General features: G+C 37.2%; 1 protein-coding gene across 1 annotated transcript; it reads right to left on the reverse strand.

The window, feature by feature from the left end:
* Positions 1 to 333: 333 nt before the first annotated feature.
* On the reverse strand, positions 334 to 41,805 carry LOC102902597 (complement C5-like). Its single transcript, XM_019816453.2, has 21 exons — positions 41,663 to 41,805; positions 40,894 to 41,086; positions 39,336 to 39,498; positions 37,670 to 37,740; positions 36,102 to 36,193; positions 34,346 to 34,428; positions 29,443 to 29,545; positions 28,401 to 28,515; positions 27,745 to 27,871; positions 26,852 to 26,967; positions 26,224 to 26,409; positions 23,656 to 23,859; positions 22,441 to 22,650; positions 22,197 to 22,346; positions 20,648 to 20,777; positions 13,320 to 13,382; positions 10,642 to 10,836; positions 7,962 to 8,046; positions 5,967 to 6,040; positions 3,763 to 3,879; positions 334 to 530 (listed from the first exon to the last, which is right to left on the reverse strand). Exons 1-20 carry the CDS (start codon positions 41,725 to 41,727, stop codon positions 3,794 to 3,796), a joined length of 2,511 nt encoding a protein of 836 aa, XP_019672012.1. The 5' UTR covers positions 41,728 to 41,805; the 3' UTR covers positions 334 to 530; positions 3,763 to 3,793.
* Positions 41,806 to 51,050: the final 9,245 nt, after the last annotated feature.

Genomic DNA, 51,050 nt, shown 5'->3' on the forward strand with positions numbered 1-51,050 from the left:
AGAAGTCTGATAGCAGGAATAATCTATAAAGGATGGAGAAGAGAAAGAGAGAAGAGAGAATTGAGATTTAGGTGTGCCTGCAGTCAACCATTCAACAAATGTTCACTGGGCACCTAAAATGTACCAGACAGTGGTTGGGGCAGCAATGGGGAACTAGACAGGATGTTCAAGGAACTTGGGGTCTAGTGTTGAAGACAGATCATCAAATGAACAGTTAAACCAAACTGTGATGAGCGTTATGACAGGGGAGCTACACAGGGCCAGAGAAAGAAAATGAGTTTATAATAATTAGAATTAGGTTCTGCTGTATATAACACACAATCAAAATCACTGTTGCCCAAATGAGATATATGTTTATTTCTTTCTCACATAAAAGAAGTCCAAGGCTGCAATGGCATTTCCATATGTCCTCAGAGGCAGGGGCCGTTATTTTTTTGTTCCACCATGCTATCAACTAGCTTCCATCTTCAGTGTTACCTCATGGTCCATGTTGGCTGCTGGAACTCCAGCCATTGTTTGTAGGATGAGGGCTGCAAAAAGGAAGGCAGAAAAGAGACCCCTCCCTGTTGAATCCACTTGCTTTGAGCAGCCTTCTCCAAAGTCCCAAACACACATTTCATGAAGAGACTTGGGAATAGGCTGTGCCCAACTTCAAGGGAAATGAAGGCCAGCTAAAATTCAGGTTTTGATAATAAGGAGGAAAGAAAGAATGAATTCCAGGTTAGTTAGCACTCGCTGACACAAGTGTTTTCATCTTTTGCGTTCCATATTCCTGAATATCAAAACATGATGCTGAATTCTAGCAGAACTCCCAAAGATTATTATTTTTGGCAATACAGAGTATTCTTTTGTAATGAAAGGCAGAATTCATAAATATATTTAAATATTTCATTTTAAGACCTTGAGCTTAGGGCGGGGGGGGAAGGTGAATTTTTCTGCCAGGAATGTACTCAACTAAGGAGATCTTTTCTCTGGCCATCAGTAGCCAGAGATGAGCAAACCACCACGAAGATACTCAAGGCAAGGGCAAGGACCCGGGGCCAAACAGTACAAATCAGGGTATCAGGTCAAGTTTGGTCAAGCATACCTTGTTATTACAAAATTATCTCAGTTGCAGAAAAAAGGAAATTTCTATATTGACAACAGTGGTAGGTGGTGTTTCGGAGTTTTTCTGTTTTGCTGCTTCAGCAGTCACTTCTTATTGCCATCTCAGTGCCCGCCACCTGGGTCAATGCTAGTAACTGTGGGCTGAATGAACACTGGCAATGAATTTGTCTCTGAGAGATTCCCTCTTTTTACTTGCTTTAATATGGAATGACTTGAAATCCATAACTTCAAGTTGCCATAGTATTTCAAAGGAGTCAAGGAGCTGAGTACAAACCTGAAGGTTTAGTTATGGTGCCAGAATTTGGGGTTGATGTCTAGGTTTGGATCTCTACTACAGGGCTTGCTCCAGGGCCCTCACTTCTAATAAAAGCATTAGAAATAAATTAGAAATAAAAGTGGGCGCCATAAATAAGAGCAGTTCACTGCTTTTGATTCATCCGTTTAATAACCTCTTTCTTTTTTTAGGTAACCATTTATTTAGTGGGTTTATAATTAGGACAGCCAATCAAAAGTGAGTGACCCCATTACTGTTTTTAAAATGGAAATCAATTCCCAAGTAAGGTTAAGTGTGCTTTTATTCTACTTGAGGCCTTAATTAAAAGCATAAATAATACACATAAATCTTGTGAATGCTGAACTCTGAAGGAAATGAAACTGAGCCTATTCCAATATATGAAGGAAGAAGTTAAGATCTATGTGAAGCCTCTGTCCAAAAGGCAATTAGCTGTCATTGCTGGCAGGTTACTCAAGCCAGTGAGAATTGTTACCAAATAATGCGTCTCATTGAGGCAAATCGTGCCACTGAAAAAGACTTCTATCTGAACTTTTCTTCAAATGCTTTTCGAACAAAAGTGAATCCAAATCTATGATTCTCTCAAATAATTAAAGTATTTAGAAGAATATAATTTATGAAGCATCCTTACTATGTCATCCTGTACATTTGTATTTATTTAAACATTCATTCTTGTCCAAGGTGTTTCACATCCATGATCTCATTTGGGCTTTACATCTCTAAACATGGTGGTTAGGATAAATGTTGAGTTCAGAGAAGCCAGGTGACTTGCTCAGGCTACACAGCCAAGTATGAGCCATTCCTGAGCTCGCATTGAGACCATGCGTTTGTTTGACAGTCGTGCACACGCTCTGGGCAGTCAAGTGCCGAGGATGCAATCACAGAGACAGTTGCTGCTGCTCTCAGGGAGCTTCAGTGAGTGGACTCGTGAATGAGTCTGCTGGGGTTGGGTCCTGGTTCTGCTACTCACTGTTTGACTTGCACAAATTAATCGCTGTGTGCCTCAGTTTCTCTATCCGTAAAGGGAGAACAAATGAAATATCTACTTCATAGGGTTATGGTGAAAATTAGGTAAATGAATTCTTGCAAAAAGCTTAGGATGGATCTGACCTTGATTAAGTCCTCAGTAAATGTTAGGTCGGATTAGTAGGAGAGACAGACATTAGCTATATAAGCATGCTTATGAGTGTAATGATAGACTTGAGATAAATAGAAAGGAAAGTAACAGTTCTATCAGGGCTTGGGGCTAATAGAAGGTTCCCCAAGAAAATGGCTCTCACTGGAACTCTGAAAGACAAACTGGTGTTAACTATATGGTCATTCCAGACTGAGATTTGGGGTTTTAATTCTTGGATTACATATTCATTTTTAAATATACTGCAACTCTTAGTACAATTTATTTAAGACCAATTTGTTGATCTAAAGCATATGGAATCAATTATTTTCTATAGTGAAAAGAACACAAGCCTAAAAGTCAAAAGACCAAAGTTCTAGGTTTAGGTCTGCCATCAACTCACTGTAAGACTGGGAAGGGTCCTTTAGTCTGCTTCTGGGAATAATTTAGAAGTGCAAAAGAATGTTTACCTCCAAGCCTACTAGGGTCTGGCCGCAATAAACTGTCCATGGTTTCCCCTTTCCATATGTATGCTGTTTTATCATCATAAAATACTCCAGTCGTTATTTCTACTTGTGAAAATCCTACCCATTCTCTGAGATCCATCCCAAATGTCCACAGTGATGTGGGGGTGGGACAGAGATGATTTTATCTGCCAATCCTCCTACTTTTACAGAGGAGGGGACTTCCACTGCCCTCCCCAACATTAGCTAGTACAAGAAGACTTTTCTTTGTTTTGAGGTGAAATTCATATAACATAAAATTAACCATTTTTAAGTGAACAATTCAGTGGTATTCAGTACATTCACAATATTATGCAATTACTACCTTTATCTAATTCCAAAATATTTTCATTGCTCAAAAACACAAAACAAAACAAAAAACAAAAAACCCTTACCCATCAGGCAGTTACTCCACATCTCTTGCAGCCCCCAACCCCACCACTGGCAACCACCAGTCTTGTGTTTCTGTGGATTAATTTAAGGAAGTCTTCCCTCAACTCCCACCATTCCCAACAAAAATATGACCTTATTCTCACCTAAACTTCCATTCCTTTTCTCTGGTGATACGTTAATTATATACAACTTGAGAGTCTCTCACTCCTTCCCCCTCACCCCAATCCTCCCTGATGTCAGATCCTTTTGCATTAAGGGCAGTGTTCGTGCCACATTAAAGTGAATTGTGTGTAGTGGATTTACCATCAGATTTCTCAGCCCTTGACTCTGGTGCCACATATTTACCTACTTACTTAGGAACTTTAGTGTGAAAAACTGTCCCTCTTAATTGACGATTGCCACATTGTTGTCTCCGACCAGGAAACTGTCTTTGTGCACCTGGAGCTGCAGCACATCAGCAACACACAGACCTGTGAGGGGTGACAGCGCACAGAAGCACATTAGGGGGCCCCCAGGGTACTTCTTCTTCTCCAAAATTCTTGTATTTTACTTGGAGGAAGAGAAAAAGATGATATTGAGTTTCCTTTTTTCCCCCCTATATTTCTCTCTTCTTCTTGAAAGTTCTACTTAGCGATGCTTATTTCTCGAATCAATTAATACTTAGTCTACCACCATGGGCCACTGTTCTAGCTAACGCAGATACAACAGTGAACAAGACAGGCAAAATCTTCCCTCTAGTCACGAAGACATAAACAATATGTGATAAACTATCAGGCAGTGACACATATAAAGAAGATAAGGTCTGGTACACAGGTTGGTCAGGGGAAGCCCGGAACCTGTGGCAGAGTGAGCCACGGGGCTATCTGGCGGGCAGGCCTTTGTCTTCAACATTCAAATAATGGCCATAAACAAAGAGGCCTTATTATGATTATTTGTAAAGTTAAAAAAGTACCCTTTTGGTTATAGGAAAAATCAAACTTATATAAACAGTAGAAAGAATGGCATAATGAACCTCCACGTTCCCACTACCCAGGTCAGTGATTCTTATCAACTCATGGCCAGTTTTGTTTCCTCTGTACCCATCTCTCCTGAACTTCCTGAAATATCTTGAAGCAAATCTCAGTATCACGTTATTTTCTCTGTCAGTATTTCAGCATATATCTCTCAAAGACAATAACTTCCGTTTTTTTAACCTCACTGTCAAAAACAATGAGAGTTTTTAGTATCATCAAATATCCACTCAGTGTTCACATTTGCACCATTAGTTTGTGAACTTCAGCCACCACCACCGCAACAAAACATTAGTAACTTCCATTAGCCTGAGAATCATTTCCTTAAGGCACTGGATAAAAATATTAAGTACACACGCACAACATTTTTTTAGGCACAGTCTGTTCAGCTCCAGGTATAGGCCTGAATGTTCTTAGCTTGCAATGACTGCTAAGTCAGGGAATGATGGCAATGCATCCTGGTGATTCATGTGCACTTTTCCCCCTAACACTTCAATATTTTTGGCCACCATGTAATAGGAGCTGAACACAAGTACATTACTCAGCTGAAAGCAGCCAGCAAACGAGGAACCGAGTACTATGACACAACGTCCACTTGCCCCACATATTTTCATCTTGGCTCCATTTGGCCATCAGCTTCCCCAGACGTCTACACATTTCTCCATAACTCAGCCACCACAGCCGTCCCTCACACAACCTTCTGTTTAGCTACCTTTACTTGTGTTCTTTTTAAAGATTAAGTACTGTATGTACTATAACATTTTCTGTTAGAATTTAATATCTTTGGAACTTTATCAGACTATTGTTCTTTTGTTGTTGTTGTTAGCACTCTGGTTACAAAATTGCATAGTTTTGTTTTGTTTTGTTTTGTTTTTTAGCAGTCTGTCTCCATCCTATTTTTCAGTGTAGCCAAAGACATTAATACATTATGGAAACCATTTAATGGGTGAAATATTGAATTATAAAAAATGAAATAACATTTTTTTTTAATTTGAGAGAGAGAGAAGGTGTGCACAAATGGGGGTGTGTGAGCTGGGAAAAGGGAGAGAGAGAGAAAAAAAAATCCCAGGTAGGCTCCACAGTCAGGCAGAGCCTGATGTGGGGCTTGATCTCACAACCCTGGAATCACGACCTGAGCTGAAATCAAGAGTCAGATGCTCAACCAACTGAGCCACCCAGGCACCCTTCAAATAAATATCCTTAAAAATAATTTACAAATGATATTGATTTGCACTGTTAACCCATAGTTTGAGGGAAAACTCAGTAATGAGTCCTGTTTTTATCCTCCACCTCAACCTCCCAGCAAATCATAACAGTTTTAGGAAAGTAGGAACTTGAAACTGTGGCTCATATAATGATGGCTTACAAAAACATTAAATGAACAAAATATGTTCAAAAACGTATAGATAAATCTTTTTCATACGAGCTTACAATGAGAGTCTAAAATATGCTATCGCCAAAGTTCTGGATAAACTGTCAATAAAATGATAAACATATTGCAATGAATAAACTGCTCCTTAATTCAGTATATCATACTAGCTGTTTACCTTGATTTGAGATGCCAACACCTTGAATTTCCCAGGTAGTTAGAGAATCAGGTAGCGTCAACTCTATCTGATGCCTAGAAAATAAAATATTTCACAGCTATCACACACAGGTGAGCCTTAGTTAACCTGGAACCAATTTAACATGGTCTATTAATCAGAAATGTTTACAGTTTTCACATATGGGCTCTTGAAGCAAATCACAAGAAAACAAAGTTAAATCAGTGACCATAGGTGGGGAGAAAGTCAAGAAAAGAACAAAGGACAACAAGGGACTCCTACATTCTCAGGATAATTGCCTATACACCAATTAAGTTGAAATATATGAAATTGCTGTGTGGGTCAAGAATGTTTGGTTACAGGCATATACATATGGTTTGGCATAGATTGAATGTTTGCATCCCCCCCCTAAATTCATACGTTGAAATATAATCCCCAGTGTGATGGCATTTAGACGGGAGATCTTTGGGAAGTGTTCAGGTCGTGAGGGTGGAGCCCTCATGAACTGAATTAGTGTCCTTACAGAAGAGGTCCTGGGGAATTCCCTCATTCCTTCTGTCATGGCTATCCGTGAACCAGAAAGTGGGCTCTCACTGAACATTAAATCTGCCAGTGCCTTGATCTTGGACTTCTCAGCCTCCATAACTATGAGAAATAAATGTCTTGTTTATAAGCCACCCAGTCAGTGGTTTTCTGTTATAGCAGCCCAGATGGATTAAGACATGGTTCAACATACTCCCATGTTTTGTTTTCATTGCCCTACTTTTATAAACTGAAAGGGCTGTGATAAGTTATCAAATTAAAATTATATTATTTTCAGTGAACTCTACTTTTAAGGAAAGTAGAGTAATCAAAAACAATTGAAACAAAAAGGAATTTTCAGAATATCAAAGTCCATTTAGTCTAAACAGTACATTTCCTAAGTGCCTATCACGTGCATGGCACAGTCCTAAGACTAAATACAGGGATAAGTAACAAGCTGTCTGCCTCAAATAACTTATTCTAGAAGAGGAGAGAAATATGTAAACAAATACATGATCACAGAGGTAATAAGGGCTTCAATACAAGCATGTACAAACTACAGTAAGAACGCAGAGAGGTAAGTATTTAATTCTTCGGGGGCCACTTTCTGGTGAACCCAGTGTCTGAGTTGGTTGTCAAATGTGAAATGCCTTTTGTTAGGAGTGGAGGGTTAAGAAAGAGGATTTCCAGGAAAAGGTAAGAAAACTGCACAGACCAAGTACTGCTGGAGCACAGAGGGCACAATAAAGGATAGTGGCAAGGGCTGCTGGGAGATGGGCTGGAGCCATTGGCAAGAGCAGTGGATGAGAGGGTCTTAATCTACATTGATTTTGCCTGATGGGTCATGGAGAAATGGTTTTAGGTGGGGAAATGGCATGATCAGATTTGGATTTTAACATAATCACATGGGTGGCTGTGCTTAGAGAGTGAATCAGAGAAGTGGATAGAGCTGGAATCAGGGAGAGTAAAGGAGGCTGTTGGACATCAGGCAAGTCATGATAACTGAAGAAAAACTGATCATTTCTCAAACCTTATGGATAATCGGTTATTTACAGCGTGTGTTTATAATACAAGGAAAATATTGCCTTCTCTTATTTGTTATGTAGATAAATAGCATTGGAAATACATACCTAAATGGATGATATACATTGTTGGTGTGTTTGTTACACACCAGAGTCTGTTTAGAAGTACTGAAACAACTACACAGAAGTATAATGCCCAGATATCACCCCAAACTACATGCTCAGTATAAGTTCAAGGTAAGTGAAATGGCATTCTTCTACAAAGATCAGTGCTCAGTTAACCCTGCTACTGAGGGAAAAACCAGCCCAAGAGCCAACCAAATTAACCTTGATCAAATGTCAGTGCTATCTTTAATAATCAAAGAAACCCTCTGAAGATTGACAGACCACTTATATATCATATTTGAATATTTTTTAAAATTCCTAAGGAAAAGACAATAAAATCTTAGAATACCTTTTAGAGACATGATGTACTTCCCATAACCTGTTTTCTGAAAAAGTGCTTCTTTCAAACATTATCGGGTACCTGCTTGGTGCATCTAAATTAAAAATATGAAAACACAGGGTAAACATAACATACAATAGAGTTACATGTTAAAGCATGATGGCTAACTTTAAATTAAATATTTTAATGAATTTGATCAAACATTTAATTTTTGTAATATCAAAATAGGAAAATAAAATCCTCGATTTAAGGTGTCTAATATGCATTACATGCAAAAAGCAAAATACAGAATAGTAACCTCCCATAGGTATAAAACAAAATGTTATACAGAGATACAGCTACAGGTGTAGACATAAATATTTACATAGGCAGAGAAAATTTCTGGAAAGATAAAAAATTTTAAACAATGGCAATGTCTTAGAAAGCAGGTAGTACAGGGGTCAGGAATTTTTACCTTGTACTTCACACTCTTCTATTACTGTATTGTTTTTGTAATGAAAACTAGTGCAAATTTTTAATAAAAGGGTAAAGAAGGATGTGCCAAAGCAAATCAACAAAAGACAAGAAAGGATATAAAGAAACAATAAGGAAGCATATTCAATAGAAAATATAAGAGAACATGAATAAGTATAAACTCAACAACCTTGAGTGGGCTTAAAACATCTCATTAAAAGTTAGACATTCTCAAAACAGGTTAAGAAAAGAAAACTTATCTAGAAACAGATTTAAAAGCTATACAACAGCACCAAGTGATAGAGAAAAGTTTAAAATAAAGGGATAGAAAACCATATACAGGCCAAATACTGACAAAAGATAAGCTAGTAGTTAAATAATAACTTCTGATAAAACAGAATTCAGAACAATTTAAATGGGGTAAAAAAATATTTTATGTGGATAGAGTTACATTTTGCTAAAAAGAAGAGGTAGGCATAAACTATGTACTTAAGAACACAGCTTTGAAGTACATACAGCAAAAACTAAAAAATACAAGGAGACACCTGAATCAATAATTCATATGAAAAATAAATGTAGTTAACTTACAAAGTTAGAAAAAGAACAATAAAACAAAAAAAAAGTAGAAGGTAGAGATTAATGGACCGTATAAAACAGAAAACAATTATAGACGTAATCAACAAAACTAAAAAATTGTTTCTTTAAAAAGATCAATATAATAGAGAAAGCTCTGGCAAGTTTGAGAAGAAAAGAGGACATGAATTAACATGGAAGGCATTATGCTAAGTAAAATAAATTAGGCTAAGAAGGACAAATATCATATGATTCCACTCATAAATGAAATCTAAACAAAACAAAAACAAAACAGTAAGCAAACAAAAAGCAGGATCAGACCTATAAACACAGAGAACAAACTGATGGTTGCCAGAGGGAAAGGAAGTAAGGAGTTAGAAAAAATGGGTGAAGGGGAGAGGGAGGTACAGGCCTCTCCAGACAGGCAATGAATAAGTCATGGGAACACAAGGCAGAGCATAAGGAAAACAGTCCACTGACAGAGGTTCTTTTAATGTTTATTCTTAAATATTTTGTTGATTTTCCTGTAAATTTTATTATTTGGCTTTTTTAAGCCTATAGGTTATATTACTTTCATATATTTTTTAACTAACAAAAATATTTCAATCATATGCATTCATAAGTTTAGAAAGATTTCCCAGCAATATCACTATTATTGAAGATTTAAGATAAATTTTATATTTTAAAATATTTTTCAGAGCTTACTTGTTTATACACTTTTATAAGTTCATGGAAAGGCACAAGGAAGTTATTAAATCCTTTTTTTAAAAAAAGTTATTTAACAAGGAAAAAAATTGTAAGTATGAGAGGTAGTAGATGTTAACTGAACTTACTGTGGTAAACATTTCACAATATATACATAATCCAAATGATTACGTTGTATACCTTAAACTTACACAATGTTATATGCCCATTATATCTCAATAAAATTGGAAAAAAACTAAAAATAAATAATTTAAAAGTTACTGACTTTTTAAAGCACCAGATTAAACAAACATTGCAATATTTTTCTTAATTATGATCATGCCTTAACTTGCATGATCTGCACAGTAGGGCAGTTAAGTAGAATTCAGATGAAACCAAGGAAAATAGGTGGAAAAGGTTATTAAAATTAAACAAAATTTTAATAAGTTGTACTCATCAGATTTTCCACGAAACCATTTGAAATTGAAGTAAAGGAAACTCTTTTCTGTATATACTTACTGGGATTTCTTCTACTTCTAAAATTTCTTATTGGTTATGCTTTGTGGCAGAATCAATAATGATATTTTGATTCTTCAAAGTCTACTATTGTCTTTTTGCAAGATTTTAAGCATCATGTGTGGTCAATGATGTGTGTACAAAATGAGTATCACAGAATCAGTCAAATATTTCCATTTCACAAACTAGCTCTTAGAGGATAAATAACGACCTGCAAACGCTACACACTGAGTTAGTGAGAAAGCTGGTCAGTGGGACTAGTGGGACTAGTGGGACTAGTGGTATCCAAACTAGTATTATTGCCACTGACCACTCTGTTTTTTTCAAGCCAAATTGGCAGGAGTTCATACTTCATCTTTTCCACATTAAGCCAAATTTGGAAGTACTTCTTCCAATGGCAGCACAGACTCTGCTTGGCACCCTCTTACTGTACTGCACACAAAACAGGAGCGCTTACACATACCATCCCTTCCAATCATTACATGGATGTAAGACGACTCCTCCCGCAGTTGATTTGCCAGCTCACAGCACTGAGAGAAAGCTCTGGAACAACGTGGGCCAAGGGTAATCTTTGCAGCTCTCTGCTCACAGCTCTCCTCGCTTTTAAAGGCTCCGTCGTAACAGCACTTCTGGATCAATGGGTGTTTGAACGTGGATGCTGAGATAATACAACTGCTCTTAGTCAAGTACAGATTCAAAATCTTGGGGCTAGACTTACAGGCTCTGGTTCATCTTCCTCCCTGGTACCCCCGGCTCCACCCCCTCCAGCACCAATGGTCAACCAGCCCCTGCTGGAACAGCTATCAGAATGGGAAGCTGCTTCCTCTCCAGGCAACCTGTTCCATTTCAGAGAGCTCTAATTGCTGAAAAACTCTTCCTGACATCTTCTAAATGAAACTCTCACTCCTATTTCTTTATAGGTACTCATGGAATTAATCCTCTTGTGCAGCAAAAGTCACATAACCACCACTTCCTTGAATATTTGAAGACAGTCATCATGACTACCTAAATCTCACCCTTTCTCCAGTAAACATCCCTGAGGCTTTTTTATTTGGACCATGTTTTCACAGGATATGGTTTCAAAGCCCTTGTACAGTCACTCTCCCCTGGACACGCACTTGGCCAAGAAGGTCAAGCCAGCCAGCACAAAGTCTGAGTGAGTGAATAGAAGAGTAAGAACTTTCACTGAGGTTGCCCTCCTGTTTTCTCAAAAACCTCTGAAAGGGACCTTAGACTTGGTCATGTCTTCTCTGTCATTTAGAAAGGAAGAAATAATAGAACAGATAGGGGAAGAGACTTGTCCCAGTGGGTGTAGCTGCTAAGAGGCAGAGCCGGGTCTGGAGCTAAGAGGCAGCATCATGTAGTGAAAAGGCCACTGGGCCACAGAATAGAAGCTCTGACACTTGTGGCTGCCCCACCTCTTCCAGTCATCTGGACTTTGCAACACAGTTCAGTTTTCAGAAACTCATTTTGCCATCATTAAATGATTATAGTTTCTGCCTAGCCTAGGTCAGAGTGTGGCTTTGGTGAGAAAGAGCTTTAAAAAGAATAAAGCACTGGGGCACCTGGGTGGCTCATTTGGTTAAGTATCTGACTTTGGCTCAGATCATGATCTCGCGGTTCGTGGGTTTGAGCCCTGCATCAGGCTGTGTGCTGACAGCTCAGAGCCTGGAGCCTACTTTGGATTCTGTGTCTCCCCCTCTCTGTACCCTGCTCATTTTCTCTCTCTCTCTCTCACTTAAAAATAAATAGGCATCAAAAAATTTAAAGCAATAAAAAATAAAAAGAATAAAGCATTAAACATTAGTTCCTCCTAAGCTAAGTGCTTTACCTGTACGATCTCATTCAATTGTCCTAAGAGCAGAGCAGAGAGAAATTATCTCCATTTAACTTGGCAAATATCACTTAGCTGTAAGTAGTAAGCTGAGACCCAAACCTGGTCTCTAATTCTAAAAACATTGTTTTATGTGATGCCTTCTAAATATGCTTTTGTGGCAAATCCCTGCTGGAAATGGGGGGGCGCTTTATAATAATGTTATTATCATCATTATTCTACTAATAATATTATCGTCATTATTATTAATGACATATACTAATGACAATATTATCATCGTTATTATTAAAGCACAATATCTGTAACTCCTTGACATTATTGATAGTATAACTAAAATGTAAGTGCTATATTAAAATCAGTTCTCTCTGTCTCAAAAATAAATAAATGTTAAAAAAAAATTTAAAAAAAGGGGCGCCTGGGTGGCTCAGTCGGTTGAGCGTCTGGCTTCAGCTCAGGTCACGATCTCGCGGTCCGTGAGTTCGAGCCCCGTGTCAGGCTCTGGGCTGATGGCTCAGAGCCTGGAGCCTGCTTCCGATTCTGTGTCTCCCTCTCTCTCTGCCCCTCCCCCATTCATGCTCTGTCTCTCTCTGTCCCAAAAATAAATAAATGTTTAAAAAAAATTTTTTTTAAATCAGTTCTTTCACACGCATCTTCCAAGTGACCCGGACAGGTTCTGAACATCCAAAGGATAGAAGTAGTGCCCAGCAGAGCACAGCAGTCACTAGTGTAGTGGGCTCTGCTGTCAATCTGACCTATGCCACTCACTAGCCCAAGATGTTGGACATGTTACTTATTATTAAATTCTCTGGGCCTTGATGATTTCATCTGGAAAATGGAGGTAACAAGAGTACCTACTGCATGAGATTGGTGTGAGTGTTCAAGGAGAAAATCTGATTATGAGGCATCCACAGTGCCTGGCATGTAGTAAGTTCTCAATTAGCATTAGCTATTATTTCAACCTAAAGTTCATCAGACCTAGACTTGTGAGAATGTGGGGGGAAGCTACACATTTAACTGCTGCACCAGCTACTCTGAGAGAGAGGAAGATCTATGAGACAATTAGAAAGCAACTCTATCATCACTATAGAGAATGGCTATGGTGGTGACCTATTTCTTTTAAGTTAAGACTCTGCGAAGTAAATGTGTGTTAATTTAACCAGTTTGCTTCACTCCTATAAAGAGCAAAAGCTGGGTGTGCCTACAGATCTTTTAATCTGGTCTACATCAATTAGCTAGAATGAGAAAATGTAGCAGATCCTGGATCACTTCATCATAACCTCTGAAAACAACATGAAACTTTGGAGTACCTAGACTTTCTATTTTCTCTTTTAATTCTCTTCTTGATCTGGGAATTTTCTCCAACAATCCACCTGTTAAAAAAACAGAGAGAGAGAGAGAGAACATACCTCAGAATAAATGCTTCCATCAGATTATCTAAATTACCAGTTCACAGAATGGAATGTGTATATTTTATCAGAGATCTGTTCTATTTCCCACAACAATTCTGATCTGTATACCCATAAAACAGAGATGTACAAGAGTAGAGTAAGCATATTTTTTGGTAGCACTATTATTATTTGTTCTTTGCTAAAGTATGACCTCAAGAAGCTCAAACATAAGACAGAAAGTATCAAATACACACATTTTTAAGGTGTTTGGTCATCTGTTTAGTGAGTGTTTAGTGAGTGCCTTTTGTCTCCCAGTTAGGAAACAACAAAAATCAGTAAAATCCTGTCCCTATCCTGGATATCACAAAAATCTAAAGACACGAAATATGGTGGCACAAAGACAGACACTCAGATCAATGGAATAGAGAGCCCAGAAATGGACCCACAAACGTATGGCCAACGAGTCTTTGACAAAGCAGGAAAGAATATCCAATGGAATAAAGACAGTCTATTCAGCAAGTAGTGCTGGGAAAACTGGACAGCGACGTGCAGAAGAATGAACCTAGACTACTTTCTTACACCATACACAAAAATAAACTCAAAATGGATGAAAGACCTAAATGTAAGGAAGCCATCAAAATCCTTGAGGAGAAAGCAGGCAAAAACCTCTTTGATCTTGGCCGCAGCAACTTTTTACGCAACATGTCTCCAGAGGCAAGGGAAACAAAAGCAAAAATGAACTATTGGGACCTCATCAAAATAAAAAGTTTCTGCACAGCAAAGAAAACAATCAGCAAAACTAAAAGGCAACAACAGAATGGGAGAAGATATTTGCAAACTACATATCAGATAAAGGGTTAGTATCCAAAATCTATAAAGAACTTATCAAACTCAACACCCAAAAAACAAATAATCCAGTGAAGAAATGGGCAAAAGACATGAATAGACACTTCTCCAAAGAAGACATCCAGATGGCCAACTGACACATGAAAAAATGCTCCACATCACTCATCATCAGGGAAATACAAATCAAAACCACAATGAGATACCACCTTACACCTGTCAGAATGGCTAACGTTAACAACTCAGGCAACAACAGATGTTGGTGAGGATGTGGAGAAAGAAGATCTCTTTTGCATTGTTGGTGGGAATGCAAGCTGGTGCAGCCACTCTGGAAAACAGTATGGTGGTTCCTCAAAAAATTAAAAATAGAACTACCCTACGACCCAGCAATTGCACTACTAGGTATTTATCCAAGGGATACAGGGATGCTGTTTCGAAGGGGCACATGCACCCCAATGTTTATAGCAGCACTATCAACAATACCCAATGTATGTAAAGAGCCCAAATGTCCATCGATGTATGAATGGATAAAGAAGGTGCAGTATATACACACAACGGAGTATTACTTGGCAATCAAAAAGAATGAAATCTTGCCATTTGCAACTATGTGGATGGAACTAGACGGTATTATGCTAAGCAAAATTAGTTACTCAGAGAAAGACAAACATCATATGACTTCACTCATATGAGGACTTTAAGACACAGAACAGATGAACATAAGGGAAGGGAAGCAAAAATAACATAAAAACAAGGAGGGGGACAAAACATAAGAGACTTAAATATGGAGAACAAACAGAGGGTTACTGGAGGGGTTGTGGGAGGGGGGAAGGGCTAAATGGGTAAGGGGCATTAAGGAATCTACTCCTGAAATCATTGTTGCACTATATGTTAACTAATTGATATAAATTTAAAAAATAAAATTAAAATTAAAAAAGAATTAAAGAAGAAAGACATGAAATAGGGATTTCATTCTATTAATATTATAATGTCAGACTACTATTAGGTGCTGAATTCAGTTTTCCTCCACAAATTCATGTTAAAGTCCTAACCCACTGTACCTCAAAATATTTGGAGATGAGGTTTTTAAAGAGGTATTTAAAGTTAAATTAGGTCATTGGGTGGGCCTTAATCCAATATCGGGTGGGTCCATATAAGAAGAGATTAGAACACAGATACATACAGAAGAAAGACTGTGTGAGGACTCAGGGAGAAAGTGGCCATGTGTAACCCAAGGAGAGAAGGCTTAGAAGAAATCTATCCTACTGACACCTTGACCTTGAACTTCTAGTCTCTAAAAACTGTGGGGAAAGAGTTTCTGTTGTTTAACCCACCCAGTCTGTACTACTTTGTTTTGACAACCCTAGCAAATTAGCACAGGGGGAGAGGTCATTCTCCAAGGCCAGCTTGGGAATGGGGTTGGAAGAAAAGGTGAAGCTTGAGCTTTTATGGAAAATGATAGGAGAAAGGCATGCCAGGCAGTGGTTTGACAGAACAAGACCCCCTCTAAGGTGCTCCCCAAAAAGACAAGTGAGGTCTGATCACAGGGCCCTAAAGCAATGCAAGAAAGGAAAAGATCTGGAAGCAGTTTAATCTGACCTAAGACAGACTCTCTTTCTTAGAGGGACTTGGATGCTGGTGGGGGGGGGGGGGTTCATGCAGAGTGCTGATAAGCTTATCAGAAATGTGTTGTGGGAGTAAAGGATGGAAAAAGATATCCCATGCAAATGGTAATCAAAAGAGAGCAAGGGCAGCTATACTTAGACAAAATAGACTAAGTCAAAATTGTCACAAGAGACAAAGAAGGATATTATATAACGATAAATAAAGTCAATCTACAGGAATATATAACAACTAAATATGCATTTAACATCAGAACACCTAAATATATAAAGCAAATATTGACAGAACTGAAGGGAGAAATAGGCAGCAATATAGTAATAGGAGGAGACTTCAGTATCACACTTTCAATAATGGGTAGAACATCCAGACAGAAAATCAATAAGGAAACAGAGGACTTAAACAACACTATAGACCAAATAGACCTAACAAACATATACAGAGCATGCTAACCAACAACAGCAGAATATATATTAATCTCAAAGTCACACAATCCTTCTCCAGAATAGGTCATATGTTAGGTCACAAAATAAGTTTTAACAAATTTAAGAAGACTGAAATTATACCAAGTATCTTTTATGACCACAATGGAATGAAACTAGAAATCAATAACAGAAGGAAAACTGGAAAATTCACAAGTATGTGCAAATTAAACAGCATACTCTTGAACAACCATTAGGTCAAAGAAGAAATCAAAAAGGAAATTAGATAATACTTCAAGAAATAAAAACAAAAATTCAACATGCCAAAACTTATAGGATGCAGCAAAAGCAGTACTAAGAGGGAAGTTCATAGCAATAAATGCCTAATTTAAGAAAGAAGACAGATCTCAAATAAACAACCTAATGTTACACCTCAAAGAACTAGAAAAAGACCAAGCCAAATCCAAAGTCAGTAAAAAAAGAAAAAAAAAAGGAAAAAAAAAAGAAAAGAACAAAGATTACAGCAGAAATAAATGAAATATTAAAAAAAAATCAATGAAACTAAGACTTGGTATTTTGAAAAGATAAACAAAATTGGCAAACCTTTAGCTAGCCTAACTAAGAAAAAAAGAAGACCCAGATAAGTAAAATCAGAAATGAAAAAGAAGACATTAAAACTAATGCCACACAAATAAAAAAGATCATAAGAGACTACTATGAACAGTTGCACACTAACAAACTGGATAACTCAGAAGAAATTAAATGGATAAATTCCTAGAAACATAAAACCTACCAAGATTAAATCATGAATAAACAGAAGGACCAAAAAACCCTATAACTAGTACAGATTTTGGGTCAATAATCAAAAACCTCCCTGAAACCAAAAGTCCAGACCAGATGGCTTTACTGGTGAATTCTACCAAACATGTAAAGATAAATTAATTCCAATCCTTCTCAAACTCTTCTCAAAATTAAATAGGAAGGACACTTCCAAACTCATTTAATGAGGCCAAATTACCATGATACCAAAGACAAAGACACCAACAAGAAAATAAAATTCCTTGATGAATATAAGTACAAAAATCCTCAACAAAATACTAGCAAATAGAATCCAACAGCATAGGAAAAGGCTCAAACACCATGACTAAGTGGGATTTATACCTGGGATGTAAGGGTGGTTCAACATATGAAAATCAATTAATGTGATGCATGGTGATGCACCACATTAACAAATAAAAAAATAAAAGCTACACAATTGTCTCAATAGATACAGAAAAAGCATTTGACAAAATTCATCATTCTTTCATGATAAAAAAGTCTCAACAAACTGGGAATAGAAGGAAAGTACCTGAACATAATAAAGGCCATATATAAAAAGCCCACAGGTAACATCATACTAAATGGTAAAAAACTGAAAAGGGGGCGCCTGGGTGGCTCAGTCGGTTGAGTGTCTGACTTTGGCTCAGGTCATGATCTCACAGCTCATGACTTCGAGCCCCTTGTCGGGCTCTGTGCCGACAGCTCAGAGCCTGGAGCCTGCTTTGGATTCTGTGTTTCCTTCTCTCTCTGCCCCTAACCCACTCGTGTTCTGTCTCTGTCTCTTTCAAAAATAAATAAACATTAAAAAAAAAAAAAAGAAAAAACTTAAAAGCATTTCCTTTAAGATCAGGAACAAGATAATGATTCCTACTCTCCATCATTTTGATTTAACATACTGCTGGAAGTTCTAGCCAGAGTGATTAGGCAAGAAAAAAAAAAAAAAGGCATTCAAGCCAGAAAGGAAGAAGTAAAATTGTCCTTGTTTGCAGACAAAATGGTTATATATATAGAAAAAAAAACTGCATAAAAAACTATTACACTAATAAACTTATTCAGTAAAGTTGCAGGATAAAAAAAATCTACATAATCAGTGGTGTTTCTATACAGTAACAATGAACTATCCAAAGATGAAATTATGAAAACAATTTACAATAGTACCTCTCCATAAAAACCTTAAGAATAAACCTAGTTAAGGAGGTGAAATATGTGCTTGCTGAAAGCTACAAATACTGATGAAAGAAATGAAAGGAGACACAAACAAGTGGAAAGACATCCCATGTTCACAGACTAGAAGACTTAATATTGTTAAAATGTTTGTACTACCAAAAATGATCTACAGATTAGATGCAATCTATCAAAATCCCAATGGCATTTTTTTCATAGAAACAGAAAAAGCAATTCTATAGTTCATATGGAAGCACAAAAGACCATGAATAGCCAAATGAATCCTGAGAAAGGAGAATAAAGCTGGAGGTATCACACTTTCTGATTTCAAGCGATATTACAAAGCTACAGTAATCAAACAGTATGATCCCAATATAAAGACAGACATGCATACCAATGGAACAGGAGAGCCCAAAACCAAATTCATGCATATATGGCCAACTGATGTTCAATAAGAGTGCCAAGAGTACACAATGGAGAAAGGAAGTTCTCTAACAAATGGTGTTGGGGAAATAGGATGCCCACATGCAAAAAAATAAAATTGGGCCCTTGTTTTATACCATATACAAAAATCAACTCAAAATGAATACAGATGTAAATGTAAGACTTACAACCCCCAAATTCCTAGAAGAAAACATACGGGAAAAGCTTCATGACATTGGTTATAACAATGATTTCATGGATATGATATCAAAAGCACAGCAACACCATTTGCAATGACATGCAAGGAGCTAGAGTGTATTATGCTAAGTGAAATAAGTCAGAGGAAGACAAACACCATATGATTTCACTCATATGTGGAATTTAAGAAACAAAATAGATGAACATTTGGGAGGGGGGCAAGAAAGAGAGAGAGGGAAACAAATCATAACAGGCTTTTAACAATAGAGAACAAACAGGGTTGATGGAGGGAGGTGGGTAGAAGATGGGCTAGATGGGTGATGGGTATTGAGGGCACTTGTTATGATGAACACTGGGTGTTGTATGTAAGTGATGAATCACTGGATTCTACTGCTGAAACCAGTATTGCACTGTATGTTAACTAGAATTTAAATAAAAATTTGAAGAAAAAAAATATTTCTGAGGAACTACAAAATAAAAACAAAACAACAAAAGAACAGCAACAGAAACAATAAACAAGTAGAATTGCATCAAGCTAAAAAGCACAGCAAAGGAAGGAACTAACAGAGTGAACAGACAACCTAGGAAAGGGAAGAAAATATTTACAAACTATATATGTGATAAAAGGTTAATCTCCAAAATACATAAAGAACTCCTACAACTCAATAGCAAAAAACCTAATAACCCAATTGAAAAGTGGGTTAAGGACTCAAATAGACATTTCTCCAAAGAAGATATACAAATGGCCAACAGGTATATGAAAAAATATTCAATGTTACTAATCACAGAAATGCAAATCAAAACCACAATGAGAAATCACATCTGTCAAACTGGGTATGATGAAAAAAAAAAAAAAAGATAAATGTTGGCAAGAATGTGGAGAAACTTGAACCCTTACACGCTGTTGGTGGGAATGCAAAGTAAGGCAGTGAAAAACAGTATAGAAGTTCTTCAAAAAATAAAAATAGAACTACCATATGATCCAGCAATCCCACTTCTAGATACTTATCTAAGAAGAACTGAAATCAGGATCTCAAAGAGATGCTAGCACTCCTGTCTTCATTGTAACACCCATTCACAAAAGCCAAGGTATAGAAACAACTTACATGTCCATTAACAGAGGAATGAATAAAGAGTGTGTATGTATAGTATTCCATTGTGTGTATGTATATATACACACACATTATATATATATATATATATACACACACACACACACACACACACAACATATATGTGTGAATATGTATACATGTAATACTATTTAGCCTTAAAAGAGAAGAAAATTCTGCAATATGCACTAACATGGATGAACCTTGAAGATATTAAGCTAAATGAAATTGGCCAGTCACAGAAAGGCAACCAGCATGGTTCCACTTATATGAGCTATCTAAAATAGCCAAGTTCATAGAATCAAAGAGTGGAATGGTGGTTGCCAAGTGCTGGGGGAGGAGACAATAGGGAGTCACTAATCAAAAGGAATAAAGTTTCAGTTAAGCAAGACAAATAAGCTCTAGAGATCTGCTGGACAACACTGTACCTATAGTCAACAATAATGTATTTAACACCTCACTTAATTTGTTAGTAGGGTAGATCTCATGTTCGGAGTTTTACCACAATAATATAATTTTTTTTTTTAGTTAAAAAAATTACGCAGTGGAACAGGGAGGATTTGGAGGGAGAATTAGTATGGGTCCAGGAAAAGAGGTGTATTTTCATAACAAGAATATTCAGGTTAGTTGGTTGAAAACAGTTAATTACCATCTTGTTGGGAGTCATCTCCATTTGCATTGGTGAGGACAGTGAGTCCTGCTAAGTCAAACACTTCAGCATTATTCCTGCCACCACTTCCTCCACAGTCCTGGCCACTTTTATCAAAAGATTGCAGTATCTGTTGAGAAAGGAAATCATTCCCCACCCCCCAAGAAAAACAGTTAGTGGCCATTATGAGGAATTCTTGAATTGGGGATAATGTTAGTTGTAAGTCTCTCACTTATTAAATGTTAAAATCTAGTTCCCTGGTTTTCCCAAACCCTACTGCATTTCACTGGGTTTCACTTCTTGAATATATACTATCAAAATTCATTCAATATAACTTTGATATGGAAGTTCTTAGGAAACAGCTTACATTCTCCCTTCTTAGAGCTTTGTACAGTACATTGAATTAATAAAATATCCTTTGCATAAATGTATGAGTGAATGAATGAGTAAACAAAACATTCACTACCTCTCATGGTCCTTTTCTAGCTCCAAATTTTGAGGGGGATCAGACCCCAGGTTTTGTTGCTCTACCCAAGATAGGGCAGAGCATTAAAATCGGTTAGGGATACCCAACGAATTATTTTTGATGACGAGGGTTGGCTCCTCTAAAGAGTTTGTGACCATGACCCAAGTGGCCCCTGAGAGTGGCTGGGGAAGGGGCAGGAGCAGACAAAACAACTATTCATGGCCACAGTGTTCATGTGTAGCCACATAGTCTCCCCCCACCCCCTGTTTTTCTGCTCCCCTCTCCATACGTCTTCATTGACTTTAATATATTCAACTCACCAAAACCCCAGCATTTTTATTCATATCCCTGCCCTGGAGTAAGAAATTTAATTTTATAGATTTGCTTAAAAGGTATCTACACACACGTGCTGCTCTCTGAGAGTCAATAACATTATTTTTAAAAAATGGTTTAGTAAACAAGATGATGTCATCAGTCTCTGAAAGGAAGCTAGTTTGGAATTGATTGCATCTGAAGGTTTCTGAATGTGGATCTAATTACATTTTAGTTTATTCCCAGAGAAAACTGCATTTTAGCATTTAACTGAAGATATTCCCAAATAAAGTGTGTTCATATAAAACAAAATAAATTGGAGAGTAAGTTAACTGGATAATTATCCTTTATATGTCTACAAGGATAACCAAAATGGGTAACTCAGATCAAACAAGTTCACTCGATTATATCCTGTGCTGGGATTCTACTCAGGTCACAAGAAATCTAATCTGTGACTTAGTTTTCCTCATTCATAACACAGGAACTCCACTAATAAGGACTCAATACATTTTAAATATCTTTATTGTTGGTTTTTAGCTCATAGGATTGTTGTAAATATTCAATGGTATAGTAAATTAAAAGGTCTTACAATAATACTCAGCATATAGTGTTCAATGAATGTTAGCTGCTGGTATTACTATCCTTAAATTTAGCTGAGAAGACAGACATTGGTGCAACCATATCTTTTTCCTTTATTTTTCTCCCATGAGTGACCCACAGAACATGTAACGACATGTAACGACAGGAATGACAGCATTTATTCTACTTAACTCTTTCCATGTTATTTTTGCTTCTTTCTTGGATGCTATTTATAGCACGGCTCACTGATGATAACGCTACCCACGATTCTGACTGAGTTTCCATAGTGAGAGATACAGTTTCGCCTGGAGAATATATATCTTTATTTGGAGACAGATAGATCTAAAATGAATTGAAAAAAAAAAAAAGTATCTCAAGGTGAAATTAAACAGTTACTCAGGATGACCTCAGGCTAGGGAGAGTATCTGTGGCTCACCTGAAGCTGGTTGCTACATTTTTCTTCAATATTTAGACAGACTGAGTCAGATACTAATTCTGTTATCTGCTGTCCTGTGACAATGTAATATACCAGGAGACGGGCTGTAGGAACCATGTGCTGAGTCACAGAAAAGTTTAAAAGCTGGTAAGATGAACCTGGGAGTTTCTTCTCTGTGCCAAAGTGTATGATTTTGCCCTTAGATGAAATCTAAAAATACATAACAACAAACATCTATCAAAGTGGGCATAAAGTTGGACTAGTAATTAGGCAGTGATTTAAAAAAAAAAGAATTACTATCCCTTGGGCATCTACTATGCATTAGGTATATATAGGTGGACATATTTAATCCTCACAATTGTATGTTGTGATTTTATTTATTAGCCTATTTAGAAGTTGTAGAAATTGAAGCTCAGAGATGTAAACTGCCCCATTATCTTAAAAGGTTCCTCTCTCAGAATTGATAAGGTTATTGCTCGCTCCAACAAATGGCTTAGTAAACAAGATGATGTTATCAGTCACTGAAAATAAGATAGGTTGGAACTATTTGCTTCTAAAGGTCTGTTTTTGAACATGGATTTATCCAGGAAGTGAACTCTGATCTTCCTGACTCAAAGCCCATGTCTTTTTCAATATATCATGCTGCCATCCTTGCTAGTTTGTATTTTAAACAGCAGTGAGCAATGCCTGGAATCACTATATCTGTTCTTGAGCACAGGACTTAAATTCTTCCCTTTGTAAATAGGGCATGTTCTTAAGGAATGTTAGCAAGGCCTAGCAATCTAAAACGTGGTAATACCCTGGTTGGTCATAAAACATTGCTGAGGTCACTGACTAGTCTGGGGACTGAATGAAGGCTGTGATCAACTCTTGGCATCATGCTGTGCAGAGAATATCAGTCCAAGATTCAGAAGACCTTGAACAAAATCCTAAACATACCACTAAAAACTTGTGCATATGGCAGGTCATTTGACCTCTCCAATTGGTTCCATTGTCCACCGAGCTCAAAGAAGTGTTGTGAGCTCTGTTATGAGGACGTTTGTGAACGTACTTTACAGATTATAAAGTGCTATGTAAGTTCATCCATTCATTCACTAAATATCAATTGGGTACTACTTTGTGTCACGTGAGAAATCATTTAAAGGATTATTTGCATAAGTAAAGAAAATGTTGCAAGCAGGGGTCTAGGTGAATGTAAGATATTATTGAGCTTACCAAGTAATTGTAGTGTGTAATCTTGTCAACATATGGACTTTTAGGGGTAATAGTTATGCTCAGATGTTCTCCCACAAGCAAACTCTTGTGACTGTCTGTCCAGCTAAGGGAAAGGAAACTTTGGCTATGTGATGAGTAGGCCACAGCTTGATAGTCATTGCTGGCCTGATATTCTTCTGGAATGTCTGGATCATCAGTTCTGACCTAAAAAGACAGTGTCAAAAAAAAGTACAACACTGAGGCTTAACGTGATGATGATGATGAAGATGGTAAATGTTAACACTTCTCTAGTACCCATTTACTGCCAGGTCTGGCTTTTAGCGCTTGACATGTGTGAATGTATCCATATACCTTATACATCTCTCAAGTTTCACAACATCTTATGAAAAGGCAAATTAGTATTCTACTGCCTTAACATCATGGTAAGCCACATTATCAAGAGATTACAGAAAAGGATGTTAATTTTAAAAATAATAAAGTTAACTATGAAAATCTAGGCTATTGTAGAAGAGTGCAGTGAAGTCAAAGAAAAGATCTTAGATCTAAAGTTGGCTCTCTTTCTTAAATGACATGCCAGCTTACTGACTCATTTCCTTCTGCCACAGGTTGGCAGGAACTAGGAATTTGGAGAGGGGGAAAATATGGGAAGGGATGTAGCAATAATTCTTTTTATAAAATTTTTTAATATTTATTTTTGAGAGAGAGAGAGTGAGTGTGTGAGTGCAAGTGAGTTGGGGAGGGGCAGAGAGAGAGGGAGACACAGAATCTGAAGCAGGCTCCAGGCTCTGAGTTGTCATCACAGAGCCGGACATGGGGCCCGAACCCATGAACCGTGAGATCAATAATTCTTAAAAGCTAATAGAGATATTGGTTGTAAATGGAAATGGTGGTGAATAATCTCAATTCTTAGGAGAGTAAACAAGATCTGTTCTTGAGGGTAAAGTTCAGGGTCACAGGGCACTCTTATAAATATATGTGCCATGCTGTGCCAGTTCTTGAACAAGAGATTACAACCACTTATGTTTTCCATGAAGCTGAAGAATTAGATGTCATTTGCTGGGGAAGGTAATTTGATAACACGTGTAAAGGAAAAATGGTTCATGCTATTAGAGGAAAGGGAGACTATAACATTTGGTCCTTGTTTAGGTTTGGAAATAGATATACATTCAGCCAATCAATGTTTAGTGGTCCCTAACATGTGTCAGGAACTATGCTAGTTGTTGGGGACACAACGGTGAACAATATAGACATAGCTCTTGCCCTTAAGAAATTTGAAAACTTGAGGCTTTCAGAGAGTAAAGGATACCTACCCTGATTAGCACAGGGTACTTAGAGAAGGCTTCTTGCAGGACACGATTTAAAAGCCGACCCCCAAATAAGTAGGAGCAAGGGAATCAGAGAAATGGGGTTGGAGAGTCCAGGTAGGGTTACAAAGGCCTTGTGGCAACAGAGCACTGGGTGATAGGGGGCTGCAAACTTTCCAGTGAAGCTGGAGTTTGAGGAGCCATAGGAACAGTGGCAAGCAATGAGTTTGGAGAAGGGAGCAAGGATAAGGTCAATTGAGGTCCTATTTGTGTCTCAGAAAGATCACTCCACCCACTTTGCCTCAGTAAGGAGAGTGGGAGGAGAGTGAGGAACTGGTTTGCTGTGGGGCCATTCTCTGAACAGGGCACTGGGAGGAGGTCTAGGTTTGAGGTTGGTAGTGATCCTCAGTTTTAGACAAAGCAATGTTTAGCTTCTTTGAAATATCCAAGAAAAAAATATGGTGAAAATGGTGTCTGTAGGAATCTTGTAGGATGAGTCTTCAGCACAAGGTATGAGAGCAGATGGAATGACAGAGGAAATATGTCAAATAAAAAATGTGTCACATAAGAAGAAAGGAAGGTCTGAATAGAACCCTAAGGATCACTTCCACTTAGAGGGCAAACTAAGGATTATTAGTCCAAAATGGAGGCTATAAAGAAGGAAGCAAAGAAGAAAAATAAGAAAGAAGAAAATGTGGCATCACAGAGGCCATAACATTGTTTAAAGAAAAAGACAATTGTCAATCACACCAAATGTCTTAGAGATGGAAAAAGACAAGAACTAAAAACTATCCAGTGGTCATAGCAAATGGCTGATGGATATCTTTGGTGAGAGCAGTTTCAATGATATGGTGGGGGTAGAAGCCAGATCTCAGCAGCCTGAGGAGGTATGGAACAGGGAGAAGAATGTAGGCTGTTCTTTAGCAGAATTAGCATGGGAACTGAGGGAGAGATGATAGCTGGAAATACTGGACAAGAGAAGACTGTATTCTTGTATCCTCCTGGCAATTCTTTTTCTAAACTTTCTAGATTTGAGTAGTATTTTGTTTAGCATAAGAAAAAATTATTTCCTAATTACAAAATTGACAGATTCACACCCTTTATGGAATGTTCAGTACACTACATGTTATTGCCTGTGCCTATAAGTCAAATGTCTGAGTTGTTCACTAGATTTATGCATAAAATCTCACGTATCTTTCCTGTATACTCACTATGACAGACTGAGGCAATAGTTGAAAATACAACAAATGAGAATTCAGCTCACATTAAACTCCAGCGTTGTCACATCAGAGGGAATGTTAACCACAAATGAAGCTACTCCATCATTGTAATTTGTTGTGCTTTTTATTGGATCCAGTTCTCTCTTCTCCTGAGTTTTACCAACTGTTTTCGCTTTCAAGATTACCGCAATCCCTCCTACGAAATGGGTAGAGGCATCCTTCACCTGTACCTGTTGACCAAATCCATTTCATTGGTTGACATTGATTCTTTACGAAAAGAAAACCCCCAAAATAATCCCCTCCTTCAGTCCCAAGCACAAACTTTGTAGGATTTAATTCAGCAAATGGGGTTCTCTTAAGGTCATGTTTTAACCACTCCAGGCATATATGATATGAATTACATTCAATCAGTGTACAGTTATTGAACATTTAATAAGAACAGAGCACTTCTCCATGTGCCCCATAAGCCATGGGTTGGAAGAAATTATTACCATGTCTGGATCAAGACCATTGTTTTCCTCACAGCATTCGTCATTGCCTTGTCTGTTCCTCACCCTCTATTCATGTGTCTGTACTGAAGGTCACAGAGAAGCAAGATCTATCAGACATCCTTTTCCTCTGTCCTCCCACAGACCATAAAATCCACCATATTAGATTTTCTAATCATCTAACCTTGATGCAGTATTGAATTCCAGGCTTCAGGAAAAGAGGAGTAGCAACCAAATCCAGTGTGTAAGGTAAGAGGACGTATTTGATATCAGTCACTTTGGTTTCTTGGAAGAATGCACCTAAGGTAATAAAATGTGTCACTTAGAATTTGGCAAGTTCTACATTGTAGTACATAGACCTGCACGGGTACCCACTCCATCCCTCTGCATTTCTTTATTTGGATAAGGACAAGCTATCCATTCATTCTTTGGTCATTTCACACAGTTATTAACCCAAGTCTCGATGATTGTTATGGTCGCCCTAGAAGAACCTGGCCACTCCATGACCAGTAAAGCACAGTTTGCAGGAGGTTGGGAAGACGCCCATTCACCAGTTTCAGATAGTGTTCTCCTGTTCCAGACCACTTGTCAGATTACTTATCCCATTTTTAACTTAAAATAACTGAGCAGGGCCTCATGCCCTCAAGGAGTCAATAATCCTGTTAGAAGAGGCACTCACATGTAAAGTGGATGGTTCTCATTTCCAAGGCAACATCCAAACAAATACCAGGTAGTATGGTATAAGATATGTGTAAAATGTTTAAGAATAGGTAAGCAAGCACACAAATGACTCAGGGATGCTTTCATAATGTGAATAATTGTTGCAAGTAAAATTTTCTGGTACCATCATTCTATTCTTTTTGAAACATAAAAGTCTATCCTTAGCATGTGGAAGTAGGGCGTCATCACTTTCATGAGCATTTCCCTTGCACAGAGCTGGTGGACATGTATTTTGGTGGAGCTCATCTGGCAAAGGCACTTCCCCAAAATGCACCAGTAATAAGCTGCAGATTTCTATTCAAACTTTGTAACAAGAACTGTGAGAAATGAATTTGATAGATTAGTTTAAGAACTCACCTGTACTTTCTTGTACTTCCACAAAAATATTAAGATACTTGTTATTTAAATCTTCTAGACTTTTATATGACAGTTTCTTAATTGCCCTTGAAGTATTAAAATTAATTTGTGCAACTCCATCAATCAGCTGATTTTTTAAGGGGAACAAAAAGGTAGAAGTTATAATATTAGAGAAGAATTCATTGAGAGGGAATAACAAATTCTGCTTTTACCAGCCTGAAAATCTTCACCTGACAATGACATTGTAGTTACAACTTGTGGTAATACAAAGTATAAGCTTGATTCTATACTTAGAACTGATTAATATTCAGGTCATTTCTTTCAAGCCTGAAGCTTCAGGCCATATTGCAGGATCAGAGATGGAACATCTCTGATTCGACATCACGTGAGTCTCATCCTATTCAGAATCTGAGGCTAGAATTTGGGTACTACTGTCTATCTGATGGAACCTTCTCCAGATTGAAGACAAATATCTCTGTAGCTTATCTGCTTTCACCAGTGGAACTTCTCAAAGCCCGAAGTTCTATTGGTTTTGTTTTGTTCTCTTCTGTTTAATTCCGTGGACTCTTGTGGGTGAAAGCCCACTTTCGGTCTCCATGTGCTGGTGAACTGCCTCAGTTCTCCATGACTGTGAAGGTAGCTCAATCTCTCTTTACCTCTGTCTTCTGTGTTGCTTCATGCATCATTTCTTTTCCACTCCCATGTAAATCTTCTCTTATCCCAAAAAAGACAGAAACTTTAGCCTCTGTTACATTCTTACTATAAGAATATCTGTCAAAACGGAATATAATTAATTGCTTTTTGATAAAGCAGTTATAGTAATGACATACAGATAAAATGCGAAATTTGCTTTGTACTCTTGAACCGTGTACACAGTAGTACATCTCATTGTTACACTCTGCAGGTGCAGGGGAAAGTAAGTGTTTTTATTTCCATTGACGGATGATGAAATTGGTTCCCAGGGGGATAAAACAAACTTGCTTAACTTCCCACGGTTTTAAATTCACAGCAAGTTCATGGAGAAGTGAGCTTAGGACCCAGGTCTCTTTGTAAAGAGCCACCTTCTTCCATGACTGTGGCATGGTGTGGCAACAACAGGGAGCCACTCCCCAGTGCTCCTTTTAGCCAAAGGGGCAATATCACATCCAACCTGGAGACGTGTCATTTTCAGTTTAGCCCAATATTTGCCTTTGAGTCCATGAAAAACACAAACTTTCCCTATTTAAATATAAAACAGGCAAGTCTGTGTTCTCACTAGCTCATCTGCCAAGTATGACTTCTGAGCATTTTCAATCTGTTCTAGAACTGCTTTTGATAATTAAGTTGTATGATCAATTAATATTAATGAGGTCATGAATATAAAGAACTGAATGGTTTTTATATCATATTTTTAATACCTAACCAGTTACAGTCACCCGAATAGTCACCATGACTTCAATCTTTAGGGTTCTTTGCTTACAAGACTGTAGAATAACTACAAGACTGAACTCAGCCAATATACTTCAGGCAATTCTCCTTGAATCCACTTCCCGCAGCTATTAGATATTATTAATCACAGTATTTTTTACATTGAACCTCAAAGTCTTTTTCAACATAGGACCTCAGGCAAGCACTACTAATCAGTCAATTTTGACTCTTGAAATTAAAGCTGTTTCACATTCAGGGGCTACATTAATCTGAAAATAGTTATTTTCTTACCTAGCTTTTATAGTAATCTTGAAGTCCTCAAAATTTTTATGGCTAATGAAGTAATTTTCTGGTTCTACTAAGATAAAGAAGTGTGGTTTCACTGAATGTAAATCTAGGCAAAAAAAAAGATATACAATTTAAACTATGTTTCAAACAAGAAACTTTTCGGTACAATGGGACTTAACAGTATCAGTCACACACCATCCTTCTTTATGACAATCATCAAGCTTCTGAAGCTTCTTTATCCTCAAATCAGGGATCAATCTCATCTTTCTGCTCTAGCAGTGATGCCCTTATTAAAGCACATGTGTTGCTATCAAAGTATGAGCTCCATGAAGACAAGCCCTGATCTTGTTAACCTGTATAAACCTTTGCCCCAAGTGCCTTTCATATAGGGTTTGATAAATGTTCATTAAATTGGAAATTCTTTGCTCCTTTAGCATCTAGTGTTTGACTCTTCTTTTCTATTCAGTGTCCAAAATGTAAGTATAAATCTTCAACTCTCAGGAAAGGCATCTTCTAGTTATTAGCTTTAGAAAATAACTTTCTTACAAAAATGAGAATTAGAACAAAGGGAAGTTTTAGACTGTGCAGCTCTTTGAGGCTATAACTCACAAAGAATCCTTTTTGACTGCTTACAAAACTATGTCTTTCACTTCTGCCCATTTAAGGAGTAACGTTAGGTTTCACAATCCTACTTATGCACTGCTCTGCAGACTGCTTAACCCAAAAGGAGAAGCTGCCTTTCAGAGAGAAGGGAGACTTGGCTCCATGGTGACCAGGACAAATTGGGAGGGGCTGGCTGCAGAAGGGCAAATCAAGTGTCTCACGTTCTGCCTGCCTTTTTTTTTGTTGTTGTTGTTAATTTACTTTGAGAGAGAGTGAGAGAGCATGCATGAGCAGGAGAAGCTCAGAGAGAGAAAGAGAAAGAATCGCAAGCAGCACGGAGTCTGACACAGGGCTGGAACCCACAAACCATGAGATCATGACCTGAGCCAAGATCAAGAGTGGGAAGGTCAACCAACTGACCCACCCAGGCTCCCACTGGCTGCTTTTTTGTGTCAGAGAAAAATGCCCTCTGGTAGTGAAAAAATAGAGCAAGGACTTTGTAAATATGAACAGCGTCTAAGAGTGTCAACAAAGCAAGTCTAAAATTCAGTTTAATTGCTTCAGAGGATATTCTGTTGCTGTGGTTTTAGCATGTTTAATAATTCAAATTTTTACATGGGATTGTTCTTCTCTCCTAATTAAAAATACCTTTCTGTCTCCTCATCAAGCTGGTAAGCAGAGAACATGGTTTAAGTAGTTGAGTAAGAAATTTATAGTCAATGAAACCAAGAGTTGTTTTTTTGAAAAAATAAACAAAATTGATAAACCTCTAGCCAGGCTTCTCAAAAAGAAAAGGGAGATGACCCAAATAGATAAAATCATGAATGAAAATGGAATTATTACAACCAATGCCTTAGAAATACAAGCAATTATCAGGGAATACTATGAAAAATTATATGCCAACAAACTGGACAACCTGGAAGAAATGGACAAATTCCTAAACACCCACACACTTCCAAAACTCAAACAGGAAGAAATAGAAAGCTTGAACAGACCCATAACCAGTGAAGAAATTGAATCGGTTATCAGAAATCTCCCAACAAATAAGAGTCCAGGACCAGATGGCTTCCCAGGGGAATTCTACCAGACATTTAAAGCAGAGATAATACCTATCCCTCTCAAGCTATTCCAAAAAATAGAAAGGGAAGGAAAACTTCCAGACTCATTCTATGAAGCCAGCATTCCTTTGATTCCTAAACCAGACAGAGACCCAGTAAAAAAAGAGAACTACAGGCCAATATCCCTGATGAATATGGATGTAAAAATTCTCAATAAGATACTAGCAAATCGAATTCAACAGCATATAAAAAGAATTATTCACCATGATCAAGTGGGATTCATTCCTGGGCTGCAAAGCTGGTTCAACACTCGCAAATCAATCAATGTGATACATCACATTAATAAAAGAAAAGATAAGAACCATATGATCCTGTAATCGATGCAGAAAAAGCATTTGACAAAATTCAGCATCCTTTCTTAATAAAAACCCTCGAGAAAGTCGGCATAGAAGGAACATACTTAAACATCATAAAAGCCATTTATGAAAAGCCCACAGCTAATATCATCCTCAATGGGGAAAAACTGAGAGCTTTCTCCCTGAAATCAGGAACACGACAGGGATGTCCACTCTCACCTCTGTTGTTTAACATAGTGTTGGAAGTTCTAGCATCAGCAATCAGACAACAAAAGGAAATCAAAGGCATCAAAATTGGCAAAGACGAAGCTTTCACTTTTTGCAGATGACATGATATACACGGAAAATCCGATAGACTCCACCAGAAGTCTGCTAGAACTGATACATGAATTTAGCAAAGTTACAGGATACAAAATCAATGTACAGAAATCAGTTGCATTCTTATACACTAATAATGAAGCAACAGAAAGACAAATAAAGAAACTGATCCCATTCACAATTGCACCAAGAAGAATAAAATACCCAGGAATAAACCTAACCAAAGATGTAAAAGATCTGTATGCTGAAAACTATAGAAAGCTTATGAAGGAAATTGAAGAAGATATAAAGAAACGGAAAAACATTCCGTGCTCGTGGATTGGAAGAATAAATATTGTTAAAATGTCAATATTACCCAAAGCGATCTACACATTCAATGCAATCCCAATCAAAATTGCACCAGCATTCTTCTCGAAGCTAGAACAAGCAATTCTAAAATTTGTATGGAACCACAAAAGGCCCTGAATAGCCAAAGTAATTTTGAAGAAGACCAAAGCAGGAGGTATCCCAATCCCAGACTTTAGCCTCTACTACAAAGCTGTAATCATCAAGACAGCATGGTATCGGCACAAAAACAGACACATAGACCAATGGAATAGAACAGAAACCCCAGAGCTAGACCCACAAAAATATGGCCAACTAATCTTTGACAAAGCAGGAAAGAATATCCAGTGGAAAAAAGACAGTCTTTTTAACAAATGGTGCTGGGAGAACTGGACAACAACACGCAGAAAGATGAAACTAGACCACTTTCTTACACCATTCACAAAAACAAACTCAAAATGGATAAAGGACCTGAGTGTGAGACAGGAAACCATCAAAACCCTAGATGAGAAAGCAGGGAAAAACCTCTCTGACCTCAGCCGCAGCAACTTCTTACTTGACACATCCCCAAAGGCAAGGGAATTAAAAGAAAAATGAACTATTGGGACCTCATGAAGATAAAAAGCTTCTGCCCTGCAAAGGAAACAATCAACAAAATTAAAAGGCAACCAACAGAATGGGAAAAGATATTTGCAAATGACATATCGGACAAAGAGCTAGTATCCAAAATCTATAAAGAGCTCACCAAACTCCACAACTGAAAACAAATAATCCAGTGAAGAAATGGGCAGAAAACATGAATAGACACTTCTCTAAAGAAGACATCTGGATGGCCAACAGGCACATGAAAAGATGCTCAACGTCGCTCCTCATCAGGGAAATACAAATCAAAACCACACTCAGATATCACCTCACACCAGTCAGAGTGGCCAAAATGAACAAATCAGGAGACTAAAGATGCTGGAGAGGATGTGGAGAAACGGGAACCCTCTTGCACTCTTGGTGGGAATGCAAATTGGTGCAGCCACTCTGGAAAACAGTGTGGAGGTTCCTCAAAAAATTAAAAATAGACCTACCCCAGCAATAGCACTGCTAGGAATTAACCAAGGGATACAGGAGTACTGATGCATAGGGGCACTTGTACCCCAATGTTTATAGCAGCACTCTCAACAATAGCTAAATTATGGAAAGAGCCTAAGTGTCCATCAACTGATGAATGGATAAAGAAATTGTGGTTTATATACACAATGGAATACTACGTGGCAATGAGAAAGAATGAAATATGGCCTTTTGTAGCAACGTGGATGGAACTGGAGACTGTTACGTTAAGTGAAATAAGTCATACAGAGAAGGACAGATTCCATATGTTTTCACTCCTATGTGGATCCTGAGAAACTTAACAGAAGACCATGGGAGAGGGGAAGGAAAAAAAAAATGGTTAGAGAGGGAGGGAGCCAAAACATAAGAGACTCCTAAAAACTGAGAACAAACTGAGGGTTTATGGAGAGTGGGAGGGAGGGGTGGGTGGGTGATGGGTATTGAGGAGGGCACCTGTTGGGATGAGTGAGCACTGGGTGTTGTATGGAAACCAATTTGACAATAAATTTCATATTAAAAAAAAAAAGAAATTTACATAAGAGCATACAAATTAATAATCTAGCCCCTATGAGAAATGAACAGAAGGAATTATTAACAAGTTAGTTATTAGTACAATTAATATTTCCAAAGTAAGTTATACTTTATTTTTTTTTCTAAACATTGTAATTTTCCAAACACAGCATTGATTTTTACGGCTGATGGGAAGGAGCACTGGCTAAGTCGGAGGTGCCATTCTCCTTGTCGGCCTGGACAAAGTGGTTGTGAAACCTAGACCAGTCTTCCCATTTCTCTGGGCCTGACCCTCCTCACCCGGCCTCATTTTCAGACAAGGGGGTCAGACTAGATGATCCCTAAGAGTGTCAGAGAACCATGTTTCTTGCAAGAACATTATCTAATCCTACCTCCTTACAGGACTTGATTCTCTGCAGAATGATGACGAGGGAACAAGGTTCAGAGTGTTCAGTGACCGAATTGAGGTGAGCCACACTAAGAGCCCCAGGTCTTTGGCCTTCTGTCCCCCAGTCCACTTCTGTCTACCACTCCTCACTGCTCTGTATTTATTCTTTAATGAGTCTTTAGTCTATGAAATCATTGAGAACAGTTTTCAAAAATACACATTGGAAATCTCAGTAACTTATGAGAAATTACCATGGCTTTTAACTTCAAACATTGCAACTGCTGTTGTTGTGAAGTCCTCTTTGTATTTAGCTTTAATTGTCCATGAACCGTATCTGTGAAAGAAATACATTTAAAACTTTAAGTATCACCAAGTAATGCATCTCTAACTCATCCAATGACTGTAGGTAACATTCAAATGAGCACTTAGTATAGGCCAAACACTGTTTTAAGAGCTTTACATGTATTAACTCATTCAATCCTCAAAAAATACCATAGAACAAGTTATATTATTATCCCCATTTTATCATCAGAGAAATGAGGCTCACAGAGGTGAAGTAACTTACTCAGGGACACAGAGCTAGTTAGGTGGTGGGACTGGGATTCAAACTTTGTTACTCTGGCTCCAAAACCCTTGACCACAACTTCATGTTTAGACAACCCTGACAGCAGTTTCAGATTTATGCACCACCTAAGTAATATACTATTTTTGAAAGACATTTTAAAATTATAAACAAAAATATGCATTTTGGGTGGAGTTGTAAATATACTGAAATTTATTTTCATATTACTGACTCACTCTCTAGTATATCATAGTATTTAGCTAGAAAATGTTTTTCATTTAAAGGCATTGTTTTTTCATTTGATGAACCAAGCTTAAAGTTTAAACATATTAATATATGTTACACTATATAACATGCCAGAAAGTCAAGGGTACACTTCTAGGACCATTTGATCAGGTGAAACTTATCAAAATGGTACAAATATATAGTTTTGAAAATTTTACAACTGAGGCCAGAGTGAAATTCCTTTTAGAGGGACAGTGTGGTAGAAGGAAAGAGTACGGATGAACCTGGCCAGAGAGATCTGGGTTCCCATTTCAGGTCCACCATTTAAAGTCGGGTGGTTTTGAACAGGCCTAAACATTTATCTGAGCCTTAATTTCTTTATCTTGAAAATGGCAATAAGAAAGAACTTAGCAGAGTGCTTGGTACACAGTAGAGGATCCATAAATGTCAGTTCTTTTACTGCAGTAAAATACCGCTTTGAGGTGTTACATTTTCAAGACGTTATGCAATGTAACTCTCAAATTGGATCTCAAAATATCTTCCAAGTTCTGGGAATAAATGTCAGAGAAAATTCCAAATCCACTATAGAATATTAAACACATGTTAGTGGACTTCTTCCTTTTGTACATTTTTTTTTATTTCTTCTATTGTGCTCTCAGCATTTAGGGGGTAGGGTCTGTCTCCCACAGTGTCTACTGCCTGGACTTTGTTGTAAAAGGTGCTCACTGAACTGAATACAGCAGACTAGCTTGGTGCTTACAGCTGGCATTATTACATCAGGCCCCCTGCCTCAATGCACAAGAGCCCAAGCAGGCTCCACCTTCCTTTCTGTTGGAAGGATACTCAATAGGGCCTGATAAGGATAGCCAGAACAAATCTTTGTGTACATCAGCACCTTTCAGTCACATGTAAATGGTTCCATAGACTGTTCAATTACCCCGGACACCTCCACTGCTTTTAAGAGAAACAACTTTACCCCAAAATAAGTTAAAATACTTAGGATTTCAAGAAAATCCACTTGTTTTTAAACACATTGCCCTTCACTTTCATGTAAGAAGATACCAAGAAATAAAACACCTTCTCTTATGTCTGTACATAGTGGTCTCAGCAACTACACAGATTATTCAATAAAAAAACCATTATCTGCATAAAATAAAATAAAATAAAATAAAATAAAATAAAATAAAATAAAATAAAATAAAATAAAATAAAATAAATACTTAGGATTAACTGGAATCTTGAAGTCAGGAAAAGTGATAATTCCAGTATAATTTTTTTCTCCTACCATGGCAACTTCTGACCCTGTTGGATCCTTTGAGTGAAAAGAAAAGCAAGTTTTATTTTTTAAAACAACTATAAATACAGAAGTTACACATAAACATGACATGCAGTTGACAGTCTTATAGAAATATTCAGTAAATGCTAAGGAACTTTGTTGAAATTAAGCACATGCAATATTGGCCTGGCATTGAGGTGATGACACCTGGTCAGGCTTGTTAACAAAGACTAACTTCTAAGGCACAAAAACATATTTTGAACAGGTGTGTAAGTAGTACAGTAAATATTTAAGATACATTAAGCAACTCCCAGCAAGGCTTTTTTTCCACCACCCTTCTTCCTGAACAGGACTTGTGGATAATCTTCAAACACTATTTTCATAATGCTGTGCCATGCACACAAGGCTTCTTTGGCTCCATGTTTCTTCAAGATCAAACCTGAACACATCAGGGCATGCCAAAGCAGCAGCCTCTACCTGTTCAATGTCTTACCTCCAGGGGGACCTCTGACAAGAGAATGATGGGATTTGTGAAGAATCTCAACAGGTTCACTTGAGTCTGCCTGTCCCCCTGCAAGTCCCCAAATGTGAAATAATGCTTCATTGTGGTCACTGTCTCTCCCTAAAGTGTTTCTGGGTCAGTCTGCTGTGGCCAAGCCACTGTCATGGTCATCTCCACATTGTGCTTCTTCCTGGCTCCATGACATCTGAGACATCATCCCACTTCTATCAAACCCTCTCCAAGGTTTCCATTAAAACCAGCGCAGGACCGGGCTTTGTCCTTTCAGAAGTCCCTCTAGAATAATTTAGTAATCGTCTCTAGCTTTGCCTCCTGTTCAAGCTGGCCTGTTATTGACAATACATTATCCTTTACTTGGTTTACCATATTATGTATGCTTGTCAGGTTGGCTAAAGTCAAATATCCACAGAAAGACACATCCCATAATCCCCCAAACAAATCAAGAGAGCTAAGTGCTAAGGTTCTGGAGACAGACAGACCTGGGTTTGAATCCTGATTCAACTCATTAGTATCAGTATGATCTCAGTGGTTACTTAACTTCTTTAACCCTCAGCCTTTTCTTCCATAAAAAGGAAATAATTACATTGATTGTATAAGACTGTTGTAGTGATATACTGCATGCCATGCACTTCTCAAGGTACCACAATTTATACTTCTAGAACCCTCACTACATCTGCCCATGCTTTTTCACAGATGGCAAGAGGATACAAACTAATTAACTACATCCACTTTGGAGATGGAGTCACTAAAGGGTGTTTTTTAATGGGGCCATATAAAATATATTTCACTATTTATACACAAAAATTAGCAATCAGGATAAAAGAAGCATAAGATTACCAGGTTGTACCCACAACAGGTGCTAAATAAATGCCTGCTGCTATACAATACTGAATAAATTAATGCCACATTTGACTTGTGTTATAGTAAGAAAAACTATTCATATAATGAAAATGCCAAGGTTAAAATTTGATTTAAATTAAAGGCATACTCACTATAAAAGTTATGGTAACTTCTCTTTGTGATGGCTTTAACTCTTCGTCCAATGAATAAATTCTAACTTTTACTACAAGAAAAAAAAATTGTCATTATTAGAAACTCTGTTCAACTCTTAAATGCTCTGACAATATCATTAATAACCCTATAACATGAGGGTCATGAAATCTAGATTAAAATTTAGAAACCCCAAACATAAAATCCTAGTTTAAAGGAAAAGATGAATTAGCAGTGTCTGGTTGGCTTAGTCAGTAGAATCACGTGGTTCTTCATCTCAGGGTCGTGAATTCAATTCAAGTCCCACTTTGGGCATAGAGCTTACTTTACCAAAAAAAAAAAAAAAAAAAAAAAAAGGAAAAGATGAGTTAGAATATTGGATGTGAACTTTAAAGTGAAAAAATAAAAAAATGTTCTTTTACCAAAAATTTCCTGAATGGGTTCTTTTAAATATTCCACTTTATGTACTTAAGATATGATTCAACTTACTGAGTATTTTCACTCAAACTTTTTTATTTTTTATTTCTTTTTAGTTTATTTTTATTTGAGAGACATAGCAAGCAGGAGAGGGGAAGAGAGAGAGGGAGACAGAATACCAAGCAGGCTCCATGCCGTCAGCACAGAGCCTGATGAGGTGTTCAAATTCACAAACCGTGAGATCATGACCTGAACAGAAATAAAGAGTTGGACACTTAACCGACTGAGTCACCCAGGCGCCCCATTAACTTTTTGTATTTTTTAACCACTGATAGATAAGAAAGACTGCAGCTCCCTGGTATCTGAAATTACTATAGAATAGAGGAGGAACATAAGTGGTTAATTGTGTCAACAGACCCAGTGAAGCATTCTCTAGCAGAAAAAATGCAGGCAAGAATCTGCATACCTCAAGGTGTAATGAAGTACCTAAATGCATAGCAGGGGGAGAGTCTCATCTCTCCTTAGACACGCAGTGATTTTTGCAACAGGCTTCCAAGAAACAGCTCTGAGTGTCTAAAGAACAGTTAATGTGTACTGGCAGGGAGCTTGTACTGTTGCTAAAATTATGGAGGTGACCTCCATCCTTGGTCACCTAATTAGCATCATCACCATCGCCATCATCTTTAATGGCAATTCAGAAAGCACTGCAGCACTCAATATACCCATTACTTCACCTGCCTTCTCTCCCTTTAGATAATTTCTAAAAGGGAATTTACTGGAAGAAGACTAAAGCTGTTTCGAACAGAAACACGGGAGACAAACATTGCTAGGTGCATTTTGTAATTTGGTTCACAATTTTCTACGTTAATGTGAAATTGAAATTCTATTCGTAAAAGAAGAGGATATTGAGAATAAACATGAGATTGTTTTCAAGTTAAAATTCAGCCTCTTGTATTAAGTTCTGTAATACGTCACTTCAAATTTAAAAAAAAATTTAAAAGGAGACTTGGTATCATTCTAAGAAAGGTCTTCCTTACCTCCAAATTATATTCATATTTTGCTGATTCTTTGTTTTTATAATGTAAAATTTAACCTTTAGTTTGTCAACTCTAGTTTTGTGTATGGTATAAATTTGGGAATTAATTTCATTCCCCGCCCCCCCCCAAAGATAAAATCCATTGGTCTCAATACCATTAATTAGGTCATCCCACTTTTTTCCCCCCAGAAATTAAGATTCCCTCTCTATTATACCTGACTCATCTGAATTGTAAACAGATTTGTCTGTCTGAATGACGATAAATCCATTGTCATAGCGGAGTGGAATTTTTGTTGCTTTTGAAAAATGATCACATACAACTTCTAAATATACATATGAAACTGCATTTGGTCCTCCAGATAAATCTTTTGGTTGTATCTGTTTAAAAACAAAGTTAAAGAAGGAATATTATATAATAATCTTAAGATAATAAAAGCATTTATCTTTTAGGTAGCTATGAAAATGAGTTGAATAATTGTTTATTTGTAACAAAAATTTTGTAAAATAAAACAGCAAATACAGAGGTGTTCCTGAAAAAATGTATTTCAGTTTCTTCTCAAATTTAGTTTGAAACAATTACTTCAAAAAATTATCCAGATTTAATGTCTGTTAAAAATGACAATCACTGAACAAAATTCAATTTTTAATAGAACATATCTATTAAAGGGTGAGGAAAAGGGTTGTGGACATGTCTCTAATTTTCCTTGAACGTTGTTCACAAATCTGTTTGAAAAAACTTACTTGATTCAAATCCAAACTGAAAGTACAAAAAGCCTATGATAGGTATATACTTTAAGAGAAAATTAATTTTGTAGAACAAAGAGGTTAAAACGTTGTACATAATTCAGGAAAACAAATGTTCAAATTGTTCTCCGTTCACTTCTTTGAGTTTTTTAGATCAACAGAGTCAAATCTATGTCTATGTTTCTCTTCCTCTTATTTTTTTCCTCTGAATATATAAAATTTAAGTATTTAATTATTTCTTTCTGGTACAGTTTATCCGTGGAGGATACATTACAAGACTAGGTGCCTGAAGCTGTGGATAGTACAAACTCTATAAATATTGTTTTTTTTTTTCCTATACATAATACCTATGATAAAGTTTAGTATGTAAATTAGGCACATAAGAGATTACCATAACTAATAATAAAATAGAATTATAACAATATACTGTAATAAATGTTATACACACGTGGTCTCTTTTTCTCTCAAAATATCTTACTGTACTATACTCACCCTTCTCCTTGTAATGATGTGAGATGATAAAACGCCTATGTGACGGGATGAAGTGAGGTGAACGACGCAAACACATGACATAGTGTTAGACAACTATTGACCTGATGATACATCAGAAGAACGATCATCTGCTTCTGGACACCATGGTTCACCATGGTTAAGTCAAACCACAAAAAGTAAAACAACTGATGGGGCTGGGGGGCACCACTGTATTTATCTTGAAATTTTTTAAGCAGGTATATGTGGTGGCTGATTTTGTTTTCACCTCATGTCATCAAATCTTTTCATATTAATAACCTTAATCTGCTTCATTCACACTTTTACATTTCTTTACATTGCCTGCAAATCAGAAGCAGATTCTTAACATTTCCCACTTACTTACGTGTATAAACATATGACACTTATCTCTTCTCAACTAGTAAATGCACTTAATAGTATGATGTAACACATTTTTATACCTACATGTAAAAAAGGATCAATGTGTGTTTTATAAAGAAATACTTGGCATATAAAAGAAACTAAGATAAGAATACATACAGTTAAGTTTACAGAGCTTTGGAATTTATTTTCTGGAGACAAATTAACTTGGCCAGAAGAATATGTAAAACTTTTATCGGGATAACTTTTAATAGCAATGGTCACAGCAAATGAGTCCGTGTATCCATGAACTTGAATTACTACATTTTCAGAGGCTCCAACATAGAATACTTTAGGTGCTGAGACAACATACCTGTTGAAACAGTAAAATTACAGAGTCAGACTGTTAATAAAACATAATTTTTTAAAAACATTTCACTTAGGAGAATCAACTGAAATTAGCACCGTTTCTTATATTTAACAACATATATTTTATTTCTCAATGTTTTATTATCTATGATGAAGCCAGGATAGCTTCCTGAAAGTATCCAAAGGATGAGATTTCAAGGAGGCAGATCCAAGTGGTTTTGATCAGTTGCAGCCAGGGGGGGGATGTAATAGAGTCCACTATAAGAAATGCAAATAGGGATCATGCTTCTGTCTTTTGAAGAACCTTTTTTAATCAAAATACCAATCAGTAAGTTACCCTTCCCCAGAGCAAAGGTAACAGCTTGGGAAAAATACAAAGTTTTTGAATACAAGTCATGTGGTGTTCACAAAGTACTCATACAGAAAACAGAGTAACGGCATTGGACAATAGAGAAAAGAAGAAGCTAACCTGGAGTTTTCAGAAGTAGAAAATTAATTTCATGTGGCAGTGATTGAGTTCTGTTTTCTATAAAAGCATAACCAAAACACGTTGCAAATGAAAACGGGATTTTTCACTTACGTTTGCTCTTGTGCCCAACTTTTTCCCAAGTAGAAAAAAATACAGACTACACTTAAAATGTCCATGCCTGGGGTAGCATTAAGCTGTTGACAACTTTCTGGAAATTGTCCTCCTTTTTGTGAACTCAGCTTGAAAATTTTGGTTAAATTAGTCTTCAGGTTAATTATTAACATTAGATAGTGGGATCACTGAGAAGGAAAGCTAAGAATTTAAATCATAACCTTTGAATGTCTACAAGTAATTTTGGGATTTGAAATATAAAGGAGATATTGATGAGTAAAGCAGAAAAGACACCCAAATGGGAGTCTCTAGAAAAATGTGTCAAAGCTGGACACAGATACAAAATACTTGGAGGCTGCTCTGGTCTTGCACATTTTCTGGGTGTAGTAGATGCAGTTAATGCCATGACCAGATCCCCCTTACTGGGCTTGGTGCAACCATTCTTTAGATACCTTGAGTGCTGGCTGTTAAAGTTTCTCACTTGCCCCCTTCTCCAAGTAATTCACCTCAGCCATAGATGACAGCTTGCCCAGAAATGCTTGAGATGTTACATCCTCTGTCTGGGATTGGTTCGTAGTCAATAACTGATTGATTCTGGGGGCACAACAGCCTACCTTCCTTGCTTCAAGGTGGGACAACTTCGTGGTAGCATCCATGCTACAGAGCACCCTGGTAGGGTCGGGGTGAAGCTAGACCTCAGCTGATACCACATCTTTGCTTAGTTCTTGCCCTGCCCTGTGCAGCTTCCCTTACTGCTTACAGGTTTCTCTTGAGAGAAGTCTTGTAATAAACTCACTTGCATGGAATGTCTCCCTGTCTCAGGCTCTACATTCTAATTTTAAGGAGCATGGGAAGGGACTATCATCCTGGATCTCAGGTAGAATGTCTCAGATATGGAAGTGGTTCTGAGGCTTCCATGGGATGGGTCTGGTTGAATGGGGCCCACGAGGTCTGTACTGATCCACTTTAGAGCAGGTCTAAAGTCCCAAGGCAGCTCCCCAAATGCTGAAATGTTCCCAGGGAACTCTAGGACTAGAAATGACTCCTCAAGGTCGACAACCAGGGCATGGGCAAGGGAGCAATGAAGCTATTGCTGTCTTAGGCTTCCTTAAGTCTGCATTCAATTGCACGCATGGTCCCATCTTGAACTGCAAGTCTCTAGGTATATTGGGTGGCTAGTAGTTAGGTTATTGGGTTTTGTAATTGCCTCTTCACTTGACTGTTTTTCTCTCTAGACTATAAGTTCCATGAGGACAGGTACTGGGTCTAACATATATAATGGGGATATACCCCAGAACTTATTACACTGTCCAAAGGATACATAGACACTCAACAAGTTGTTGCCAAATGAATGAATGAAAAGGTGGGCCAAGGAAGATAATGTTGAAAGGCAGGCTGAGGGCAGGTTGTGGACGACCCTGAATGCCAAGTTAATGAGCCTGGATTTCATTTTGTATGCAACAGGAAACAAAGAATTTCGACATTGCTTCTCTGACCCTGGGGATGTTGCCATCTCCTTATGACTTACTGTTCTTTGTTCCATGGAAATAATAGGTAGTACATTTTATGCAAAGTATTAGTGAAAATGTTCTCTAAGGTAAAATGCAAGCAGAAATTGATAAAATTCTGAGATGTCAAATGTTCATTCACAACAGCAACTTTAAAAACTGTTCTATCATAACAGTTTTAGATTTTGATAAGCAAGAGTTTTATAGCTGTAATGTTAGACTTTATACTTTTGTCGGGACTAATGGCCTTGTGTGAGTAGTTAATGAACTCTCTCATGAAGTGATGTTGCTGACATACATGTTGTTGCAACACATTTTTTTGAACAGGGGCCTGTAAGCTAATATTTAAACCACTGACTGAGTTCTAAACCATGTCAAGCAGAAGCAATGATAGGAAAATTAGTAAGCAACAATGTATTGAAAAGGATCATTTAATGTAAAAAGACCTTAAGATTGTAGCTACATAGATCCAGTCCAGAACATTTTCAAACCAACAGTGTCAAAAACACTCTCATCAGAGATGAGACTAATTTTAGCTTTGTTTTAATTTTTGGCCAACCATCTCAGTTACTGAAGCTATCTGAAAGGAAAAATCACTTTATTTCAAGGGCATATTTAATATATATCTTCTTCTCATATAGGTTCAAAATTTGGGCCACAAAAGGACAATCTGTGTTACTTGTTTTGTACTCAGTCCCATGCATGGACTCACATGATTACTAAGAAGGAACAAATACAATGACAAAGATCGGGAACGAAAAAAGTGTCAGGTCAAATTTCACACTATTATCACTTTTTTTTAAGCATTTTTAAATATATTTTTGAGAAACAGAGAGACAGAGCATGAACAGGGAAGGGGCAGAGAGAGAGGAGACACAGAATCTGAAGCAGGCTCCAGGCTCTGAGCTGTCAGCACAGAGCCTGATGCAGGGCTCGAACCCATGAACCATGAGATCATGACATGAACTGAAGTCAGACACTTGACTGATGCTTGACCAACTGACCCACCCAGGTGCCCCTATTATCAGTACTTCTTAAACCTAAATAGGCCACATACATTTAATATTCCCTAATACTGAAACTTTCAGAGTTTTCTCCCCCCAACCTTGCGACAAATGGGAAGAGAAATTACACAGGTGGAGTTATCTCAAGGCTTCTCAACCACAGCACTACTGACATTTTGGGCAGAGTGATTATAATGGGCAGCTGCCCTGTACATTGTAGGCTGTTTAGCAGCATGTCTGGCCTCCAATCCCACTAGATGTCAGCAGAACCTTCTTCCTAGTCACGGCCACAAAATGTCCCCGACACTACCAAATGTCCCCTGATGGGAAGCAGGGCAAAATGGTCTCTGGTTGAGAATCACTAGATTGCTGTATGTTTTAGTATTTAAGGAGAGAATGAGGAAGGTACTTACTTGTGCCTCTATCAAAGATACAGGGGTGCCTGGGTGGCTCAGTTGGTTAAGCATCTGACTTTGGCTCAGGTCATAATCTCACGGTTTTTGAGTTCAAGCCCTGCATCGGGCTCTGTGCTGACAGCTCAGAGCCTGGAGCTTGCTTTGGATTCTGTCTCCCCCTCTCTCTGCCCCTCCCATGCTCATGCTCTTTCTCTCTCAATAATAAATAAACATTAAGAGAAATTTTTTTTTAATAAAAAAAAAGATACAGAATTCAGTAGGCTCTTCATTTGAGCTATTTGGCTACTTTAAGCTACCATGGAAATCTGTAATTCCCTTACTTTCTTCCACAAACAGGAATGTCATTATTTCATTTCTTAATTAAAAAAAAAAGTTGTTTTAGAGAGAGAGAGTGCAAGCGGGAAGAGAGGCAGAGGGAGAAAGAAAATCTTAAGCAGGCTCCATGTTCAGTGTGGAGTCCAATGGGGGACTCGATTCCATGACTCTGGGATCATGACCTGAGCCGAAATCAAGAGTCAGATGCTCAACTGACTGAGCCACCCAGGCACCCCTGGAAAGTCATTATTTCAAAGACCACTGATGGCTTCCAAATTTATATCTCCAATTGATATCTGAATGTTGGAGTGCCTCAGGGTTTGGGCCCTTTTCTACTTTTTAATGTGCATTCACCCACTAAGCAATCTCATTCAATCACATGAATTTGAATACTGTCTACATACACCAATGCACTTAAATTTCATTCTCTGGACCACCCCCCTAAGCCCTAGAGTTGTATATCTAATTGCCTTACTCATAACCTACACTTGGATATCTAATTAGCATCTTAAACTTACTACATTCACAACAACTTTAAAGATCTCCTTGCTCTACAACAGAATATCAAAAAATTAGGACAGCTTCTAACATATATGATAAGGATTGAAACATTCAGAAAAAAAAAACCTGGAGGAAATACAGGTTATGCAAAGTGAAGAAAACTATTCATCTACCCCCCCCAAAAAAAAACCTCCCTTAATATACTCATAAAAAAAGAGAAAATATTGCAATCATGAAGCAAGAACAGGATACCATAAAAAAGGAACATTCAGAGAACAAAATGAGCTCTTAGGTATTAAAAACATATAAGAAACTTTGGAATATAAAGTTGAGTAAATCTTCAAAAAAGCAAAGAGATGGTAAATAGGAGAAAAAAGGATAAATTGATTAGGATAAGATAAAGAAGGATAAAATAAGAGGATTAGAAGGCCCAGCAGCTGAATAATGAGAAATGAGAGCTCCAGAAAGGTAAGAGGGAGCTTATTATCAGTGAAATAATTTAGAAAATTTTCCAGAAAAGAAGGATGGGAGTTGTCAGATTAGAAGATCCTTCCAAGGGCCAAGTAAAAAGACGAAAATATATTGATACCAAGGCACATCATCTGGAACTTAGGATCTATTTCTTGCCCTCAGTGCCTCCAAATAGTTTCCAAGGAAAAGAGAGACAGACAGAAAGACACAGAGAGAAATATGACATATAAAGGATTAAGAGTTAGAAGGATTAAGAAGGATTATGAGTTAGAATGGAGAATGGTCTGAACTTTCAATAGCCACAGGGAAGCAAGAAGACAATGGAGGGATACCTTCAAATTTCTAAAGGAAACTTATTTCTAGTTTCTACATTCAATCAAACCATCCATGAGGTGTTAAGGGTAGAATAAAGACATTTTCAGAAATGCAAGGCTTTAAAAAAAATTGCCTCCTATATGTCTGACTTCAATGTGCTAGGAGAATGTGCTCTACCAAAATAAGAGTATAAACCAAGAAAATAAAGATATGCAGAAGGTACAATGCAGGCTTGAGGCAAAAGGATTTCTCAATGGGATAGTGAAGGGAAAGTCCAGGATGACAGCTATGCACAAGATGTACAGGAAATCCAAACACTTGTAGCAGTTGAAACTCAAGGGACAGATTTGTTGGGGATTTTCATCATCCAGATCCATGTTGCTGGTTTTTAAAAAAATTTTTTAACATTTATTTATTTTGAGAGAGAGAGACACACACAGATAGACAGAGCCTGAGCAGGGGAGGGGCAGAGAGAGAGGGAGACACAGAATCTGAAGCAGGTTCCAGGCTCTGAGCTGTCAACACGGAGCCTGACGCGGGGCTCGAACCACAAACTGCGAGATCATGACCTGAGCCAAAGTTGGACCCTCAACCGACTGAGCCACCCAGGCACCCCCATTATGCTCTTATATCATCTTTTTCACTTGAGGTCAGAATGCCCATGTGAACCTGACCCAGATTCTTATTTGTACTTGGCTTGTTGAAATTTGTTCTGATGAAATTCCTACTCTCCATTCCTGATCTACACTACCCCCAACCAGACGCCCAAATGCAGTAACTTCTGTGCTTATCATAACTCACTACATTTACCATGTACACAGACACAGACATTCCCCAAAGTGGCTCTTGTAAATTCTCAAGAGATAAAACTAGGTTGTGACCCAGAAACTATTCACCTATCTACTCTAGGAATACTTCATCTACTAATGGCAATCTTGACTTTTCCTTAGTAACTATATTTGGCTTTCTATTCAGTTATTCAAAAGTAAACATTATACAAATTAAGGATAAACATACACCTGGTAAAACTATAATGAAAAGCAAGGAAATTATTCATATGCAAGGATTATTAATATAAAAATCATCCTCTTTTGGGGAAGAGGATGGGACACCATATAAAGAATGGGTACATACAGGCACACAGAGAGCTTCTATTTCTTAACCTGGGTGCCCTATATGCAAGTATTCAATATGTTATTATTCTCCAAGCTATACTTATATGTTTTACAATCTCTTCTTTATTTATGATAAATATAGTAATAAACACCCTGCAAAAGAAAATTAAATAATGCATTTTGAGAGTGATGAGACTTCTGACACATCAAATTTAAATGAAAAGTAAATATAACATACTTTACAAATATATATTTGTTTTTTCTTCTCAACTTATTTAATAATCTAATATTTTATAAGGTAATAATTATGTTAAAGCATTGGTGTGTTTGTAGCATATATTTAGGCACAAAGTATAATAACAGCACAAAAAGGAGAAAGAGGAAAGCTTATGAGAACAACATTTTTATGTATCGGTACAGTTAGGTTAGCATAAATATGAAGTAGATTCAGATAAGTTATGGTAAGCCATAGAGAAATCATTAAGAAAATAACTTCTAGAGACACCTGGGTGGCTCAGTTGTTTAAGCATCTGACTCTTGATTTTGGCTCAGGTCATGAGATCAAGCCCTGTGTTGGGCTCTGTGCTGAAAGCAGGGAGTCTGCTTGGGATTCTCCCTGTCCCTCTTTCTCTGCCCCCTCCACTCGTGCTCCCAATCTCTCACTCAAAATAAATAAATAAACATTAAAAAAGAAAAGAAAATAACTTCTAAAAATAGAGTAAAATTACAGGAATTAAAACTAACACTAGAAAATAGTCATTTAATGTTTTAAAAAAAGCTATAAGGGAGGAATAGAGAAACAAAAAATACATGATATATAGAAAACAAAAAGTAAAGTGGCAGATATAAATTTAGATATATCAATAATCACATGAAATGTTAGTAGGTTAAATTACACAATCAAAGGGTAAAGATTGTCTGGCTGGATTTTTACAAAAACAAGACCCAACTATATGCTGTCTACAGGACACACTTTTGATTCAAAGATACAAATAGGTTTTGGGTAAAAAAAGATATATAACAGCAACCATAAGAAAACTGGAGTGACTATATCATATCAGACCAGGACATATGTAACAAGAAGCATTCTCCATTCTCTCATATGGTAGGCTATAAAACAAGCCTCAATAAATTTAAAAGAATTTAAATTACATAGAATACGTTCTCTGATCACAGTGGAGTGAAAGTAGACATTAATAACAAAAAAAAAATTGGGAATTCACAAATGTGTGGAAATTTTTTTTTTTACAATGTTTTAATGTTTACTTATTTTTGAGAGAATGTGTGAGTGGGGGAGAAGCAGAGAGGGAGACACAGAATTTGAAGCAGGTTCCAGGCTCTGAGCTGTCAGCACAGAGTCTGACGTGGGACTGGAACCCACAAGCCGTGAGATCATGACCTGAGCTGAAGTCAGACGCTTAACCGACTGACCCACCCAGGCACCCCACAAATGTGTGGAAATTTAACAACACGTTCCTAAATAACGAATGGTTCAAAGAAAAAAAATCACAAAGGAAATTGGAAAATACTTTGAGATGAATAAAAATGAGGACAACATACCAAAATATATGGGATGCAACAAAAGCAGTGCTTAGAGGAAATTCTGTAACTGTAAACATCTACATTAAAAAAGAAGATCTCAAATCAACAACCTAATCTCCATCTTAAGACAGAAGAGAAGAGAAAACTAAGTGCAAAGCAAGTAGAAGAAGGGAAAAAACACCAATTAGAGTTGGAATTCTAGAATAGGAAAACAACAGAGAAAGTTAAACCTAACCAAAAGTCGGTTCTTTAAAAAAAAAAAAAAAAATCAACAAATTAGTCAAATCTTTAAGCTCTCCAAGAAAAAGTATTGTCAGAGTTTTTTAATTTTTATTCACTAAATATTTTTATTCACTAAAATAATGAATAAAGAGGAGACATTATTCACAATATTCCAGAAATGGAAAGGATTATAAGGGAATGCTATGTATAACTGTATGCTAACAGATGAAATAAAAAAACAGATGAAATAGAAAAGTTCCTAGAAATACGTAAACTACTAAAATTGAAGAAGAGATAGACGATCAGGAAAGACCTATAATAAGTAAAGAAATTCAATTAGCAATTTAAAAACTACACACAAAGCCCAAGTCCAACGACTTCACTGGTGAATTTCTATCAAACATATAAAGAAGAATTAATGCCAATTCTTCTCAAACTCTTACTAAAAAATATAAGAGGAGTGAACACTTCCCAATTCATTCTATCAGATCAGTGTTACCCTGATACCCAAACCAAAGACATCATAGGAAAACTATAGAACAATATCACTTATACATATAAATGCAAAAATTCTCAACAATGCTACAAACTAAATACTACAAACTAAATTAAGCAGCATATAAAAAGGATTATAAGCCATGAGGAAGTGGGATTTATCCCAGGAATGTAAAGTTGGTTTAACATCCCAAAATTAATTAATGTAAAACACTGTAACACCAGAATGAAGAACAAAACCCATGGTCATCTCAACAGATGCAGAAGAAAACATTTGACAAATTCAATCCTCTCTCATGATTAAAAAAAAAAAGTCAACAAGCTAGAAATAGAAGAAAACTTCCTCAACCTGATAACAGCATCTAAGAAAAATCCACACTTAACATAATATTTAAATGATGAAAGACTGAATGCTTTCCTCCTAAGATCAGGAAAAAGCACTTGCATTCAAAATTATACTGGAAGTTCTCATCAGGACAATTAGGTGAGAAAAATAAACAAAAGGCATCAATATTTAAAAGGAAGAAGTAAAACTATCTCTATTTTCAAATGACATGATCTTGTATTAGAAAATCCTAAGGAATCCATTTAAAAAACAAACAAACAAACAAACAAAAAACCATTAGAACTAAGAAATCGGTTCAGCCAGGTTGTAGGACACTGGATCTATACACAAATGTAGATTGTATTTCTATATAGTAGCAATGACTAAACTGAAATTAAGAAAACAGTTCCACTTATAATAGCATCAAAGAAAATAAAGTTACCTAGGAAAAAACCCAAAAGAAGTATAAGTTATACTCTGAAAACTATAAAACATGTTGAAAGAAATTAAAAAAAACCTAAATAAATGGAAAGACATCCCATGCTTAGGAGTTGGAAGACTTCATATTGTTGATTGCAATATGCCCCAAACTGATCTACAGATTTAACACCTAATATGGCTCACCTGAGCCCCTTTGGCTGTGGCACCTAATTTATGGCTTTACTGCTCCAACTGTGCTCTAGCCCTGCTGATGAACTTCTGGTTTCCTCAAGTTGCTCTCTCAAATATCTTTGGTCCTCGCACAAGCTACCTATTCCTTTTGCCTTAGATGCTCATCTCAACTTTTTCATGTGGCTAACTTCCACAGGTTGTCCTCAGGTCTCAGCTTACAAACCCTATTTTCTAAGATATCTTCCTTGATCTACTCTGAAGAGGATAAATGCCTCTTTCTGTGTGTGCCTTTACGACCCATTCTTACTGATTTCAACACTTCCAATTCTGCTAATCTCGTTTTATATTCTACTTGTCTGTATTGCCTTAATGAAATGTAGTCATATCTGGTAGGCAGGGCTGAGTCATATTTGCCATATTCATTGAACAGATGAATTGAACAAATCGAAGAACTCACATGTTGATTTTGTCAAATGATGCTCCTTTCTTTGGCTTCCATCACCATCAAGAGTAGTGGTTCTCAGTCTTACCTGCACATCAGGATCAT

The sequence above is a fragment of the Felis catus genome, chromosome D4 (assembly GCF_018350175.1).
Source record: "Felis catus isolate Fca126 chromosome D4, F.catus_Fca126_mat1.0, whole genome shotgun sequence".
NCBI lineage: Eukaryota > Metazoa > Chordata > Mammalia > Carnivora > Felidae > Felis > Felis catus.

Coding starts and splice junctions, on each gene's coding strand:
- LOC102902597 (XM_019816453.2), bottom strand. CDS start 41,727: ATGGACATTTTAAGTGTAGTCTGTATTTTTTTCTACTTGGGAAAAAGT. Junction 28,516..29,442: donor AAGATTACTATAAAAGCTAG/GTAAGAAAATAA, acceptor CCGTTTTGACAG/ATATTCTTATAGTAAGAATG. Junction 6,041..7,961: donor GTACATCATGTCTCTAAAAG/GTATTCTAAGAT, acceptor TTTATTTTCTAG/GCATCAGATAGAGTTGACGC.